Source organism: Cannabis sativa, chromosome 8 (genome assembly GCF_029168945.1).
Source record: "Cannabis sativa cultivar Pink pepper isolate KNU-18-1 chromosome 8, ASM2916894v1, whole genome shotgun sequence".
Taxonomy (NCBI): Eukaryota; Viridiplantae; Streptophyta; class Magnoliopsida; order Rosales; family Cannabaceae; genus Cannabis; species Cannabis sativa.
This window is the reverse complement of record NC_083608.1, coordinates 12,513,024-12,585,112: the sequence shown is the minus strand read 5'-3', so window position 1 is coordinate 12,585,112 and position 72,089 is coordinate 12,513,024. Positions and strand designations below refer to the sequence as shown.

At 35.2% G+C, this 72,089-nt stretch overlaps 1 protein-coding gene across 1 annotated transcript; it reads right to left on the bottom strand.

Annotated features, from left to right (window-relative positions):
• Positions 1 to 50,533: 50,533 nt before the first annotated feature.
• On the bottom strand, positions 50,534 to 51,247 carry LOC133030401 (uncharacterized). The gene has a single exon (XM_061103138.1). The coding sequence runs from the start codon at positions 51,245 to 51,247 to the stop codon at positions 50,534 to 50,536; it is 714 nt and encodes a 237-aa protein (XP_060959121.1).
• Between the last annotated feature and the right edge of the window lie 20,842 nt (positions 51,248 to 72,089).

Genomic DNA, 72,089 nt, shown 5'->3' with positions numbered 1-72,089 from the left:
GTGAAAAATTCACAAATAGACATAGTCTAATTTGAGAATTATAATTGATTAATCAAAACCAATTACATGAGTCTTACAAGCAATATTATCTCAACTAGTGGGGGGACCATGGGTCTATATAACCGAGCTTCCAATAAGTAGATCAAGAATTTAGCACTAAAATTCACTTACTTATTAATTCTTCGTTGAATCCACGCATAGAACTTAGAATTGCACTCTCAGTATATAGAATGCTCTATATGTTCCACCATATAGACACATCATTAGTTATCCATTGTTATAATCCTAATGTGATCAATGATCCTCTATATGAATGATCTACACTCTAAAGGGATTAAATTACCGTTACACCCTACAATGTATTTATTCCTTAAAACACTTGACCCCGTATAAATGATATTTCAACTTATGTGAAATGAGTACTCCACCATTTATGTTCGTTTGGTCAAGCTCAAAGGAGATCATCCTTTGCTTACTATTTGCCAGATAGAAGCTATAGATTCCATGTTTATGATAGCGCTCCCACTCAATTGCACTACCGTGTTCCCAAAAAGTACGTATCAGCGTGACCAAAAGGTATGCTTAACTAACAATTCAAGGAACACGAATAGCCTTTCAAGATTGAGCCTAATCATAACAGGATTAAGATCATTTGATCTAGGATCAACTAGGCGATATTGACTTGAATAGATTCTACGGTAAGTTTAATTAAATCTAAGTCAAAGTTCAATATCGGTCCCTTCCGATGCATACTCCATGCATCCAACCTGAGCTTTACTTTAACCAATGCTCTGGAAAGAACATAGCACTTCTCCAAATGCAAGTAAACTCTGTTGTAGATTATCATATCAGTAAAACCCTATGTCTGATAAATCTAGGAAACTTTATTCACATAATCATGTTTACTTTCCAATGTGTTGACGGCACAATAAACAGGATCAAGTATGTGAAAAGGGTTTCAGATGAATTTATACATTATGTACATATAATCATGAAATAAATCATGTGAACCATGCAACATTAAATGTTATTTCTGATCTATATTAATAAGTAAATCTGATTATATTGAAATGAGTTTTATTTAGGGCATAAAACCCAACAGCTTTGATCGACACTAACTCGCCATTACCAACTTTAAGCTTTAACTCTTCTGGAAGCAGATTTTCCCAAGTTTCAAGCAGCTGCAGTGAAGAACATACATGGTTAGTAGACCCAAAATCAACAATCCAAGTGGATTTGTCATTCTCTAAAACACATGATTCAAAGACAAAAGCATTACCTTCGTTTGAATTTATTAGAAGTCGGGGACATCGCTCTTCTTGATGTCCCTTTTCTTTACAATTCGAACATAGAAGATTATGTCTGATAATTGTACTTGAAGAAGCAACTTTGCCAGAGCCTTCATGCTTAATCCTTTTCCTCTGATTAAGATTTGCAAACCCAGGAGGTCCCATTGCAATCAGAGTCCGTTCATGGGCTCTTAATTCTGCTTCGAGCTTGTCCATGTCGAAGGAGTTGAAATTGTTGATCATGTAAGAAACAACAAATTCATTATACTCCGGAGGAAGACTATTAAGAATGAATTGGACCCATTGTTCTCTTGATAAATCAATTCCTAGTAGATTTGCCTTTTGGAACTTCAGATTCATCATCAACAGGTGCGAGTTTATGCAACTACCAGGATGCATTTTCACACTATAGAGTTCTTTTGCTAAGATATTAACTAGGAGTGGTTCGGGGTGAGGGTTATTCATATTGGCACTACAACACATCAATAAAACAGAAGTAAGGTTTTGGTTCAAATTCATACACATGTTCAGAAAATAAAAATAATCACATATGTTATAAAAATACTAAATCTAACATAGTTTATTTTCCAAGGTTTTCAACAAACTGATACAGTGTCCCGTTTAGGCGAGAGTCAAAGCATCATTCATTGAATAGAGTTGTCAATTCATCTAAAATGATAATCATTCTAGCAACCTTTTATTCGATCAAGATTGGAATTCAGCGTTGTCCCGTTCAGGCGAGAGTCAAGGCAATTCTATCTTATGAGCTTCCACCATTGTTTCATATTTTGTAAGTCAAATATAGTCGCCACCATTAGGGTGATCCATACCATATAAAATACTTACAGAACTACTTATCTTTCGAGATTAAACGGTGCGAACTTGCTAATGAACGTTCCTCCATTAGGGAGGATTACTCACTAAAACAAACGCTATGTAAAACCAACAATGGAGATCGAATGTCTCTTGATTAAAGCTCATTATTTTAAAATATGTATTTTATTTAATTATTTATTCCGTATTATAATAATGAAAAATTACAAATGAAAGTTGGTTTTGAAAAAAAAAATTGTTAAAAATATCCACCTTTAATTAAATTTTAATTATTATTTAAATTCGAAAAATAAATTCGAAATTTAAAATAGAATAAATTTGAACAAAATATCTTGTTTAAGTTGTTTTAGAAGAATCTAAAAAATCAACTTAAATATCTTTCAAATTAGATTTAATTAAATATAAAATTAAGTTGTAACCACTTAATTTGAAAATATTCCATTTTAAGTTAATATTTGAAAAAATATCAACTTAAAAATATCTAAAGAATCTTAATAACCAATTCCTAAAATTCCTCAAGTTAATTTTGAAATTTGAAATTCAAAAGATATTCAGATTTAAGTTGATTAGTTAGAGATAACTAATTTTCAACTTAAATAGGAATATTTAATGAAAAATTTAAATTAAGCTTCAGAAAGAATCTAGTTGGTTATAATTCTATATTTAGTTAAATACAAGAAAATACATATAGTTTAGCTTAGAATAAAATTCTTTAAACTATGGTTTTCTTAAATTAATTTCAAAATAAATGAAATTAATTATGTTGCTAATCAATTTTATTAGGTTAAACTAATTTAATTAACCTAGTACAGTTATTCAAATAAGGCAAATGGGCCTTCACAATTGGGGTAGTTCATGTGAGGGGGGAGCTGGGTTCAGTATGTCGTACCCATTACTATGGCTCCTAACTCTCACACAAGGCCCAAAAGAGAGGAATTTAACCTTAAAATAAACAAAAACTATCAAAAACTAAATGGGCCTAAATAAAATCTATCAAAAACTATGATATTTTATTTAGCAACAACAACCTATATGCATCTATAATAAAATTAAACATATAGGCTCACACAGGCACACATTTGGATGGATCCTATCATGTTGCTAGGTCATACATAGATGAAAGAAGATTGTAAAATTTTACCTGTTACAAATTATTACTTGACAAATTGAACCATGGGTTAAAATCAGATCATTGGATCTGTCAACAAGTTAACCATGGCTATTTGCAATCAAGCAATAATAGGTTTTATAAAACTTACATACAAGCTAAAACATATACTCCTGCAACAAGATGAGTTGGATAGTTGGATGTAGGAATTATTTAATTTTAAATAATTATTTTCGAAAATATTTAAATAATAAAAAAATATTTTGATTTTAGAAAAAATAAAAAATAAATTTAAAATTAAACCTACAATTTTTGAAAAATTAGGTTTCAACTAACCTAAATTTCATTTCAAAAAAAATAATTGCTAACTACCTTTTAAATTTTTAAAGTTATTTTATAAATTAAATATAAAATAAAATAAATAAATAAATAAATATTTTTCAGATTTTATAATTTAATTTAAATAAATAACAAAATTTAAAAAATTAGCAAAATATCTTACTTCTATTTAAAATTACATGATTATAGTAATCTTATTTTAAATTTAAATAAGGTCAAATAATTTCAAAAAAAAAAATATTTAATATCTGACCTTTGAATTTAAAAAATAAGATAAGATAATCAAATTTAAAAATAAGATATAAAATCAAGCAAAAAGATAGATATTTACTTGTTTTCAAATTCAAATTACACTAATATCTAAAATTAAATTTAAAAAATTTAAATTGATTTATTTCTGATATTAGATTTGAAAATTGAAAAGTAAAAATGAAAATACAAAACTACACAAAAAATCGGAAGTTAATTCCATGAAATAGCATGAAAAATCGAAGAAAAACGAAAAAAATTGCAAGTGGTACGAACAGTATGCTGTGCATACTGCTCGCGCGCGCAAGCCAGGGTGCATGACCAAGAATCCTCGGTGCAGGAGGCTGCATGCAGCCTCTCCGCGCGCGAGGCTCGGTTTCAGACAAGATCTTGTCTTTGAGCGTGCTGTCCGAGGGTTGCCCCTCATCCCCGCGCGTGGGTTGATGCACGACCCCTGATATTTTTCGAAACTTCAAAAAATCATAACTAATTCAAATTAAATCGAAATTGAGTTCTGTAAAAAAGTAAATTGCTTAATTTTTTCCATACTATCCAATAAAACTAATTCGAGTAACAGATATTCAATTATTTTTCACGAAATTTCACAAACATCAATCAATCATCATACAATATTCAAAACAACATGATACCATCCAAAACACAAACAAATCGTTTTAAGTCCAAATTTCTTGCAAGCAAATCAATTACCATGACTCTGAGGCCAGTTGTTGGAAATTATTTTACCAGGATCTTAGATCTACTCACAAGTATGTTGATTAACACCCTAAATATGAACTTCTAAAACGATTATAAAATTAACACATATAATGTATGAGAAACCTTACATTGGGTGCAGCGGAATATTATGTCTCCTTCCGTTCAGATTTTTAACCCTTGTATCCTTTCTGTCGCAGAATATTATCAAGATCTGAACCTGGATCTCTTTCTCTCCTTCTTCAGTGTTGAAATTCCTTCTTGTTGAATGTCTTTCTTCACGATCTTCCTCACTATGATTGAGGTATCACTTGCTGTGTGTGGGCACTACTCTATCACTAAGAGGTTCGAAATTCAAGAGAGAAGAAGAGAGTATAGGTGGCGGCTAGGGTTTAGAAGAGAAGGCTCAGGTTTTTCTCTGAAGGAAAAGTGTTTGTGAAAAGTGTAATTTTCCTGAAGCGTTCACTATCTATTTATAGCATTCCACTAGGGTTAGGTTTGAATTATTTAGCATTAAAATAATGAAAATATCAGATGATAAACCCTATTAAAGTGGCCAGCCTAGGCAATGTTGATTTGGGCCTCACTTTTTATAATTTTGCAGTTTTATCATTTCTGCATCTCATTTTCTCAAAAACGCCAATTTTCAAATTCAACCATGTAAATGCAGTTTCTAACTATTTAATAATTATAAATAATTATTAAATAATATTGTCATTTGTCATATTTATTAATTGAACCATACAAAGTATCATAATTAACAAATATGCCCTAAAAACTCTTTCTTTACAATTTCGCCCTTACTTAGTGAAAAATTCACAAATAGACATAGTCTAATTTGAGAATTATAATTGATTAATAAAAACCAATTAAATGAGTCTTACAAGTAATATTATCTCAACTAGTGGGGGGGCCATGGGTCTATATAACCGAGCTTCCAATTAGTAGATCAAGAATTTATAACCTAAATTCACTGACTTATTAATTCTTCGTTGAATCCACGCATAGAACTTTGAATTGCACTCTCAGTATATAGAACGCTCTATATGTTCCACCATATAGACACGTCATTAGTTATCCATTGTTATAATCCTAATTTGATTAATGATCCTCTATATGAATGATCTACACTGTAAAGGGATTAGATTACCGTTACACCCTACAATGTATTTTATCCTTAAAATACTTAACCCCGTATAAATGATATTTCAGCTTATGTGAAATGAGTACTCCACCATTTATTTTCGTTTGGTCAAGCTCGAAGGAGATCATCCTTTACTTACTATTCGCCAGATAGAAGCTATAGATTCCATGTTTATGTTAGCGCTCCCACTCAATGGCACTACCGTGTTCCCAAAATGTACGTATCACCCTGACCCAAAAGTAGGCTTAACTAACAAATCAAAGAACACAAATAACACTCTTGAGATTGAGCCTAATCATAACAGGATTAAGATCATTTGCTCTCGGATCAACTAGTTGATATTGACTTGAATAGATATTACGGTAAGTTTAATAAATCTAAGTCAAAGTTCAATATCGGTCGCTTCCGATGCATACTCCATGCACCCAACCTGAGCTTTACTTTAACCAATGCTCTGGAAAGAAGATAGCATTTCTCAAAATGCAAGTAAACTCTGTTGTAGATTATCATATCAGTAAAACCCTGTGTCTGATAAATCTAGGAATCTTTATTCACATAGTCATGTTTACTTTCCAATGTGTCGACAACACAATAAACAGGATGAAGTATGTGAAAAGGGTTTAAGATGAATTTATAAATCAAATAGACAAGCAATTGATAAGATGAACCAAAACATACACAAATGAATGAAAAATACTTTTGTTTCTTTATTGATGTTGAATAAAATGGATTACATTGAAATGGAGTTTTATTTAGGGCATAAAACTCAACATCTCCGCCAATTGTCCACCTCGCGTGCATCCCTAATATAGATAGATAGTAGCTACGGTGCACTATTAACTCACTAAAATTTTAACCCTCTCTCCTCCACCTCATCCCAATCCTAACAAGCAACCAACAACAACCCTATAGGATAAACTAAACAAGCCAAAATAAATAAACAATACCCATTACTCATTTCAACTAGAAATATGCTTGAACATTAATCATGTATTTCATGTTTAATAAAATAAGGACTGATATTGTTAGAGATTTTTTAATAATGAAAAAAAATTATTAAGATATATTATAACTCTATTATCAAATATAATACAAGAATAATATAAGAAATTAATAAATATATATTACAATATATATACACTATATATATATATATTATTTTTTATTAAAAAAATAAAAGAAAAAAATGCACAAAATATATTATATAACACACATATATATAACAAAGAATAATATATATACACTCACTCACAACCTTGAGTGTAGATTAGTGGGGATCACCTTGATTTAAACAAGGCATAACACCTTTGTCCCAAAGCTTATCACCGCTAACTCTAAGCACAAAGAGAACTCTCATGAAAATAGCATTGGGAATTATCAAGCCTTTAGAATTTCTAACAAAATGGTTTTTTCTTTATATAGAAACTTCATCATTTTAAATAAACATATTAGACTATTATTTATAGTGTTTAGGATGATCACATCTCACTTTTTTAACATTCATGATACTCCATGAATGTTATCATCACATAAATAGGTAAAAAGTAGGGCTATGAATGTTGGGGAATAACGTTGGGATTAAATCTATTAAAATCAATACATTAAGATTTTTTTTTGTTTTTTTTTTTTTTTGCCAAAAACACCTTCAGGCGACATGTTGGCAGTCATAGATTTCAACATAGACAAAAATAGAGTTTTGTAACTCCTTTCGACACCTCTTCAGTTTCCAATGTTTCAACTCATTTTAATAACTTAAATAAATCTTGTAACACCCTCAAACAACTATATAACCATAAACTTTGAATATCATAATTAATTTTTATAACAACTCTCTTATTACACTTAATTTGTGATCAACCAAAGAGTTACAAATGAGTAACTAATTTGTAACTCATCTCCATGTAACCAAAACTGTAACATACATTGTTCACATAATAATATATATTGTAACATTTTAATTGATATATTATATTATAAAACAATATAACAATCCTCTACTAAATTAAAATGTGTGGCACACTATTGTAACATTTATTTAATCAATCAAACAAGCATTATGTCACAATATAGCATTCTCCTACTTTGATTGAATAAATATACACTATTATAAAAGTATTACTTAGGTGCATTAGGTAAAATGTCTTTCAACTTAAATTTTACTTTACTGTAATTAGTACAAAGTTTGATAAAATTTTAGTTGACATAGCATTGAATTACTAGTCCTATAATGCCCTACTAGAATAGCCATGTTATCGTGATTTCCAACAACTATGCACTCTGTAACGCCCTAATCATAAGGCACGCTACAGTAATTTTTCAACTGCAATGATATCTTTGTTAATCAAAGAAATTTTTTTGAAAATCGTGTCAAATAAAAACTTTAGAATTAACTAAGAAACCTTATAAACTTTATATATATTTACAAAAGTCGGGATCCCGTTGTTAAACTTTTACAAAATATTCCAAAATGCAATAGTCAGGTCACACAGCAACTACAAAATTAAAACCCCAGATGTTCCGAGACCGAACACTCTAGGTCCCACCGCCATGACATGTACAACATCACCCTAGCTCGAAGCTCACTCTTGTTCAGCCTTTGCCTTTCCTTTTCCTACACATGAAAGTAGAACTGTGAGTCGACAGACTTAGTAAGAAAAGCATATAACATATCACATAATATCAACTTGTATCTAGGCACCCATACACCTATTTACAAGGCTTAACAAATGAGTAAGAACATTCTATACTAGGGTACAACCATTGTACCACATACACTATGTACCAACATTGTACGAGTGTTGGTAGGGTTTGTTTCGTACCCTGAGTACCACTAAGAGATATACCACACACACCCTGTACTTTCCCGTACTTGTGCTGGTGACACCGTAATGTACTCTTTGAATAATTTACACTATATCAATGCACTCTGTACCACTTCCGTACAAGTGTTGGTAGTGTACTAATCATAATAAGCATGCACATATATTTCGCACATACATACATTCACATATATATCACAGATTCTACACTATTCTTACCTCGTTTCTGAATTCAAGTGAGTTGGCCGACCTGAACAGAAAATCTCGTGCTGGATAGATGCCCTAATCACATAACATAATCGGGTAAATAACACTCCAAAACCCTAATCTAGGAAACTCGAACCTCCAACTTAAGGTTCTGCTATTACTAACTGGAACTACAATATCCTAAAAAATAGGGAATCACCCAATTAAGGCACTGAAATTGACACGAATCGAGGAAATGAATTGTTCGGGGAATCTGCCAAAACCAGTTAACCGGTTTTACAGGTCATGGCAAATCGGTTAACCGGTTTGCACCAGGTTTCCCCAAACAATTCCAAACCTGCTCAAAACATGTCCAAATCCCACCAAACTTTCCAGAACACCTATAATGACCTTCCACAATATATTCCAATCAACAGAAACTAGAAAAACACACAAAATTAAAAAATGCCATGGATGAACCAAGCTTGAGTTTTCAAACTCAAACTTGTGCATCCATCACCCCACACCCCTAAACCAGCTGCTAGCACAACATTCTAAGTCAAATGAAGCTTAAAAATCGAATTCCAATACAAACAAACCCTAACAGCCCTTATACATCAAAATTGCACACTCAAACCAAAATCAAAGCTTCAAAAACAAGAAATTAAGTGTTCTAGGGTTACCTTTGCTTGAAACCTACTTGAATCTTTGTTGAATTCTAGAAAAGATGAAGAACAAGGCTGGATTCCTTCTGGCTCTATGTGGGCCAAACAAAGAGAGAGAAAGAGAATGAATTTCTCTTGATTTTTTTATTTTTCTTTGTTTTTTCCCTAAGTGAATAAAGGTTGAATAATCAATCCTTTGCTGAATAAATAATGGTTAGTTGTCAATTCCCTAAGCTGCCACATAACCCCCCACTTGCCAAATTACTAAAATGCCGATGGTGCTTAAACTTAAGCTAATTCAAGCTTAGGGATAATGTTGGAAATTATTTTACCAGGATCTAGATTTACTAACAAGTATGTTGGATTAACAACCTAATATGAATTCTAAAACAATGAAAATAAACACATATAAAGTTAGAAAACCTTACAGTGGGTGCAGCGGAATAATATGACTCCTTTTGTTCAGATCTCTAGCCCTTGATTCCTTTCTGTAGCAGAGCATCACCAAGATCTGAACCTGGATCTTCTTTTCTCCTTCTTTGATGCAGAAATTCCATAGTCTTCCATACTATGATTGAGATACCACTTGATGTGTGTGGGCACTACTCATCTCACAAGGATTTCGAAATTTTCTCTCTTTTTCTCTCTTAATTTCGTGGCTGATAGCATGCAAGAGAAGAGACACAAAGGTTGCTTTATATAGGGAGAAGGGAGAGCACAACTTTCCAAATAAAACAGTTTCCTTAATTACTGTGTAATCAATTAACTGCCTTATTTAGTGTGATCCACCACTTTCCTATTATAGCTAGGCCTTGATTAGCAATTACATGGCAATTAAAATTAAAAATAATAATTGGGAAACAAGCAAAGAGGTGCCGGCCATAGGGTGATATGGGCCTCACTTGGATTTTGCAGTTTCCTCAATCTTATTTCAATTTCTCCAAAAATGCCATTTTTCCAATTCTAATCATTTAAATGCCAAAACTAATTATTTAATAACTAAAATAGATTATTAAATAATATTGTCATTTAAAATAATTATTAATTAAACATACAAAGTCTCTTAATTAATAATTAAACCTAGAAACCCTTTTCTTTACGATTTCATCCTTAAACTGTGAGAATTCATAAAGTAGACATAGTCTAACTTTTAGAATTATAATTGATTAATTAAAATCAATTAACTGAGTCTTACAAGCAGTATGGTCTCAACTAGTATGGGGACCATGGGTCTATATAACCGAGCTTCCAATAAGTCGAACCGAATTTACCAAGTAAATTCCCTAACTTATTAATTCCTCATTGAATCCACACTTAGAACTTGGAATTGCACTCTCAGTCATATAGAAACGCTCTATATGTTCCACGATATAGACACGTCATTAGTTATCCATTGTTATAACCCTAATGTGATCAATGATCCTCTATATAGATGATTTACACTGTACAGGGATTAAATTACCGTAACACCCTACAATGTATTTTATCCTTAAAACACTTAACCTTGTATAAATGATATTTCACCTAAGTGAAATGAGATCTCCACCATTTATCTTCGTTTGGTTGAGCTCGAAGGAAATCATCCTTTTCTTCTATTTGCCAAATAGAAGCTATAGATTCCATATTTATGTTAGCGCTCTCCCACTCAATTGCATTACCGTGTTCCCAAAATGTACGTATCACCCTGATACAAAACTAGGCTTAACTAACAAATCAAAGAACACGAATAACACTCTTGAGATTGAGCCTAACCATATCAGGATTTCGATCATGTGATCTAGGATCAACAGTTGATATTGAATTGAAAAGATATTACGGTAAATTTTAACATATCTAATCAAAGTTCAATTTCGGTCCCTTCCGATGTATACTCCATGCATCCGATACTGGTAAACTTTGCCAATGTCCTGGAAAGGACATAACACTTTTCCAAGGTGTAAGATTACCTATCGCTGATTATACCATGTCAGTCTAAATCCAGTGTTCTGACAAATCAGGGAATCAACTTTTGAACATACAATAAAGATTATATTCCACTGAGTTGACAACACTATAATCTTTAACCAACTCATATGTTCTGGACTTAAAAAGAATTCATACATTATATACATATAATCATGAAATAAATCATGTGAACCATGCAACATAAAATGTTATTTCTGATCTTTATTAATAAGTAAATCTGATTATAAGAAATGAGTTTTATTTAGGGCATAAAACCCAACAAACTTCCACTTGCACTAATATAAAACAAAAAGTGCATTTCAATTAATCATTAACACCTTGATATACCAATCAAGTGTAATAGTAGTAAACTCCTCGTAATGGGATCTGACAGGTTGAATTAAACACAACCTCTTCTCCACCATTACTCTTCCTTAATCACAAAATCCTTGATAATGTGAAATTTCTCTCTATATGTCAACTCTTTTGGGATACTGGATTCTATACTTTTGGGCAACTACTCTTTGGTTATTCAGGAAGTAACCCTAGTAGTTAAGGCAAGTTGGAACATGGCACAAATGTATAGAACTTTCCTTAGACTGAATAAGTATCTTTCCTGCAACTTTTAACAGTCAGTCTCTTTCTGGTAGACCAAGAGATTTCAGATAGGTTTTTACACTTCTCCAAAATCACCACTCCACCCCTAAAGTAATCACCATCTCATCAGCAGACTTTCTAGCACACAGGCAAGTCTCGAAATCTGATGTGGTGTAGTCTAAGAGTTTCAAAACCACCCTTATTGACTAACATATAGTACCTCTTCTTAATCTTAAGATTTACTTGATTGTCTTCCAATGTTCCTCTCCTGGATTAATCTGATACTTACTCATTACTCCCACTCAACAGCAGGTGTCTGGTCTAAGGCATACAAAAGCATATCTGAGACCTCTCACTGTTGATTTAAGAAATTCTTTCATGGCTTTATCTTCTCTGGAATAGTTGAGACTTTTCCTTAGATAAATAAAATCTATATCTAAGAAGTTGTGAAGCTTCTATAGATTGCCATTGGAAAGAAAATGCTCCAGCATCTTACTAAAGTAAGTTGCTTGCATTAGAGTAAGTAATTACCAGGTATACCACAAGCCATAGGTTTAGATAAACTCAAACCTACAATACTAGGAACAGGAAGTTTTGTTAAGTCCATTGAATAGACTTATAAACGAAAATTTCCTTTCATGTCCTTGTAACAAAAAAACTTTAGGTTACTCCATGTGTATGGATCAAACCATAGTTCTATTGGCTTTCTTCTTAATTTCTTATCTTGACAATCCATTACTTGTTTAAACTCACAATGGATTTTAATCACTAGTGTCTTCCCAGTTATAAGAAGGTGAGTTCCTAGAAACTCTCCCACTACAACAAGGTACCGTGAACTATGTCAAAGAAAACTAAATGGTATAGACCTCTTCAGTTGTGTTAAGACTACAGAGGCAGTGGGATCATCTTGTAAAATAAGATGATAGAACACTTTAGGAATCAAGAAAAAAATATCTCCTTTATTTGCTACTTTATTTTCAGACTTAGTCATTTTCTTAGAAAAGTAGTATTTGTTTAAACAAACACTTTCTTATCTAATGACTATGGGATGCTCCACCCTTAATCACTTAGAATAGCTAACAAACATGCAAACCAGGGTTAGCAGTTCTAGCTTTTCTTAAGATTTCGATTAGGTCATCCATGAATCTAGTAATGATTTACATTAAGTATACAACCATTGCATCATTCTGAAATTATATTTCCATAGAAGGATTTAGGCAACGATTAGTAACTAATTATCAATATGCAACTCGAATTTCTTGGGAGGTAAGTTTGGATATAATTCAAAAAATCAAATTAATGATCTTTGAACTGCATATCTACTACCTTTTTCTCCATCTCTATCAGTTCGCAAGATCTTTAACCACTTACCTTCACCATTGCTAGAAATTCATGAAATTTTTCAAACATTTCAAATTTCCTTTGCATAAGGTAAAATCTAGAGTGATCGTTTTAAGAATACAACGAAAACTCATATCCACCCCTGAATGTACATCCATCTGCGAATGAGATAATTATACTTTCAGTGGATATAGGCATATTAACTCTTTGCAGAGAATGATCTGAACAAGATACAAATGGCATAGATTTATAAAATATGTGGTTGTATCTTTTGATGACTTACTTTAGTTACATCAAAGAGTTCTTGGAATAGTACAAGTGGATTCTGGTCACAGAATACTAAACTCATACAGTTTGAATCCATTGAAAGAAAATGGTTATGAAACAATTGTGAAAGTGTAACTGTATAATTAGTAACTCTTTCTTGGACCACCACTACTAATCTAACTCTATGATTTGCCTATACAAGTAGGAGATATCTAAGATTGAGGATTTATATCATTTAGGGATAGAATTCCGGGAATATAATCATATGCGTCATCTAATTTCTTAAGAGAAAATAAGACTTTATATGATTTATAGACCATTCATCAAATGATATGTCATTAAGCTGATTCGAAATGAATAAGCTAAGAGGAATTAGGATAATTTCGTTTTAAATAAGAATCCAACGATGCTCCGATTAGCGAGAGTCAAAGTAATCTTATTTATACAATCTTCTTGTTTCATATTGTAAAACACTAGTCTAAAGTGTCATCAATTGATGAACAACTAGATGTTGCATTTACAATATTTATCTTTCGAGATCTAACACTACTATGTTAGTCTAATGGTGAAAATCCATTAGGGATTTATCTCATTAGAAAAACAAGCTAAGTTAGACCAACAATGAAGATTCGAAATTAAACTACAGTTTAATAACAGAAAATAACATGGTTCAATACAAATTCATAAACAATTCAGAAATTATGAAGCACATAGCAAATAGGAATGACAAGTGAAAATACTAAAACATACAATCCTAAATAATTTCCAAGGTTTTCAACAAACTGATATCAGTGTCCCGTTTAGGCGAGAGTCAAAGCTATCATTCATTGAATAGAGTTGTCAGCTCATCTAAAATGTCAAACATTCTAGCAACCTTTTATTCGATCAAGATGTGAATCCGTGTTGTCCCGTTTAGGCGAGAGTCAAGACTATTCTATCTTATGAGCTTCCACCATTGTTTCATATTCTTGCAAGTCTTATACAGTCGCCACCATTAGGGTGGTCATAAACTATATAAAAAAACTTACAAGATTACTTATCTTTCGAGATTAAACGGTGCTAACTTGCTAATGAACATTCCTCCATTAGGGAGGATTACTCACTAAAACAATAGCTATGTAAAACCAACAATGGAGATCGAATATCCTTATAACAAAAAGCTCATTATTTAATGAAGGGTTGTATTTTCTTCTAATATTTATTTTAATCCATTTATTTTAAATATATATTTATTTAATTAAAATTTCCAATTTAGAATGAAAAATTCCAAATATAAATTTTAATTTAATATTTATAAATTATACTTAGATGGATAAATAACGTGAATTATTTCCATCTTAGTAATAATTTCCATAAATATTTAGAAAATTATTCAATTTAAGTTGTTTCAAAATTAATTTGAATTAATTTACAACTCAAATTTAACTTTCTATAAATATATATTGCATTTTCGAAAATGCTTTAAAATAAAAATAAATCCTGGAAAATTACTCTAATTTTATGTTGGCCCAAAATTAATAAAATTAATTTTCAACAAAAAATATAATTTCCCTATTTAATTAAATATCTAAGAAAAATTTCAAATATTTAAGTATCATGATTAAAAAATCAACTTAAATATTAATTTTCTATTTAATTAAATACACTAGAAAAATACTTCAAGCAAAACAGATAATATCTATCTAGACTTTCATAGACTAATTAATCCAATTTCTAATTATTATATATTTTAGTTCATTTATTTTAACTAATCATTAAATGAAAAAATCAATGATTCAAGTTGGTCCAAAATTAAATAAATAATTTTCAACTTTAATCTATTTTTCAAATAAAATTCGAAATTTCTGCATTAAAGAAATGCAATTTCAAAATTTTGGGAAATGATTAATAAAATAAAATAAAATATATTTTGAAAATTATTCAAACTTAAGTTATTCTGAAATAAGATTCCAAACTTAAAATAATTTTCAACTTTAATTAAATAACATGAAAATAACAATATCAAAGTATCATGATGAAAATCAACTTAGATATTGAAATTTTCAATTTAATTAAATGTATTAAATTCAAGAAATAAATAATTAAGTAAAGAGGAAACTTAATTATTAATTCTAGTTTAATACTAGGAAAATATTCTAAACTTAGATTGTACCAAAATTAATTAGGAAACAATTAATTTCACAATCTATGATATTTTCCTATTTAATATTAGAAATAATAACTAGTACTACAAATAACTGTTTAGAATATATATCATTAACTAAGTGTTTTTCTAAAATTAACTTTAAAATATTACAATGAAAAATAAATTTCATATATTTTAAAAGTTAATTATGTTGCTAATTCAATTTTAATTAGGTTAGACTAATATAATTAACCTAATACAATTATTTAAATAAGGCAAATGGGCCTTCACAATTGGGGTAGTTCATGTGAGGGGGAGCTGGGTTCAGTATGTCGTACCCACTTCTATGGCCCCCAACTCTCACACAAGGCCCAAAAGAGAGGAATTTAACCTTAAAATAAACAATTGTTATTCATTGAATAAGCCCAAATCTAATTGGGCCTAAATAAATTTCCTTATGTCAAAATTTATTTTAGCAACCTAGTCCATTTACTTAGTAAAAACTTAAATGAGCTCCCTATATGTATCTAAGCCCAAAAGCAAACATATAGGCTCACACAGGTCAAATGATTTGGATGGACCCTATCATGTTACTAGGTTTACACAGATGAAAGAAGTACAAAATTTACCTGTTACAAATTATTTATAAGATCTATCGTCAATTGGACTATGATTAAAATCAGATCATTGGATCATGATCTGTCAACAAGTTAATCATGACAATTTAGATCAGATAAATAATAGGTTTGTTAAAAATTTTTGAATAAACAATATTAATAAACAAACATTGTCCATGTAACAGATGTGAAATAAGATATTAATATAATTAAATTATTATTCTTAAACTAACCAAATAAAGAAAACTAATTTTAAAATATCTAGGTTTATTTGAATCAAATTAAATATCTAATAAGATCAATGATTTAAAAAAGAAAGAATCTCCAATATCACTTTCAGATCTTATAATTTAATAAAATAAACCAATTTTAAAATAGATTTGGTTAAATAATAATTACCATAATTATATGTCAAAATATCTCAAATTAAGCAATATTCAAATCTCTACAAAAATATCTATGTTATTTAAATATTTAAGATATGATTTATAAATTTCTAATAAGGAAAAAATGATATATATAGAAAAAATATCATTTTTATACTTATAATTTATAAATAATTAAATATTTAACAAAATAACAAATTTTTGAATTCGAAAAACATTATGGTAAGTATATCTATAAAAATATCTATGTTAATTTCAAATTTATTAATTATTTAATTTACCATATAAGATAATTTTAATATAATATTTTAAATAAAAAGATAAAGTTATCTTTTAATTTAAAATATCTTAAATATCAAAATATCTAATCTTATAATTAAATAATAAATAAATATTAAAGAACTTAACAAATTTTTAAATCTGACCATAATAGGAAATATTTAAAAATTGGAAACAATCCAAAATAGAAATATTTAAAATTGGAAAAATTCCAAATTGAAAATATTTAAAATTGGAAACATTTCAATTTAGAAATATTTAAAATTGGAAAAATGAATTTTGGGAAACAATCCCATGAAAAAATTGGATTTTTGGGGAAAAAATCCCAAAAATCGCAACTTTTGGGAAACTGCCCAGGAGGCTGCACGTGCAGCCCAGGAAGGCTGCACGCAGCCTCCTACGCGCGCGAACAGGGACCAAGGCGCCGAGGAACGTCGGCGTTTGCAGGGTCATCATGGGGCGGATGCAGGGTGCACACCCAGACTTACGCGCGCGGATGGGAAGGCTGATCCGAGGGTCTGGTGGGCAAGAGCACCTCCCTTGACAGCCTTGAATCCCGATTTTCCAAAATTCATATCTTTCTCAATTTTTATCGGAATCGAGTTCCGTAAAAAACAAAATTGCTCAATTTTTCACAAGGAATCGAAATAAAATATTTTCAAAAATTGAAAAAATATATTTCATGGAAAAATTTCGTACAACATTAACATTCATCACATAAACACATAAACCAACATGAAACCATCCAAATCAACACAGAAACATGCAATCATCGTTTTAATTCATATTACATGAAAGTAAATCATTACCATAGCTCTGGTGCCAGTTGTTGGAAATTATTTTACCAGGATCTAGATTTACTAACAAGTATGTTGGATTAACAACCTAATATGAATTCTAAAACAATGAAAATAAACACATATAAAGTTAGAAAACCTTACAGTGGGTGCAGCGGAATAATATGACTCCTTCCGTTCAGATCTCTAGCCCTTGATTCCTTTCTGTAGCAGAGCATCACCAAGATCTGAACCTGGATCTTCTTTTCTCCTTCTTTGATGCAGAAATTCCATAGTCTTCCATACTATGATTGAGATACCACTTGATGTGTGTGGGCACTACTCATCTCACAAGGATTTCGAAATTTTCTCTCTTTTTCTCTCTTAATTTCGTGGCTGATAGCATGCAAGAGAAGAGACACAAAGGTTGCTTTATATAGGGAGAAGGGAGAGCACAACTTTCCAAATAAAACAGTTTCCTTAATTACTGTGTAATCAATTAACTGCCTTATTTAGTGTGATCCACCACTTTCCTATTATAGCTAGGCTTTGATTAGCAATTACATGGCAATTAAAATTGAAAATAATAATTGGGAAACAAGCAAAGATGTGCCGGCCATAGGGTGATATGAGCCTCACTTGGATTTTGCAGTTTCCTCAATTTTATTCAATTTCTCCAAAAATGCCATTTTTCCAATTCTAATCATTTAAATGCCAAAACTAATTATTTAATAACTAAAATAGATTATTAAATAATATTGTCATTTAAATTAATTATTAATTAGACATACAAAGTCTCTTAATTAATAATTAAACCTAGAAACCCTTTTCTTTACGATTTCATCCTTAAACTGTGAGAATTCATAAAGTAGACACAGTCTAACTTTTAGAATTATAATTGATTAATTAAAATCAATTAACTGAGTCTTACAAGCAGTATGGTCTCAACTAGTATGGGGACCATGGGTCTATATAACCGAGCTTGCAATAAGTCGAACCGAATTTACCAAGTAAATTCCCTAACTTATTAATTCCTCATTGAATCGACACTTAGAACTTGGAATTGCACTCTCAGTCATATAGAAACGCTCTATATGTTCCACGATATAGACACGTCATTAGTTATCCATTGTTATAACCCTAATGTGATCAATGATCCTCTATATAGATGATTTACACTGTACAGGATTAAATTACCGTAACACCCTACAATGTATTTTATCCTTAAAACACTTAACCCTGTATAAATGATATTTCACCTAAGTGAAATGAGATCTCCACCATTTATCTTCGTTTGGTTAAGCTCGAAGGAAATAATCCTTTACTTCTATTTGCCAAATAGAAGCTATAGATTCCATATTTATGTTAGCGCTCCCCCACTCAATTGCATTACCGTGTTCCCAAAATGTATGTATCACCCTGATACAAAACTAGGCTTAACTAACAAATCAAAGAACACGAATAACACTCTTGAGATTGAGCCTAACCATATCAGGATTTCGATCATGTGATCTAGGATCAACAGTTGATATTGAATTGAACAGATATTACGGTAAATTTTAACATATCTAATCAAAGTTCAATATCGGTCCCTTCCGATGTATACTCCATGCATCCGATACTGGTAAACTTTGCCAATGTCCTGGAAAGGACATAACACTTTTCCAAGGTGTAAGAATACCTATCGCTGATTATACCATGTCAGTCTAAATCCAGTGTTCTGACAAATCAGGGAATCAACTTTTGAACATACAATAAAGATTATATTCCACTGTGTTGACAACACTATAATCTTTAACCAACTCATATGTTCTGGACTTAAAAAGAATTCATACATTATATACATATAATCATGAAATAAATCATGTGAACCATGCAACATAAAATGTTATTTCTGATCTTTATTAATAAGTAAATCTGATTATATGAAAGGAGTTTTATTTAGGGCATAAAACCCAACAGATAAAACGGTAAAAAACTACAACCCTGCTCAAACCCGATATTTTATTTATCTCCAATATATATCCCACTAAAAAAAGGCTCTAGACTTACCCATGTGATTCAAATGCTTATCCATCGCACTTTCCGTTGTTGCCGAGCGAAAATTGTAAGAATAGCATAATTCATATATAATACAAATAATACATGTAGAATTAATAAAATCTCCAGAAGTGAGAAATTATAACTCTAATGCCCATTTCTAAAAATAGGACCCACAATTAATTAAATTAATAGAATTATCAATAATTAACACTAATTGCCTTTACTAATCCATATTCTAAAAATGCGGTCACTACAATTATCCCCCGTTAAAAGTATTTCATCCTCAAAATCTAACCTGAATAGCTCTGGATATTTAGTCCTCAGGTCAGACTCTAACTCCTAGGTGGCTTCCTCCACCTTGCTGTTCCTCCAGAGCACTTTAACTAAAGCTATGGTCTTGTCTCGAAGAACCGTTTCCTTTCTATCAAGGATCTAAAATGGCTGTTCTTCGTAGGACAAAATCTGATTGTAGTTCAAGGGCTTCATAACTCAAGACATGAGTCGGGTCAGAAACATATTTTCTCAACATTGAAATATGAAATGCATTATTGACAGCCGATAACGGTGGTGGTAAGGCTAGCCGATACGCTACCTACCCGACCTTCTTGAGTATCTGAAATGCCCCAATGAACCTAGGGCTTAGCTTACCCCTCTTCCCGTAGCGTCTAATACCTTTCACTGGAGAAACTCGCAGGAAAACTGTTGGAAATTATTTTACCAGGATCTTAGATCTACTCACAAGTATGTTGATTAACACCCTAAATATGAACTTTCTAAAACGATGAAATAAACACATATAAAGTTTAGTAAACCTTACATTGGGTGCCGCGGAATAATATGACTCCTTCCGTTTAAATATCTAGCCCTAGGTTCCTTTCTGTAGCAGAGCATTATCAATATCTGAACTTGGATCTCTTTCTCTGATTCTTTAGTGTTGAAACTCCTTCTTGCTGAAAGTCTTTCTTCACGATCTTCCTCACTATGATTGAGGTATCACTTGCTGTGTGTGGGCACTACTCTAACACTAAGAATTTCGAAATTGAAGAGGGAAGAAAGAGAAGAAGTGGTCGAGCAAAGATAGGGAGAGAGAGAGGCTCAGTTTTTTCTGAATGAAAAGTCAGACGTAAAAGTGTTATTTTCCTGAAGCCTTCACTATCTATTTATAACATTCCACTAGGGCTAGGTTTGAATTATTTGGCATTAAAATAATGAAAATATCAGAGGGAAAACCCCTACAAAAGTGGCCAGCCCTATACTTGTGGATTTGGGCTTCACTTTTTGCAATTTTGCAGTTTTATCTTTTTTGCATCTGATTTTCTCAAAAATGCCAATTTTCAAATTCAACCATTTAAATGCCAATTCTAACTATTTAATAACTATAGATAATTATTAAATAATATTGTCATTTATCATATTTATTAATTGAACCATAAAAAGTATCATAATTAACAAATATGCCCCTAAAACTCTTTCTTTACAATTTCGCCCTTACTTAGTGAAAAATTCACAAATAGACATAGTCTAATTTGAGAATTATAATTGATTAATCAAAACCAATTACATGAGTCTTACGAGCAATATTATCTCAACTAGTGCGGGGACCATGGGTCTATAAAACCGAGCTTCCAATAAGTAGATCAAGAATTTATTACTAAAATTCACTAACTTATTAATTCTTCGTTGAACCCACGCATAGAACTTAGAATTGCACTCTCAGTATATAGAATGCTCTATATGTTCCACCATATAGACACATCATTAGTTATCCATTGTTATAATCCTAATTTGATCAATGATCCTCTATATGAATGATCTACACTGTAAAGGGATTACCGTTACACCCTACAATGTATTTAATCCTTAAAACACTTAACTTTGTATAAATGATATTTCAGCTTATGTGAAATGAGATCTCCACCATTTATTTTTGTTTGGTCAAGCTCGAAAGAGATCATCCTTTAGTTACTATTTGCCAGATAGAAGCTATAGATTCCATCTTTATGATAGCGCTCCCACTCAATTGCACTACCGTGTTCGCAAAATGTACGTATCACCCTGACCCAAAAGTAGGCTTAACTAACAAATCAAAGAACACGAATAGCATCTTGAGATTGAGCCTAATCATAACAGGATTAAGATCATTTGATCTAGGATCAACTAGGCCATATTTACTTGAATAGATATTACGGTAAGTTTGATAAATCTAAGTCAAAGTTCAATATCGGTCCCTTCCGATGCATACTCCATGCAGCCAACCTGAGCTTTACTTTAACCAATGCTCTGGAAAGAATTCGATTAAAGGCAAGTACTTATTCCATGAACCCTCAAAGTCCATGACACAAGCTCGTAATAAATCCTCTAGTATTTGAAAAGTTCTCTCTGATTACCCATCAGTTTGAGGGTGAAAAGCTTTACTGAAACAATTGATTTAGGAGTTCCATGGAGAGGAACGATCTCCTTCAGTTCAACATACTGATAAACTATATAAGTAATCTTTACTAGTAGAAAATGAGCTAACTTTGTGAATCGGTCAACTATGACCCATACTAAATAATACATTCTCGTGATTCTAGGCAAACCAACCACGAAATCCATTGCAATGTCCTCCCACTTCCACTCAGGAAGGGCTAATGGTTCCAATAACCCTGTCGTCCTCTGATGTTCAGCTTTGATTTGCTGACAAGTCAAACACTTGGATACATATTCTACCACATCTCTTTTCATCCCATACCACCAAAAATAGGGTTTTAAATCCTGATACATTTTGGTGGTTCCCGGATGCAACGAATAAGGTGTGGTGTGGGCTTCATCGAGGATTTTTTTTCTTAAGCTCATGATTACTAGGAACACAAACTCGAGCTTTATACAGTAACATTTCGTTATTCGAGATTGAAAAACCTTAGGCCGACTGGCCATCACTTCATCTCAAATCTTTATTAGCTCAGGATCCTTCAGCTGCGCCTTTTTGATTCTTTCTAACAAATCAGATTGTAGTGTCAAGTTGTGCAACTTTCCAACTACAAATTCGATTTCAGCTTTAGCCATTTCTGAGGCTAGCTGAGAAGCTAACGTTACAATGGTAAAAACCTACCCGGGACCTCTTCTACTCAGTGCATCTGCCACAACATTTGCTTTCCTGGGGTGATATAAAATTTCACAGTCATAATCTTTGACTAATTACAGCCACCGTCTCTACCTCATATTTAAATATTTCTGGGTGAAAAAGTACTTGAGACTCTTATGATCAGTGTTAATCTCGCATGTTTGACCATAAAGGTAGTGTCGCCATATTTTTAGAGCAAATACTACAGCGGCAAGCTCTAAATCATGCGTTGGATAGCGCTGCTCATACTCTTTCTATTGACTGGAGGCATAGGCTATCACTTTGTCAGATTGCATCAGAACACATCCCAGACCCTATCTTGATGCATCACAATAAACAACAAACTTTTCTCGATCCGATGGCAAAGCTAACACTGGTGCTGTTATCAATCGGTGTTTCAACTCTTGAAAACTTGCTTCACATTTTGTCTAACCATATGAATCGTTGATTCTTCTTAGTTAGCCCAGTTAGTGGCATAGAAATATTAGAGAATCCTTGACAAAACGTCGATTATACCCTGCTAAATTGAGGAAACTTTGCACTTTTGTCACAAATTTTAGCCTCGACCAATTTTTCAGTGATTCAATCTTTCTTGGGTCAACCATAATTCTGTCTTTTCCAACAATATGCCCTAGAAAGATACCTCTGACAACCACAATTCACACTTTTTGAATTTTGCATACAACTTATGATCCTTGAGTCGTTGTAATACCATTCAGAGATGATGCTCATGCTCCTCTTCTGACTGAGAGTATACGAGGATGTCATCGATAAACACTATAACACAGTTATCGAGGAAATCCTTGAATACTCTGTTCATAAGATCGATAAACGTCGTTGGAGCATTTTTCAATCAGAACAACATTACCAAAAACTCATAGTGTCCATATCTAGTTCGAAATGCAGTCTTTGGTATATCTTCTTCTCAATTCTGAGCTGATGATAACCAGATCGTATGTCAATCGCTAAAAACACAGTCTTTCCCTGAAGTTGATTAAACAAATCATCAATTTTAGGTAACGGATACTTGTTCTTCATTTTGAGCTTGTTTGATTCCTGATAATTGATACACATTCTGAGGGAACCATCCTTCTTTTTCACAAATAAAACTGGAGCTCCCCAAGGCGATACACTGGATCGGATAAAATAAGCATCCCCTAAAGTTGTATTTTTAGCTCCTTAAGTTCCATTGGACCCATCCTATATGGTGCTTTCGAAACAGGCTCAATTCTAGGTGCCAAGTCAATCACAAAATCTATTTCTCATTGTGGCAGTAATCCTAGCAACTCCTTGGGAAATACGTCGAGAAATTTTTTAACAACACTGACTACTTCAGGCCCAAATGTTTCAGGTCTGCTGGAGTCAATAACAACTACTAAAAATCCTACACATCCACTTTGTAGTAGATCTCTAGCTCTTAAGACTGAAATAATCGGGATTCGAGACCCCTGAATAGATCCAACATAGACAAAAGGATGTTCACCTCCGGCTGAAAAGTTACCATTTTCCGCTTACAATCAATGTTGGCCGAATACTTGGACAAGATCTCCATTCCAAGTATAATATCAAATTCTGCTAAATCAAGCTCTACTAGGTCAGCACTGAACTCCTTATCTTCGATCCTAACTGGCATAGACCTAATTCGCCCATTGGAGATAATCAATTCCACGGTAGGCAATAGGGTTCCAAACCCTTTTTCAATAAAATCACAAGATCTACCCAATAGATTAATACGACTTGTTGACAAGAAGCTGACCTATCACCACAGAAGGACTGGCTGTAGCATCAACTTGAGTAATTGCAAACACCCGAGCAAGTTTGGGTTATGCTTTTGGCTTCTGCTCTTCATTCTTCGTCTAGGGGTAATCTTTCTTGAAGTGCCCCACCATGCCGCACTAGAAGCATGTCTTCCGGTTGCACTCTCCCATATGATGTTTCTTACAACGTGGGCACAAAGGGTAGGAATAACCCTGGCGTCCACCTTTGTCTTGGTTCCGACGGAACGACTTGCTCTGTCCCGAACCACCAGATCCCGGGTTAGCCTTTCTTTTCTGATCAGTGGTGGAATCACCACCATCCCTACCATAAACATGAGTAGGAAGAGTGGGGCTGCTACCAACACTTGGGGTAACTCAGGGCTCTTAAAGAAACTTAACCGTACCTTCGGCTTGTAGAGCTTTCTCAACCATCTCCGCATAAGATGTAGCCTCATTTGTAGTAATCACCAGGTCGTGTCTAATTTTCACATTTAGACATGCCAAATATTTATCCTTCTTCCTGAAGTTCATATGCACAATACCCGAAGCAAACTTGGCCAGGCAATCAAACTTTGTCGTGTATTCTGTTACTCACATAACCTCACTCTGCACCAGCTCAGTAAATTCTTTCCGCTTAGCACTTCGGACTGCCTCGTTGTAATACTTGTCATTGAATAAATCTCAAAACTCTTCCCAGGTCATAATTGTGACATCTCGGTTGAACGACACAAATTCCCACACACAAGTGCGTCATTCTAGAATTGAAAAGTAGCACAAGTCACCCGGTCATTTCCAACGACCCCCATAAAATTTAGAATTCTTTCTATCACTGTGAGCCACTGCTCAACCTTATTACATCCAGACCTCCCAGAAACACTGTAGGTGCTTGCTTATGAAACCTCTCGTACAGCGGCTCCATACGGTTGCCAACAACATGTTGTTCTACTGGAACCGCAGGAACTAAAGCGAGTTGAGCTTGTGGTGGAGGCACTGTAGGAGGACCTGTTGGGTTTTATGCCCTAAATAAAACTCATTTCATATAATCAGATTTACTTATTAATAAAGATCAGAAATAACATTTTACGTTGCATGGTTCACATGATTTATTTCATGATTATATGTGTATATAATGTATGAATTCTTTTTAAGTCCAGAACATATGAGTTGGTTAAAGATTATAGTGTTGTCAGCACAGAGGAATATAATCTTAATCATATGTTATAAAGTTTATTCCCTGATTTGTCAGAACACTGGATTTAGACTGACATGGTATAATCAGCGATAGGTATTCTTACACCTTGGAAAAGTGTTATGTCCTTTGCAGGACATTGGCAAAGTTTACCAGTATCGGATGTATGGAGTATACATCGGAAGGGACCGATATTGAACTTTGATTAGATAAATTAAAATTTACTGTAAATATCTATTCAATTCAATATCACTAAGTTGATCCTCGATCACATGATCGAAATCCTGATATGGTTAGGTTCAATCTCAAGAGTGTTATTCGTGTTCTTTCATTTGTAAGTTAAGCCTACTTTTGGGTTAGGGTGATACTTACATTTTGGGAACACGGTAGGGCAATTGAGTGGGAGCGCTAACATAAATATGGAATCTATAGCTTCTATTTGGAAAATAGAAGTAAAGGATGATTTCCTTCGAGCTTAACCAAACGAAGATAAATGGTGGAGATCTCATTTCACTTAGGTGAAATATCATTTATACAGGGTTAAGTGTTTTAAGGATAAAATACATTGAAGGTGTAGCGGTAACAGTAGTGCCTTTTCAATGTAGATCATCTATATAGAGGATCATTGATCACATTAGGGTTATAACAATGGATAACTAATGACGTGTCTATATCATGGAACATATAGAGCGTTCTATATGACTGAGAGTGCAATTCAAAGTTCTAAGTGTAGATTCAATGAGGAATTAATAAGTTAGGGAATTTACTTGGTAAATTCGGTTCGACTTATTGCAAGCTCGGTTATATAGACCCATGGTCCCCATACTAGTTGAGACCATACTGCTTGTAAGACTCAGTTAATTGATTTTAATTAATCAATTATAATTCTAAAAGTTAGACTATGTCTACTTTATGAATTCTCACAGTTTAAGGATGAAATCGTAAAGAAAAGGGTTTCTAGGTTTAATTATTAATTAAGAGACTTTGTATGTCTAATTAATAATTATTTTAAATGACAATATTATTCAATAATTCATTTTAGTTATTAAATAATTAGTTTTGGCTTTTAAATGATTAGAATTTGAAAAATGGCATTTTTGGAGAAACAGAAATAAAATTTAGGAAACTGTAAAATCCAAGTGAGGCCCATTTCACCCTATGGTCGGCCACATGGTTTGCTTGCTTCCCAATTATTATTTTCAATTTTAATTGCCATGTAATTGCTAATCAAAGCCTAGCAAAAATAGGAAAGTGGTGGATCACACTAAATAAGGCAGTTAATTGATTACACAGTAATTAAGGAAACTGTTTTATTTGGAAAGTTGTGCTCTCCCTTTTCCCTATATAAAGCAACCTTGTTCTCTTCTCTTGTATGCATGGTAAGCCACGAAATTCAAGAGAGAAATAGAGAGAAAATTTTGAAATCCTTGTGAGATGAGTAGTGCCCACACACATCAAGTGGTACCTCAATCATAGTATGTAAGACTATGGAAATTCTGCATCAAAGAAGGAGAAAAGAAGATCCAGGTTCAGATCTTGGTGATGCTCTGCTACAGAAAGGAATCAAGGGCTAGAGATCTGAACGGAAGGAGTCATATTATTCCGCTGCACCCACTGTAAGGTTTTTCTAACTTTATATGTGTTTATTTTTATTGTTTTAGAATTCATATTAGGTTGTTAATCCAACATACTTGTTAGTAAATCTAGATCCTGGTAAAATAATTTCCAACAACTGGCACCAGAGCCATGGTAATGATTTACTTTCATGTAATATGAATTAAAACGATGATTTGCATGTTTTTGTGTTGATTTGGATGGTTTCATGTTGGTTTATGTGCTTATGTGATGAATGTATGTGTTGTACGAAATTTTTCCATGAAATATATTTTTTCAATTTTTGAAAATATTTTATTTTGATTCCTTGTGAAAAATTAAGCAATTTTGTTTTTTACAGAACTCGATTCCGATAAAAATTGAGAAAGATATGAATTTTGGAAAATCGGGAATGATGGTTGTCGAAGCTAGGTGCACACGTGCACCAGGTGCTTCGGACAACCTCCCATCCGCGCGCGTACCTCGGTCAATCACCCAGGAGCACGCCCGTGCGTCTCGCCTGGGAACCCTGCAGCCCGCCGAGTTTTCTATGCTGATGGGGCTGCAATTCCCCTCATCCGCGCGCGTAAGGCGCTTTTTGCAGCCTATCTGGGCTGCACATCCAGCCCTAGTGGCGGTTTCCCAAAAATTGCGATTTTTGGGGTTTTTTCCCCAAAAATCCAATTTTTTCATGGGATTGTTTCCCAAAATTTATTTTTCCAATTTTAAATATTTCTAAATTGAAATGTTTCCAATTTTAAATATTTTCAATTTGGAATTTTTCCAATTTTAAATATTTTTATTTTGGATTGTTTCCAATTTTTAAATATTTCCTAGTATGGTCAGATTTAAAAATTTGTTAAGTTCTTTAATATTTATTTATTATTCAATTATAAGATTAGATATTTTGATATTTAAGATATTTTAAATTAAAAGATAACTTTGTCTTTTTATTTAAAATATTATATTAAAATTATCTTATATGACAAATTAAATAATTAATAAATTTGAAATTAACATAGATATTTTTATAGATATACTTACCATAATGTTTTCAAATTCAAAAACTTGTTATTTTGTTAAATATTTAATTATTTATAAATTATAAGTTTAAAAATGATATTTTTTCTATATATATCATTTTTTCCTTATTAGAAATTTATAAATCATATCTTAAATATTTTAATAACATAGATATTTTTGTAGAGATTTGAATATTGCTTAATTTGAGATATTTTGACATATAATTATGGTAATTATTATTTATTTATTATTTTATTCCTAAAATAATAATTATCTAACCAAATCTATTTTAGAGTTGGTTTATTTTATTAAATTATAAGATCTGAAAGTGATATTGGAGATTCTTTCCTTTCAAATCATTGATCTTATTAGATATTTAATTTGATTCAAATAAACCTAGACATTTTAAAATTAGTTTCCTTTATTTGGTTAGTTTAAGAATAATTATTTAATTATATTAATATCTTGATTCACATCTGTTACATGGACAATGTTTGTTTATTTATATTGTTTATTCAAAAACTTTTTTTTTAACAAACCTATTATTTATCTGATCTAACTTGTTATGATTAACTTGTTGACAGATCCAATGATCTGATTTTAATCATAGTCCAATTGACGATAGATCTTATAAATAATTTGTAACAAGTAAATTTTGTACTTCTTTCATCTGTGTAAACCTAGTAACATGATAGGGCCCATCCAAATCATTTGACCTGTGTGAGCCTATATGTTTGCTTTTGGGCTTAGATGCATATAGGAAGCCCATTTAAGTTTTTACTAAGTACATGGACTAGGTTGCTAAAATAAATTTTGACATAAGGAAATTTATTTAGGTCCAATTAGATTTGGGCTTATTCAATGAATAACAATTGTTTATTTAAAGGTTAAATTCCTCTCTTTTGGGCCTTGTGTGAGAGTTGGGGGACATAGAAGTGGGTACGACATACTGAACCCAGCTCCCCCTCACATGAACTACCCCAATTGTGAAGGCCCATTTGCCTTATTTAAATAATTGTATTAGGTTAATTATATTAGTCTAACCTAATTAAAATTGAATTAGCAACATAATTAACTTTTAAAATATATGAAATTTATTTTTCATGTAATATTTTAAAGTTAATTTTAGAAAAACACTTAGTCAATAATATATTCTAGATAGTTATTTCTAGTACTAGTTATTATTTCTAATATTAAATAGGAAAATATCATTGATTGTGAAATTAATTGTCTCATAATTAATTTTGGTACAATCTAAGTTTAGAATATTTTCCTAGTATTAAAATAGAATTAATAATTAAGTTTCCTCTTTACTTAATTATTTATTTCTTGAATTTAATACATTTAATTAAATTGAAAATTTCAATATCTAAGTTGATTTTCATCATGATACTTTAATATTGTTATTTTTATGTTATTTAATTAAAGTTCAAAATTATTTTAAGTTTGGAATCTTATTTCAGAATAACTTAAGTTTGAATAATTTTCAAAATATATTATATTTTATTTTATTAATCATTTCCCAAAATTTTGAAATTGCATTTCTTTAATGCAGAAATTTCGAATTTTATTTAAAAAAGTAGATTAAAGTTGAAAATTTTTATTTAATTTTGGACCAACTTAAATCAATGACTTTTTCATTTAATGGTTAATTAAAATAAATGAACTAAAATATATTATAATTAGAAATTGGATTAATTAGTCAATAAAAGTCTAGATAGATATTATCTGTTTTGCTTGAAGTATTTTTCTAGTGTATTTAATTAAATAGAAAATTAATATTTAAGTTGATTTTTTAATCATGATACTTAAATATTTGAAATTTTTCTTAGATATTTAATTAAATAGGGAAATTATATTTTTTGTTGAAAATTAATTTTTATTAATTTTGGGCCAACATAAAATTAGAGTAATTTTCCAGGATTTATTTTTATTTTATTTTAAAGTATTTTCGAAATGCAATATATATTTATAGAAAATTAAATTTGAGTTGTAAATTAATTTAAATTAATTTTGAAAAAACTTGAATTGAATAATTTTCTAAATATTTATGGAAATTATTACTAAGATGGAAATAATTCATATTATTTTCATATCCATCTAAGTATAATTTATAAATATTATATTAAAATTTATATTTAGAATATTTTATTCTAAATTGGAAATTTTAATTAAATAAATATATATTTAAAATAAATTGATTAAAATAAATATTAGAAGAAAATACAACCCTTCATTAAATAATGAGTTTTATTATAAGGACATTCGATCTCCATTGTTGGTTTTACATAGCTATTGTTTTAGTGAGTAATCCTCCCTAATGGAGGAACGTTCATTAGCAAGTTAGCACCGTTTAATCTCGAAAGATAAGTAATCTTGTAAGTTTTTTATATAGTTTATGCTCACCCTAATGGTGGCGACTGTATAAGACTTGCAAGAATATGAAACAATGGTGGAAGCTCATAAGATAGAATAGCCTTGACTCTCGCCTAAACGGGACAACGGGGATTCACATCTTGATCGAATAAAAGGTTGCTAGAATGTTTGACATTTTAGATGAGCTGACAACTCTATTCAATGAATGGTAGCTTTGACTCTCGCCTAAACGGGACACTGATATCAGTTTGTTGAAAACCTTGGAAATTATTTAGGATTGTATGTTTTAGTATTTTCACTTGTCATTCCTACTTGCTACGTGCTTCATAATTTCTGAATTGTGTATGAATTTGTATTGAACCATGTTATTTTTTGTTATTAAATTGTAGTTTAATTTCGAATCTTCATTGTTGGTCTAACTTGATTTGTTTTTCTAATGAGATAAATCCCTAATGGATTTTCACCATTAGACTAACATAATAGTGTTAGATCTCGAAAGATAAATATTGTATATGCAACATCTAGTTGTTCATCAATTGATGACACCTTAGACTAGTATTTTACAATATGAAACAAGAAGATTGTATAAATAAGATTACTTTGACTCTCGCTAATCGGAGCATCGTTGGATTCTTATTTAAAACGAAATTATCCTAATTCCTCTTAGCTTATTCATTTCGAATTAGCTCAATAACATATTATTGGATGAATGGTCTATAAATCATATAAAGTCTTATTTTCTCTTAAGAAATTAGATGACGCATATGATTATATTCTCGGAATTCTATCCCTAAATGATATAAATCCTCAATCTTAATAATCTCCTACTTGTATAGGCAAATCATAGAGTTAGATTAGTAGTGGTGGTCCAAGAAAGAATTACTAATTATACAGTTACACTTTCACAAGTGTTTCATGACCATTTTCTTTCAATGGATTCAAACTGTATGAGTTTAGTATTCTGTGACCAGAATCCACTTGCACTATTCTAAGAACTCTTTGATGTAACTAAAGTAAGTCATCAAAAGATACAACAACATATTTTATAAATCTATGGCATATGTATCTTGTTCATAGTGGTTTTGACAAGATCATTCTCTACAAAGAGTTAATATGCCTATATCCATTGAAAGTAATTTCATCTCATTCGCAGATGGGTATACATTCAGGGGTGGATATGAGTTTTCGTTGTATTCTTAAAACGGTCACTCTAGATTTTACATTATGCAAAAGAAATTTGAAATGTTTGAAAAATTTCATGAATTTCTAGAAATGGTAAGGGTTAAAGATCTTGCGAACTGATAGGTGTGGAGAAAAAGTTAGTAGATATGCAGTTCAAAGATCATTAATTTGATTTTTGAATTATATCCAAACTTACCTCCCCAGAAATTCGAGTTGCATATTGATGATTAGTTACTAGTCGTTGCCTAAATCCTTCTATGGTAATAAAATTTCAGAATGATGCAATCATTGTATACTTAATGTAATTCATTACTAGATTCATGGATGACCTAATTGAAATCTTAAGAAAAGCTAGAACTGTTAACCTTGGTTTGCATGTTTGTTAGCTATTCTAAGTGATTAGGGGTGGAGCATCCCATAGTCATTAGATAAGAAAGTGTTTGTTTAAACAAATACTACTTTTCTAAGAAAATGACTAAGTCTGAAAATAAAGTAGCAAATAAAGGAGATATTTTTCTTGATTCCAAAAGTGTTCTATCATCTTATTCGTTACAAGATGATCCCACTGCCTCTGTTGTCTAAACACAACCGAAAAGGTCTATACCATTTAGTTTTCTTAGACATAGTTCACGGTACCTTGTTGTAGTGGGAGAGTTTCTAGGAACTCACCTTCTTATGACTTGGAAGACACTAGTGATTAAAATCCATTGTGAGTTTAAACAAGTAATGGATTGTCAAGATAAGAAACTAAGAAGAAAGCCAATAGAACTATGGTTTGATCCAATCACATAGAGTAACCTAAAGTTTTCTATTACGAGGACATGAAAGGAAATTTTCGTTCATAAGTCTATTCAATGGACTTAACAAAACTTCATGTTCCTAGTATTATAGGTTTGATTTTATCTAAACCTATGGCTTGTGGTATACCTGGTAATTACTTACTTTAATGCAAGCAACTTACTTTAGTAAGATGCTGGAGCATTTTCTTTCCAATGGCAATCTATAGAAGCTTCACAACTTCTAAGCATAGATTTTATTTATCTAAGGAAAAGTCTCAACTATTCTAGAGAAGATAAAGCCATGAAAGAATTTCTTAAATCAACAGTGAGAGGTCTCAGATATGCTTTTGTATGCCTTAGACCAGACACCTGCTGTTGAGTGGGAGTAATGAGTAGGTATCAGATTAATCCAGGAGAGGAACATTGGAAGACAATCAAGTAAATTTTAAGATTAAGAAGAGGCACTATATGTTAGTCAATAAGGGTGGTTTTGAAACACTTAGACTACACCACATCAGATTTCGAGACTTGCCTGTGTGCTAGAAAGTCTGCTGATGAGATGGTGATTACTTTGGGGGTGGAGTAGTGATTTTGGAGAAGTGTAAAAACCTATCTGAAATCTCTTGGTCTACCAGAGAGAGACTGAATGTTAAAAGTTGCAGGAAAGATACTTATTCAGTCTAAGGAAAGTTCTATACATTTGTGGCACTGTTCCAACTTGCCTTAACTACTAGGGTTACTTCCTGAATAACCAAAGAGTAGTTGCCCAAAAGTATAGAATCCAGTATCCCAAGAAAGTAGACATATAGAGAGGAAGTTCACAATATCAAGGATTTTGTGATTAAGGAAGAGTAATAGTGGAGAAGAGGTTGTGTTTAATTCAACCTGTCAGATCCTATAACGAGGAGTTTACTACTATTACACTTGATTGGTATATCAAGGTGTTAATGATTATTTGAAATGCACTATTTGTTTTATATTAGTGCAAGTGGGAGTTTATTGGGTTTTATGCCCTAAATAAAACTCATTTCATATAATCAGATTTACTTATTAATAAAGATCAGAAATAACATTTTATGAGTTGGTTAAAGATTATAGTGTTGGTCAAAGATCAGATTTGTTTACTACTATTACACTTGATTGGTATATCAAGGTGTTAATGTATGAATTCTTTTTAAGTCCAGAACATATGAGTTGGTTAAAGATTATAGTGTTGTCAGCACAGTGGAATATAATCTTAATCATATGTTCAAAAGTTTATTCCCTGATTTGTCAGAACACTGGATTTAGACTGACATGGTATAATCAGCGATAGGTACTCTTACACCTAGGAAAAGTGTTATGTCCTTTCCAGGACATTGGCAAAGTTTACCAGTATCGGATGTATGGAGTATACATCGGAAGGGACCGATATTGAACTTTTATTAGATATATTAAAATTTACCGTAAATATCTATTCAATTCAATATCACTAAGTTGATCCTAGATCACATGATCGAAATCCTGATATGGTTAGGTTCAATCTCAAGAGTGTTATTCGTGTTCTTTGATTTGTAAGTTAAGCCTACTTTTGGGTTAGGGTGATACTTACATTTTGGGAACACGGTAGTGCAATTGAGTGGGAGCGCTAACATAAATACGGAATCTATAGCTTCTATTTGGCAAATAGAAGTAAAGGATGATTTCCTTCGAGCTTAACCAAACGAAGATAAATGGTGGAGATCTCATTTCACTTAGGTGAAATATCATTTATGCAGGGTTAAGTGTTTTAAGGATAAAATACATTGAAGGTGTAGCGGTAACAGTAGTGCCTTTTCAATGTAGATCATCTATATAGAGGATCATTGATCACATTAGGGTTATAACAATGGATAACTAATGACGTGTCTATATCATAGAACATATAGAGCGTTCTATATGACTGAGAGTGCAATTCCAAGTTCTAAGTGTGGATTCAATGAGGAATTAATAAGTTAGAGAATTTACTTGGTAAATTCGGTTCGACTTATTGGAAGCTCGGTTATATAGACCCATGGTCCCCATACTAGTTGAGACCATACTGCTTGTAAGACTCAGTTAATTGATTTTAATTAATCAATTATAATTCTAAAAGTTAGACTATGTCTACTTTATGAATTCTCACAGTTTAAGGATGAAATCGTAAAGATAAGGGTTTCTAGGTTTAATTATTAATTAAGAGACTTTGTATGTCTAATTAATAATTATTTTAAATGACAATATTATTTAATAATCTATTTTAGTTATTAAATAATTAGTTTTGGCATTTAAATGATTAGAATTTGAAAAATGGCATTTTTGGAGAAATAGAAATAAAATTGAGGAAACTGCAAAATCCAAGTGAGGCCCATTTCACCCTATGGCCGCCCACATGGTTTGTGTCACGACCCGAGCCCTAGGCTTTGGCAGATGTGTAATATCCATAACTTGGGTGGTCGAAGGTCACACTTTGACCCTTGTAAGAAAATAAAGCTTATAAATGATCCTTTTATTTATATTACAAAATACTATTTTAAAAGATATGGATTAACTCCTATATTAATAAGAAAATATTAGTAATAAAATGAGGACCACCCATCAATATAAAAGAACAGTAATATTCCCACAGTTATGTAATCACCAAATAGATAGATTTAATAAGTCAATAAAATACCAAAATAATACCTAGCATCCATCATTTCCCATTTCTAACTAGTACATAGCTAATTTAAGTCATCCAAACCATCCATTTGTTCTTAAATACAAAATCAGTCTCATTAGAAGGTGAAAGAGTAAAATATGACTAAACTAATAACGACATTCCTTTCCCAACGGTACCATCCTCATCCACTAGCATCAAACTAAGTTCCTGGAATGGGAGAAAATAGGGGGTGAGCTTATAAAGCCCAGTAGGAAAACAACTAATATCAAAGGACCCTTGGTTTAATAAAATTCCTGCATGGTTAGCTCTATAAAAATAAAATGTCTCATCAACAGTATGAATATGTACAAATAAAATAGAGAGACCACAAATAATCACAAATCAAACGTCAAATGCATATCACACCGTCCACTAGACCCCTAACTCTCAATACCAAATCATAGAAAATGACATCCAAAACCGGGTAGTCGCATCTGATATCCACCATAAATAACGGGGCTCAGATTTAATTCACTCCCTGTACAGATTCTAGGTCTTTCACCTACAGGTGAGTGCACACCTGATCTACCTATGATGACACAGAGACTAGGTCGTGAAACAACAATATGCATCGAACATGATCAACATGGCTCTCATCAATATAACCAAAGCAGGCAAATAATAAGCATAACAAAAGAACATATTCCTGTTTATTTTCTAGAAAATTCGGCAGCATAACAGCTGTATTTTGAGTAAACCCAAAAATCATAACCTGCATAAATATTTGCACACAAAAATATATTTGGCACTCGGTGCCCCAGAACAGTCCAGAAAATATGCAGACTAAGTTTTCAATTTTTCAAACAATTTTGTAAATTATAAAAATTGGAATATGTCTAATGTTATACAACGCATATAAAAATCAAGTCCAAAAATCAAGTTGAGTCCCTACCTCTCCCGAGTCGTTAAACTTTTTCCAAAAGACGATCTTAAGCTCTCAAGTCCCGAGCTCCAATTGTTTAGTCCAAACTTACATATTACTCTCACCTATACCATCAAATGATTAAATAATTATCATCATCGCATTCTACATTCAAAACCGAGTCCAACGACATATAATATGACTATATTTAAAATTTGGGATTCCGAAACCTCACCTAAGCGGTGCACATTAACAATCGGTGGCGGTAAAAATTGGTGTACCGGAAATGTCGCCGAAAATAGGAGTAGTATATATCAAAACGACCACCTCGACGAGTAGATCACACTCATGCCAACCATTTGTCAAAACGGTACACGAGGTCACCGGAAAGTCGCCGGAAAGGGGCGGAGCTACAAAAATGTCACCGGAAAAAGTTGTGAACCGGGAAAAATGGTTTAGTGTAGGTTGTTCTCCTCGACGAGCTGAGTTTAGTGGTGAAGACGATTCGTCAAACGGACGCCGGAGGTGACCGGAAAATCCGTTCAAAGTTTGAAATCCCAAACTTTGACTTGCGATCCCGAGTCAACGGCGGCGAGAGGAGTGGCGCCGCTTTGGGGGTGAGGTCACCGACACTTGGGCTTTCGATTTGTCCGGCGCGTTGGGTCGGGCGGTGGCCAGAGGTGGGTCGCCGGAGTGTGGTGGTTATGGAGGTTTATGGGTTATTTTTTTTTCTTTTTGTATTTGAAGAGAGAGAAGGAAAGAAAGATAAATATATAGACAGAGAGAGAGAGAGAGAGAGAAAACGTAATCTGTATAAAATAATTTTTTTTTTTTATATATACATATATATATTGTAACACCCTAACTATCTTAGGCGTATTACGTGATTTTTAAACGTACTGTGCAGCTCGTTGCTAATCAACGAGGTTTATGGAAAAACGTGATTAATTAAAATTTTGCTTTTTCATTAACTTATAAACCATTTTACAAAAGTCTTGGGATCCCGATTTATAAAAATATTTACAAACGTTTTAACTGTTTAACTTTTACATCAAAATGAAAGTCGTCTAACGACAGTTACAAAAAATCTCAGCCCTGCTGTCCCGAGGATCGTACGCTCCAGGCCTAACCGCCCCGACATGTACAATCTCATATGCTCGGTCACGGTCCATCAGCTACAGCCTTGCCTTTACCTACACATGAACATAAACTGTGAGTCGACAGACTCAGTAAGAAAAGCATACTAATATCATACATAAAACTGACTGCCATGTCCAACACGATACTGAGTCCCGCTACTGCCATGTCCAACATGGTACTGAGCACTACTGCCATGTCCAACATGGTACTGAGTTTTGAACGTTCATAGGGACGGTACTATTGACACGTAACAACCTGATCGGTCGAACCGGTCATACTCCGGCTGCTGGTCATACTCCAGCCTGTACCGACGTGTTACTATATCCTCCTGATCGGTCGAACCGGTCATACTCCGGCTGCTGGTCATACTCCGGCCTGTACTGACGGGATACGTCAATAGCACGGAACCACCAACCAAATGTCGGCTGATCGGTCAAGCCGGTCATACTCCGGCTATTTGGTCATACTCCGGCTGTACCGACGTGACAGGGTTGGATGGTTCGAAGCCAACATACAACTAATGTAATCTAATAGGCTTCCTACATGCACGCTAAACATGTAATCTACATATGCATACTGTTATACTAATCTTACCTGGATTCCGATTTCAGGTGTGCCGGTCAACCTGACTGGAACTGAAGCTGAACGGCGGATTACTGGCTCCTAAACCATAAAAATCACAACGCTATAAGTGACACGCTAAATCACTTCCCGGGGACTAAAACTCGAAACTAAAAGTTTCCCTATCGATAAAAAGCATGGCAATACCCCTAAAAACCCAAAAACGAGGAAAACTAGGGTTCTGAAAAATCCCCCAACCGGCAGACCGGTTGCCCAACCGAATTCCGGTTCTGGGAAATTCTGAACCCCCATCCGGAATTCTGGATGCACAACCGGAATTCCGGTTCCTCGCAGGCAGCAACCATAAAATCTCATAACTTGACCAATTCAACCCCAATTGGTCCCAAACTTTCCAGACCTGTTCTATATGCCCCAAATAACAATTCTAGAGCATCAAACCTACCCAGAAATCACACAGGCAAAATTCACCATTGGAGCTCAAGCTTTGAGTTCCAAACTCAAGCTTGAGCAAAACCACCTAACATGCATCCTAACCTATTTAATTCTACTCAAGTAAGCATATAATCATCTCTGAAAACATACAGAAACATCCAGCAATTCACAGAAACCAAACATAGCATTTTCTCTCAAAATTCATAACTTTTGCAATAATAAACCTCTAGCATGCTCAACCTAGTAATCAAGCATCAAAACAACCCTAAACTAACATGCTTAAACTCAAAATAATAATCAGATTACAGCAGCAACAACAACAACTATTCAAGCATGCATTTCATCTATTTCATCATTTTTTTCAAGCAATTTAAAGAGAAAGAGTTAGAATTTACATACCACAACCTAGAGTTCACAATTAGGATGAATTTAGCTTTGAGAATTGAAGAAAAACCCAGCTTTGCACCCCAAAATACCCAGCCGAAAGTGGAGAGGAAAAGAGAGAGTTTTTGGAAAATTCCTTTTTTCTTTTCTAAGTGTTTTTTGTAAAATGAAAGAAATGATATAACCCACTTAACATAACCATTTATTAAATCCATTTCAGCCAAAAGCAATAAAATAAATAAACATTTAATTTCCAATAAAAGTCACTAAAGGACAAAAGTCATTGGGGCAAAAAGACCATTTTGCCCCTCCATCATAAAATCAAGAAAATCATACTAAAGGGGGTATTTTTGGGACATTCTAAATTCCCGGCCATTCCCGACATTCCCAAAGTCTAAAACCCGTCCCCAAAATACTAACATACTAAGTTGTGATTTCTACTGAGCCAAACGCCGAGTTCCAAAATACCGGACACCGGAAATGCGAAATATAAAAACTGCTGATGACATAATTATGCATATCTGAATTCCATAAATATCAAAAATAAATTATTTAAATATCTATAAATAATTTCCTGATTAACATAAATAACTGCTAATTTCCAAATTAACTAAGCGGGCTTTACAACTATCCCCCCCTTAAAAGGATTTCGTCCCCGAAATCTAACCTGAATAACTCTGGAAGTTGAGCTCGCATATCTGATTCTAGCTCCCAGGTGGCTTCTTCCACCTTACTGTTTCTCCAGAGAACCTTGACCAACGCTATGGTCTTATTCCGAAGGACTTTATCCTTTCTATCCAGGATCTGCACTGGCTGTTCCTCATAAGACATATCCGATCGAAGCCGAAGGCCCTCATAATCGAGTATATGAGAGGGGTACGAAACGTATTTTCTCAACATTGAGACATGGAATACGTTGTGCAGCGATAAGGCTGGAGGCAATGCTAACCGATATGCCACTTGACCTATCTTCTCGAGAATCTCGAAAGGTCCTGTAAATCTAGGGCATAACTTGCCTCTTTTTCCGAAACGTTTAATCCCCTTCATCGGAGATACTCGCAAAAACACATGGTCCCCTACTCGGAACTCAACCTCCCTACGTTTCGGATCTGCGTAACTCTTCTGTCTGCTCTGTGAGGCAAGCATTCTAGCTTTTATCTTTTCTATTGCCTCATTGGTCCGCTGAACTGACTCTGGACCTAGGTATTTCCTCTCCCCTGTCTCATCCCAGTGGATAGGGGATCTGCATTTTCTACCGTACAACAGTTCGTAGGGTGCCATCCCTATCGTACTCAGTAATCGTTGTTGTAAGAGAACTCTATCAACGGTAGATATTTACTCCATGAACCCTCAAAGTCCATAACACAGGCTCTCAGCATATCCTCCAATATCTGAATTGTCCTTTCGGACTGACCGTCTGTCTGAGGATGAAATGCTGTACTGAATTTTAGTTTCGTACCCATTGCCCGTTGCAAACTCTGCCAAAATTTGGAGGTGAATTTCGGATCCCTGTCCGAAACTATAGATTTCGGTACCCCGTGAAGTCTCACTATCTCCCTGACATATAACTCTGCCAACTGATCCACTGAAAATGTCGTTCTAACCGGCAGAAAATGAGCAGATTTCGTAAATCGGTCCACCACTACCCAGATGGAATCATACATACCCGTGGTCCTAGGTAACCCGACCACAAAATCCATGGTAATATCCTCCCATTTCCATTCTGGTAGGGTTAGAGGCTGCAACAACCCTGCTGGTCTCTGATGTTCAGCCTTGATCTGCTGACACGTGAGGCATCTCGATACGAATTCTACCAAATTCTTCTTCATACCGTTCCACCAGAAGTACGGTTTCAAGTCTTGGTACATCTTGGTGGTGCCGGGATGCAGAGAATATGGAGTAGAATGAGCCTCCTCAAAGATCTCGTTTCTCAAGTCCACACTGTTCGGGACACAAACCCTGGCTTTATACAAAAGCATCCCACTATCTGACACTGAAAAGTCTTTGGCTTGACCAGCCAATACCTCATCTCGGATCTTCACTAACTCCGGATCTGTTGTCTGAGCAACCTTTATTCTTTCTAGCAGATCAGATTGCAGCGTTAAGTTGTGAAGCTGACCTACCACAAACTCAATGCTGGACCTAACCATATCCTCTGCTAGCTGAGGTGAGATCTGAACCATGCTAGCCACTTGCCCGGGACCCTTTCTGCTCAGGGCATCGGCCACTACATTGGCTTTCCCGGGATGGTAAAGGATCTCACAATCATAATCCTTCACTAATTCCAACCAACGCCTTTGTCTCATGTTCAAATCTTTCTGAGTAAAGAAATACTTGAGACTTTTATGGTCGGTATAGATCTCGCACTTCTCCCCATAAAGGTAATGCCGCCAAATCTTCAGTGCGAAAACCACTGCGGCCAATTCTAAATCATGAGTCGGGTATCGCTGTTCATAATCCTTTAACTGACGGGAGGCATAAGCGATAACCCGATCGGCTTGCATCAATACGCACCCCAAACCCTGTTTGGATGCGTCACAGTAGACCACGAACTTCTCCTCGTCCGAAGGCAAAGCTAGTACCGGAGCAGTAATCAATCTCTGTTTCAGCTCCTGAAAACTAGCTTCGCATTTATCTGTCCAGATAAATCGCTGATTCTTCTTTGTAGGCTCGGTTAGGGGCATTGAAATTTTGGAGAACCCCTCCACGAACCTACGGTAGTACCCAGCTAATCCCAAAAAGCTTCTGATCTCTGTCACTGTCTTCGGTCTCGGCCAATCCCTGACGGATTCGATCTTCCCGGGATCCACCTTGATCCCATCTTTACTCACTATGTGCCCTAGGAAGGACACCTGAGACAACCAGAACTCACATTTCTTGAACTTGGCGTAGAGTCTATGTTCTCGAAGTCGTTGCAGTACCATCTGAAGATGTAACTCATGCTCCTCTTCTGATTGAGAGTACACGAGGATGTCGTCGATAAACACAATCACACAGGTATCGAGGAAATCCTTGAATACTCTATTCATCAGGTCCATGAATGCTGCAGGAGCATTGGTTAGTCCGAATGACATAACCAGGAACACGTAGTGTCCATACCTAGTGCGGAAAGCCGTCTTTGGAATGTCCTCCTCTCGGATCCTCAACTGATGATAACCCGAACGGAGATCAATCTTAGAAAAGACCGTCTTCCCCTGAAGCTGATCGAACAAGTCATCGATCCTAGGTAATGGATATTTATTCTTCACCGTCAGCTTGTTCAACTCTCTGTAGTCGATGCACATTCTCATAGATCCATCCTTCTTCTTCACGAACAAAACCGGGGCTCCCCAAGGTGACACACTGGGCCGAATGAACCCTATGTCAAGTAACCCTTGGAGCTGAATCTTCAATTCCTTAAGTTGAGCTGGAGCCATCCTATACGGGGCTTTGGAAACCGGATCCACCCCTGGTGCCAAGTCAATCACGAAATCAATCTCCCGCTGAGGTGGTAACCCTAGAAGTTCTTCGGGAAAAACGTCCAAAAATTCCCGAACCACTCTGATGTCCTCTGGCCGAATGGTGTCTGGCCGAGTGGTGTCCACCACCACGGCCAGAAACCCTAAGCACCCGCCGTGCAACAATTCTCTCGCTGACATAGCCGAGATCACCGGGATCCTAGATCCCTGAACTGAACCCACAAATACAAACGGTTCTTCACTTTCCGGTTGGAAGACCACCATCTTCCTCTTACAGTCAATGCTCGCCGAATATTTAGATAGGAAATCCATTCCTAAAATAATATCAAATTCGACTAAGCTCATCTCTATCAGATCAGCGCTTAACTCTCTACCATCTATCCTGATCGGCATAGACCTAATCCACCTATTGGAGATAACCAATTCTCCGCCAGGTAACAGGGTTCCAAACCCTGATTCATATCTATCAAAGGGTCTACCCATCTTACTAGAGATTCTAGCAGCCACACAAAACAACCTTGACCCAAGCACTCACCCGGAGAATGCCTCTTACTAATAAGACACTCCAGTAGGAATAACGGGTCTTAACACTACCCTGACGATCGTCTTGATTCTGGTTCCCTCGGAACCTCTTGTTCTGCCTCGAGCCACCGGATGCAGTGGATGATTTCTTCCTCCAGTCCATGGCCGAACCACTACCTCCCCTGCTGAAACCTGACGCAGAAGGGGTAGGAGCCCCGCCACATTCCGAAGTCCTAACTGATTCCACATACCTCTAGTTGCGCCCTCAGCTCACCATGCTTTCTTCGCCATCTCAGCTTAGATGGTCTTATCGCCGGTAGTGATCATAAGGTCATACTTGATCTTCACATTAAGTCCATCGAGATATTTTCTTTCTTACTGAAATCGGTTGGCGCAAATCCCGAGGCTAACCTCGCCAACCAGCTGAACTGAGTAATATATTCCGTCATGCTCATATTCACTCGCTGGGTCAGGTGGGCGAACTCTTTCCTCTTGGCGCTTCTGACCGCCTTGTTATATCATTTAACGCTGAAGAGTTCCTAAAACCTTACCCAGGTCATAGTGACGACGTCATGGATCTGAGACACCATGTCCCACCAAACCAAAGCGTCTTCTTAAAACTGAAAAGTGGCACTCACCACTCTGTCGTTCCCGGTGACACCCATAAAATTCAGAATCTTGGTGATCACCGTCAGCCACTGCTCGGCTTTCATCACGTCCGGACCTCCCAGGAAAACCGGAGGTGCCTGCTTCCGGAACCGCTCATACTAAGGTTCCAATCTAATGGCCGCTACCACTATCTCGGCACAGGCGGCGGGGGGCGAGGTGCCCTTTGGAACTACGGGCACTGGAACTGCAAGAGCACCCTGCTGTCTCAACCTCTGAATCTCGAGGTCTTGCTCTTCTATCCGGGCTTGCATTTCCGCAAACCGAACTTCCCAATTCTGGGCTTCCTGATTGACTTGGGCAGCCTGCGGCGAGTTAACATCACTCCAACCGCGAACCCTGCCCCTGGGACCTCTACCTCGGCCCAAAACACTTGAGGGGAACTGAGCTCCTCGACCTTGATCTGACCCGACTGAGATGCCCTGACTCCTAATATTTCGTCTGGCGTCCATCTAGTCTGAACCGCCTCGAAATCCCGAGTTGGCACTTCAGGTCACGATCATCGAGAGCTTACTAATGCCGCTTAATTTGGAAATTAAAACGAAACATGCGCCTATTCTACTATCAGGCTACTAACATGCTTCCTAACAGGCTTTTCTTTTTCATAACTGAATAAAATAAACTACTAAAGCAATAAAGGCTTACTGAACCGTGAACCGAGCTAATCTGGCGATGATGATTGTACATGTCGTGACGATCTTCGGAAGACAACCTGGCGGCTCTGATACCAAATTGTAACACCCTAACTATCTTAGGCGTATTACGTGATTTTTAAACGTACTGTGCAGCTCGTTGCTAATCAACGAGGTTTATGGAAAAACGTGATTAATTAAAATTTTGCTTTTTCATTAACTTATAAACCATTTTACAAAAGTCTCGGGATCCCGATTTATAAAAATATTTACAAACGTTTTAACTGTTTAACTTTTACATCAAAATGAAAGTCGTCTAACGACAGTTACAAAAAATCTCAGCCCTGCTGTCCCGAGGATCGTACGCTCCAGGCCTAACCGCCCCGACATGTACAATCTCATATGCTCGGTCACGGTCCATCAGCTACAGCCTTGCCTTTACCTACACATGAACATAAACTGTGAGTCGACAGACTCAGTAAGAAAAGCATACTAATATCATACATAAAACTGACTGCCATGTCCAACACGATACTGAGTCCCGCTACTGCCATGTCCAACATGGTACTGAGCACTACTGCCATGTCCAACATGGTACTGAGTTTTGAACGTTCATAGGGACGGTACTATTGACACGTAACAACCTGATCGGTCGAACCGGTCATACTCCGCCGCTTGGTCATACTCCGGCTGTACCGACGTGTTACTATATCCTCCGATCGGTCGAACCGGTCATACTCCGGCTGCTGGTCATACTCCGGCACATGTGCAGACGGGATACGTCAATAGCACGGAACCACCAACCAAATGTCAGCCTGATCGGTCAAACCGGTCATACTCCGGCTGCTGGTCATACTCCAGCCTGTACCGACGTGACAGGGTTGGATGGTTCGAAGCCAACATACAACTAATGTAATCTAATAGGCTTCCTACATGCACGCTAAACATGTAATCTACATATGCATACTGTTATACTAATCTTACCTGGATTCCGATTTCAGGTGTGCCGGTCAACCCGACCGGAACCGAAGCCGAACGGCGGATCGGCTCCTAAACCATAAAAATCACAACGCTATAAGTGACACGCTAAATCACTTCCCGGGGACTAAAACTCGAAACTAAAAGTTTCCCTATCGATAAAAAGCATGGCAATACCCCTAAAAACCCAAAAACGAGGAAAACTAGGGTTCTGAAAAATCCCCCAACCGGCAGACCGGTTGCCCAACCGGAATTCCGGTTCTGGGAAATTCTGAACCCCCATCCGGAATTCCGGTTCCTCGCAGGCAGCAACCATAAAATCTCATAACTTGACCAATTCAACCCCAATTGGTCCCAAACTTTCCAGACCTGTTCTATATGCCCCAAATAACAATTCTAGAGCATCAAACCTACCCAGAAATCACACAGGCAAAATTCACCATTGGAGCTCAAGCTTTGAGTTCCAAACTCAAGCTTGAGCAAAACCACCTAACATGCATCCTAACCTATTTAATTCTACTCAAGTAAGCATATAATCATCTCTGAAAACATACAGAAACATCCAGCAATTCACAGAAACCAAACATAGCATTTTCTCTCAAAATTCATAACTTTTGCAATAATAAACCTCTAGCATGCTCAACCTAGTAATCAAGCATCAAAACAACCCTAAACTAACATGCTTAAACTCAAAATAATAATCGATTACAAGAAGAACAACAACAACTATTCAAGCATGCATTTCATCTATTTCATCATTTTTTTCAAGCAATTTAAAGAGAAAGAGTTAGAATTTACATACCACAACCTAGAGTTCACAATTAGGATGAATTTAGCTTTGAGAATTGAAGAAAAACCCAGCTTTGCACCCCAAAATACCCAGCCGAAAGTGGAGAGGAAAAGAGAGAGTTTTTGGAAAATTCCTTTTTTCTTTTCTAAGTGTTTTTTGTAAAATGAAAGAAATGATATAACCCACTTAACATAACCATTTATTAAATCCATTTCAGCCAAAAGCAATAAAATAAATAAACATTTAATTTCCAATAAAAGTCACTAAAGGACAAAAGTCATTGGGGCAAAAAGACCATTTTGCCCCTCCATCATAAAATCAAGAAAATCATACTAAAGGGGGTATTTTTGGGACATTCTAAATTCCCGGCCATTCCCGACATTCCCAAAGTCTAAAACCCGTCCCCAAAATACTAACATACTAAGTTGTGATTTCTACTGAGCCAAACGCCGAGTTCCAAAATACCGGACACCGGAAATGCGAAATATAAAAACTGCTGATGACATAATTATGCATATCTGAATTCCATAAATATCAAAAATAAATTATTTAAATATCTATAAATAATTTCCTGATTAACATAAATAACTGCTAATTTCCAAATTAACTAAGCGGGCTTTACATATATATATTATTTTATTATTATTTTATATATATATATAAAAGCACATTTGACTCGGTCAAACCGAGTCTTTTCATTCTCCCCTCCTTAAAGAAATTTCGTCCCGAAATTTTCAAGTACAACCTCAAGTTGAAAATTAAACAAATGAGGATACTTCATATACATCTCAGACTCTATCTCCCAAGTAGCCTCGTCTTCTCTGTGGTTCCTCCATAAGACCTTGACTACTGGAATCTCTCTGTTCCTTAACACTTTTAGCTCTCTTGCCAAGATTTTGACAGGTTGCTCTTCATAAGTCACATCTTCCTGAAGAGGGATTGCCTCATACTCAATAACATGTGACGGATCTGGAGTATACTTCCTCAACATAGACACATGGAACACATTATGAACATGTGCCAACCGTCCTGGTAAGTTTAATCGATAAGCGACCTCCCCAATCCTCTCGATAACCTCAAAAGGTCCAATATACCTCGGGGCTAGCTTACCCTTCACTCCAAATCTCGTTACGCCACGCATAGGAGTAACTTTCAAGAAGACATAATCACCAACATTAAACTCAACTTCCCGTCGATGGAGATCGGCATAGCTTTTTTGACGACTCTGAACAACCTTAAGTCTTTCTTGGATTCCCTTAATCTTTTCAGTGGTACTAGTGATAATCTGGGGTCCAATGGTGACATGCTCATCTGGTTCTGCCCAACACAATGGCGATCTGCATGGTCTCCCATATAAGGCCTCATAAGGAGCCATGCCTATACTAGCTTGGTAGCTGTTGTTGTATGTGAATTCCACCAGTGACAAGTTTTCTCCCCAACTACCTCCAAAATCCAAAACACAAGAGCGAAGCATGTCTTCCAAAGTCTGTATGGTCCTCTCAGACTGTCCATCTGTCTATGGATGATGGGCAGTATTCAAGTGAAGTTCAGTCCCTAAGGCTTGCTGCAAGGCCTTCCAAAACCTTGATGTAAATCGAGGATCTCTATCAGAAACAATGCTTGAAGGCACTCCATGTAGTCGAACTATATTGTCTACATAAAGTCGAGCTAGCTTGGTAAGCTTGTAATCCTTCCTGATTGGAATAAAATGAGCAGACTTAGTCAAACGATCAACAATAACCCAAACAGCGTCATGCTTCAAAGGTGTCAATGGCAACCCAGTAACAAAGTCCATGGTAATCTTGTCCCACTTCCATTCTGGTATAGGCAAAGGCTGAAGTAAACCTGAGGGTCTCTGATGCTCAGCCTTTACTTGCTGACATACTATACACTTAGCTACAAAGCTGGCCACATCTCTTTTCATTCCTTCCCACCAATATTGTCTCTTTAAATCTTTGTACATCTTTGTACTTCCAGGATGTACAGCGAATTTGGATCTATGGGCCTCAATCAAAATGGTCTCCCTAAGTTCAGGGATATCTGCAACAACTAGTCTTCCCATATGGTATAGGTACCCTTCACCATTAACTGTCCACCCATCTAGTTGCTCACCATCCTGGATTCGGTTCCAAATAAGTCTTAATTTCTCATCTTGCCACTGACGTTGCTTAACTTGTTGAAGTAGTACTGGTGTAGCCACTAAGTTAGAGATACAAGCTACTTCTTCCCCTTCATAGTATTGCAAGTTATAATCACCCATTGTGATTGTCCTTTTCCAGTCCTCAAGAGCCAAACATGCCAAAGTACTATGAGGCTTTCTACTTAGTGCATCAGCTACTACATTAGCTTTCCCGGGATGATACTGCAAAGTGAAATCATAGTCTTCCATATACTCAACCCATCTTCTTTGCCTCAAGTTCAAGTCCCTTTGAGTAAAAAGATACTTCAAGCTCTTATGATCTGAGTATAACTCAAATTTTACGCCATATAAATAACATCTCCAAATTTTCAAGACAAAGATTACCGCAGCAAGTTCTAGGTCATGCGTAGGGTAATTCTTCTCATGTGGTTTCAATTGTCGAGAAGCATAGGCAACCACCTTGCCGTTTTGCATGAGGACACCTCCTAATCCAGTACCTGAAGCATCAGTGAATACCACATATGGTTCCTCACTATTAGGAACAGTGAGAACAAGCGCCGAAGTTAATCTTTCCTTCAATTCTCTAAAGGCTTCTTCGCAACTATCATCCCACATAAACTTTACTTCTTTTCTTGTTAACTTCGTCAAAGGCATAGCGATTCGTGAGAAATTCTCTACAAGCGACGGTAGTAGCCTGCCAACCCAAGAAAACTTCGAACTTCAGTGACATTCTTTGGTCTTTCCCACTGTAGAATAGAGTCTATCTTTGCAGGATCAACAGTGATACCATCTTGAGAAATTACATGGCCCAAGAACTTGACTTCAGTCATCCAAAATTCACACTTCTCTTTCTTAGCGTATAATTGATGATCTCTCAATGTCTGTAATACTGTTGTCAAGTGTTCAGCATGATCCTCACGTGTCTTAGAATACACCAAGATGTCATCAATAAATACCACCACAAACTTATCCAAGAAAGGTCTAAAGACTCTATTCATAAGATCCATAAATGCAGCAGGTGCATTCGTTAACCCAAATGGCATTACCAAAAACTCAAAGTGTCCATACCGTGTCCTGAAAGCAGTCTTAGGGATATCTTCTTCCCTAATCCTCAATTGATGGTAGCCTGACCTCAGATCAATCTTTGAAAAGAACTTTGAACCACCAAGTTGATCAAATAGTTCATCAATCCTCGGTAAAGGATATTTGTTTTTAATTGTCATCTGATTCAACTTTCTATAGTCGACACAAAGTCGCAAAGTCCCATCAGCTTTCTTGGCAAACAAGACTGGAGCTCCCCATGGAGAAGTACTATGTCTGATGTAGCCCTTATCCATTAACTCCCCTAATTGTTTTTTCAATTCAACCAACTTTGCAGGTGCCATGCGATAAGGTGCAATAGAAACTGGTTGAGCTCCGGGAATCAAATCAATGCAAAACTCGATCTCCCTATCAGGTGGTAACCCTGGTAAATCCTCTGGAAACACATCCGGAAAACCACTAACCACTGATATCCAAGGGAACTCGTCTAAATTCCTAGACTCATCATCGATTGCAAACAGATTCCCATAACACTCTAAGTTTCTCTTTCCACCTAAACATGCCCTTAAGATAGGATTTTGTCTCACTGCACTCATGTTGGTTCGATAAACAATGAAATCACCACTAGGGGTTAAAAGAGTCACTCTTTTACGTGAGCAATCCACAATAGCTTGGTATTTAGACAACCAATCCATACCAAGAATTACATCAAATTGCCCCATAGGCAACACTAATAAGTTTCCAGATAACTTGTGTCCCTCGAACACAATACAAACCGACCTACATATGGTGAATACCTCACCGTGTCCCCCCATAGGTACACTCAAATGCAATGCAGGACTAAAAGTTTCCCAACTCAAACCCAACATACTAGCAAACATCAAAGATATAAAGGAATGCGATGCACCCGTATCAAATAAAACATGAGCCCAAGAGTGTGAGATAAGAACCATACCATCGACAACTCCCTGGTCAGCACCGCCCTGCACATCATCAACCCCATGAGCGTAGGCTTGAGCGGATGACTTTGCTTTTGCCTTGCCCCTTCCCTGACTAGGGTAGCTTGTACTTGCACCAGACCCTCCACCTTGATTGTACCCTCTTTGACTCCCACTAGGAGCAGGATTTTGGAAACCTTGTGAGTACCCCATGTTGAACCCTGAACCTTGTGGCCTGAACTGGTGTTGATACTGAGACTGCTGGCCCGATTGGGGTGTGAAACCATAGGATGAAGACTGCGACTGGTTTGTCCTGGGCTGTCCATGAAAAGGAGTAGACTCTACATAGCTCCCTATGGGTCCTCCATGAGATGCTTGAAATCTTTGTTGTCGTTGCGGGCAATCTTTCTTCTTATGACCTTGTTGACCACAACTGAAACACCCGTATGGTCCACTACGAGTCTTTCCAGATGAACCACTACTAGTGCTACCCCCACTAAATTGTTGTCCTTGGGACCATTGTCCTTGATTCTTCTTGGTCATCTTTCAGTCACTTCCTCTTCCTCTGCTTGTGTTCTTCTTCTCATTCCCTTCTACATGAGCCTCAGTTCGCAAGGCTGCTGTCACACACTCAGTCAAGTTGTTAAAGGTCAAAGGGGCTATTGGACCACGTATCGCAGGCCTCAAACGACGCATGAACTGTTCAATCACCAAGGGTTGATCAACAACACCAGGATATGCATAAGAGGATAGCTCTACAAACTTCATGTAAAATTCATTCACAGTCATATCCCCTTGTCTTAGACCATCAAATACTCCAATAAGAGCCCTCCTGTGAGATGGACTAAAACATTGTTCCCTGAAAACTTCCTCAAATTCTCGCCAAGTCATCCCATCAGTTTTCATTGTCCTGGACAAGGTCTCCCACCAATCTGCTGCACCACCCTCTAACTTGGACACAGCAAAAGTAACTTGATATTCCTCAGGTGTTCGTATTGTGTTGAAATTTTTCTTTATTTGCCTCAACCACCTTTCAGCTACCATGGGATCTTGTCCACCCTCAAACTCAGGCACTTGGATCCGATGAAAGATCTGAAAATGATGACTTTGTCGAGCGGCAGGATCCATTTGTTGAGCGAGAATAGCTCTTAAGGCTTCGAGAAGGGCGTTCATAGGGAATTCAGCTTGTGGAGGTTGGACATTAGCTTGAGGGGCGTCTTCTCCAACCGTTCTCCTTGTCTTCTTTCCTTTTGGAGGCATTTTCTTAGGTCTGAGAACCAAAAGCTAATTAGTTAGTGAGGATTGGATGCTAATAATATAAATATGCCTTATACATATAAATACCAAGATATTTATTACTATTATTATTTAAAATAATTCTAAACTATTTGGTGACACACTCCGAGGTAATTAAACCCGGTGCTCTGATACCATTTTTCTGTCATGACCCGAGCCCTAGGCTGTGGCAGATGTGTAATATCCATAACTTGGGTGGTCAAAGGTCACACTTTGACCCTTGTAAGAAAATAAAGCTTATAAATGATCCTTTTATTTATATTACAAAATACTATTTTAAAAGATATGGATTAACTCCTATATTAATAAGAAAATATTAGTAATAAAATCAGGACCACCCATCAATATAAGAGAACAGTAATATTCCCACAGTTATGTAATCACCAAATAGATAGATTTAATAAGTCAATAAAATACCAAAATAATACCTAGCATCCATCATTTCCCATTTCTAACTAGTACATAGCTAATTTAAGTCATCCAGACCATCCATTTGTTCTTAAATACAAAATCAGTCTCATTAGAAGGTGAAAGAGTAAAATATGACTAAACTAATAACGACATTCCTTTCCCAACGGTACCATCCTCATCCACTAGCATCAAACTGAGTTCCTGGAATGGGAGAAAATAGGGGGTGAGCTTATAAAGCCCAGTAGGAAAACAACTAATATCAAAGGACCCTTGGTTTAATAAAATTCTTGCATGGTTAGCTCTATAAAAATAAAATGTCTCATCAACAGTATGAATATGTACAAATAAAATAGAGAGACCACAAATAATCACAAATCAAACGTCAAATGCATATCACACCGTCCACTAGACCCCTAACTCTCAATACCAAATCATAGAAAATGACTTCCAAAACCGGGTAGTCGCATCTGATATCCACCATAAATAACGGGGCTCAGATTTAATTCACTCCCTGTACAGATTCTAGGTCTTTCACCTACAGGTAAGTGCACACCTGATCTACCTATGATGACACAGAGACTAGGTCGTGAAATAACAATATGCATCGAACATGATCAACATGGCTCTCATCAATATAACCAAAGCAGGCAAATAATAAGCATAACAAAAGAACATATTCCTGTTTATTTTCTAGAAAATTCGGCAGCATAACAGCTGTATTTTGAATAAACCCAAAAATCATAACCTGCATAAATATTTGCACACAAAAATATATTTGGCACTCGGTGCCCCAGAACAGTCCAGAAAATATGCAGATTGAGTTTTCAATTTTTCAAACAATTTTGTAAATTATAAAAATTGGAATATGTCTAATGTTATACAACACATATAAAAATCAAGTCCAAAAATCAAGTTGAGTCCCTACCTCTCCCGAGTCGTTAAACTTTTTCCAAAAGACGATCTTAAGCTCTCAAGTCCCGAGCTCCAATTGTTTAGTCCAAACTTACATATTACTCTCACCTATACCATCAAATGATTAAATAATTATCATCATCGCATTCTACATTCAAAACTGAGTCCAACGACATATAATATGACTATATTTAAAATTTGGGATTCCAAAACCTCACCTAAGCGGTGCACATTAACAATCGGTGGCGGTAAAAATTAGTGTACCGGAAATGTCGCCGAAAATAGGAGTAGTATATATCAAAACGACCACCTCGACGAGTAGATCACACTCATGCCAACCGTTTGTCAAAACGGTACATGAGGTCACCGAAAAGTCGCTGGAAAGGGGCGGAGCTACAAAAATGTCACCGGAAAAAGTTGTTAACCGGGAAAAATGGTTTAGTGTAGGTTGTTCTCCTCGACGAGCTGAGTTTAGTGGTGAAGACGATTCGTCAAACGGACGCTGGAGGTGACCGAAAAATCCGTTCAAAGTTTGAAATCCCAAACTTTGACTTGCGATCCCGAGTCAACGGCGGCGAGAGGAGCGGCGCCGCTTGGGGGGTGAGGTCGCCGGCACTTGGGCTTTCGATTTGTCCGGCGCGTTGGGTCGGGCGGTGGCCGGAGGTGGGTTGCCGGAGTGTGGTGGTTATGGAGGTTTATGGGTTATTTTTTTTTCTTTTTGTATTTGAAGAGAGAAGGAAAGAAAGATAAATATATAGACAGAGAGAGGGTGAGAGAAAACGTAATCTGTATAAAATAATTTTTTTTTTATATACATATATATATTATTTTATTATTATTTTATATATATATATAAAAGCACATTTGACTCGGTCAAACCGAGTCTTTTCAGTTTGCTTGTTTCCCAATTATTATTTTCAATTTTAATTGCCATGTAATTGCTAATCAAAGCCTAGCAAAAATAGGAAAGTGGTGGATGACACTAAATAAGGTAGTTAATTGATTACACAGTAATTAAGGAAACTGTTTTATTTGGAAAGTTGTGCTCTCCCTTTTCCCTATATAAAGCAACCTTGTTCTCTTCTCTTGTATGCATGGTAAGCCACGAAATTCAAGAGAGAAATAGAGAGAAAATTTCGAAATCCTTGTGAGATGAGTAGTGCCCACACACATCAAGTGGTACCTCAATCATAGTATGTAAGACTATGGAAATTCTGCATCAAAGAAGGAGAAAAGAAGATCCAGGTTCAGATCTTGGTGATGCTCTGCTACAGAAAGGAATCAAGGGCTAGAGATCTGAACGGAAGGAGTCATATTATTCCGCTGCACCCACTGTAAGGTTTTTCTAACTTTATATGTGTTTATTTTCATTGTTTTAAAATTCATATTAGGTTGTTAATCCAACATACTTGTTAGTAAATCTAGATCCTGGTAAAATAATTTCCAACAGGACCCTGCTACCTGGATCTTAGAATTTCTTCATCTTGTTGGCGGATACGATCTTGCATTTTCGTGAATCTCTGCTCCCAATCTGAAGGAGCTTGAAATGGATTTTCGTGAATCTCTTGCTTATTCGTAAGCAATTGCAAATGAAGAAACAGGGGAACAAGTGGGTGAAACCTACGGCTTGATATACATTATCGATGAAGGAACGACAAACTATTTGAAAGTTCTTGGAGTCTGTTAAATTTCCAAATGGATATGCAGCAAACTTGTCTCGAAATATAATTATGAAAGAAGGGAAGATTACTTCTTTAAAAAGTCACGACTGTCATATATTATTACAGATATTGCTACCTATTTGTGTAAGGCCATACTTGAAAAAAAAAAAAGTGATGAGTGTAATTGCTGAATTATCCTTATTTTTTCAAAAACTATGTGCGAAGACATTGTATGTGAAAGACTTAAATGATTTGGAAGAAGGCATCGTGTTCACACTTTGTAAGATGGAAAGTATTTCCCCCCTGCCTTTTTCGATGTGATGATTCATCTAGCGGTCCACTTGCCAAAGGAAGCCAAGTTAGGTGGTCCTATCCAAATGCGATGGATGTATTCAATTGAAAGGTAACATAATTTTTGTTACCTTAACAAATAATGAATTTTAAAAATTTGCACTAATGTATACATTAATTATATAACCTTTTATAGGGAAATGGGTCATTTGAAAAAATATGTAAAGAACAAAGCTCGGCCTGAAGGTTCCATTGCTAAAGGATATATAATTAGTGAGGCATTAAATTTTTGTTCTATGTATCTTCATGGGATAGAAACTCGTTTCAATCGTCCAGATCGAAATCCAGATGATGTCGGAGTAAGAAGAGAATCAGCATTATCCATATTCAACTTACCAACTAGACCATTTGGGAAACAATCATCAATCAGAATAAGTGAAGATGAACGAAATATGGTTCATTGGCACATTCTGAATAATTGTCCTGAATTGGAGCCATATTTGGAGTAAGTTTTCTTTAATTCATCTTAAATATATCCTAAAAAATTTATGTTGTCGTAAATAAAATAATTCTTATCTGAGAGTTACTTACTTTGAATCAGAGAACACAGATTGTTTTTACAATCTAAAGGTGTTTTGGATATTGACGAATCACAGAAAAAAAAATTCCATCTTGGTTTGAAAATAAAGTAAGTTCGTAAATTTGTATATCTTTCAAATGGAATATGCATATTTAATCTCATTTTAACTATACAAATTATTATCTCAAGTTAAAAGAATGAATGAATGCTCATATTCTACAGCCCAAGATGATTTATATGCCATTGCAATTCAGCCTAATTTTTTAATTTGCAAGTATGCTGGTTGTATGGTTAATGGTGTTAGATAGCACACAAAAACTCGAGATGAAAAACGAGTCACTCAAAATTATGGAATTCGAGCTAAGCAGAATATAATGGGAACCTTTGTGATTTTTATGGTGTCATCGATGAAATATGGGAACTACATTACATCTATTTCAATAAGGTGATATTGTTCAAATGTTCTTGGTATAACACCAGTGAGAGTCCACGTAGAATCTATACGGAATATCATATGACTAGTATAAATATTAGCTCATATTAGTTTGAAGACGACTCGTTTCTTCTTGCAAATCAAGTTAATCCAGTAGTCTATTTAGATGACATTAAAAAAGGAGAAAATTGGAAAGTGGTGCAAAAGGTAAACCATCGTCATATTTGGGAAATACCATCAGAGCCTGAAGTTGATGATGGAGAACGAGTTGTCCAGAATCGTGAAGCATATCAAGAAGACTCCTCAAACAACATTAATCTCACATTGGATTCCTCAAACAACATGGATGACGTTCTTATTCGAAAAGATATTGATGAAGTTGAAACTGATGAGTTATTGATTGACTCCCCAAAAGATCAAAATAATCAAGTTCAACACGAATTAAACATTGATGATATTGATGAAGAAGTACTACTTAGTGGTTCAGATTCTAAAACTGACTGTGATGAAAGTGATTAATATAAAGGGTGTGTAAATAACTTTATTTTGTTAATGGGATAATTTAATATTAGCTACTAATAATTTATCATTTCAGATTTTATTATGTCAAGTAGTACGAGAAAAGGTAGCTCAAAACGAGGACGCACTGATACTTTAGATCAACCCTTGAGTAGTACGAGAAGATTTAGCTCTAAACGGGCACACAATGATACTCAATCACCATCAGATTCACCGCAATCCTTGACACCTTCTACTGATGACCCTTCAACAGTTCCATTACATGATGAACAACGTCAATCTTCAAAATGTACAAAATTTTATCATCACTCTTATTTTGAAAAAAATACATTTATAAATACTTATTAATTATATATTTTTCTTACAAAAAATAGAAATACAAAAGAACGTACGTGGTCCTACTCGTGGAGATCGCTTAAGCCGTGAACTGAAGAATGACAAAATAACTAATTTAACTATTACCTATAATAAGGGCGAGCTTCGAGTTTATGGTGATAATACTTCTGATTTTTCAACCAATGTTGGCGTAAATGTACGCCATCATGCTCCATTGCAATATAGTGGTTGGAGCAAAGTTCCACCTGCAGAAAAAAAGCTGTATATGCTCGTATACAGGTACATTTGTTAATATATTCATTTTTCAATATTTCTTTTAATTAGGTAATTTTATATTTATTTATTCAAAACTTATGCAGGATGTATTCAAATTGGACTTTGCAAAAGATCCATATCTTGAGGTAATTTGTGATGAATATTGCAAAAATGCATACAACAATCATCGTCATAATTGTCACCGACATTATAAAAAAATTATCGAGGAAGGAAAAAATCCATTAGAGCATCGACCTACGGGTTTGGTGATAAAAGAAGCTGACTGGAAATGGATGTGCACTGCATGTTTCTCCAGCGAAGAGTGGAAGGTATCATAATGTCTATTTCATCATATAAAATTTTAATTTTCATAAAAAATTATTAATTTCAATTACTTTTTTTTTTTGCAGAAAAAGTCTGTGGCTGGCTCAAAAAATAGATCAAAAGTAAAATTTATGCATAGGGGATGAAGTAAATCATTTACTCAACACTTACATGAGACGGTAAAAATAATTTATTATTACTAATTAATTTTAAATTACTATGTATAAGTTTTTTAAATTTTTTTCACTTAATTATTTCAGAAGTCTACACCGGTAATGGATGTAGATGAAGGACAATCAAAGTCTATTAATGCTGGAGAGATTGAAACATTCAAAAAAACTCACTACACAGAAAAAAAAAAATTGATGGATCAACCAAATTGCTGAGGAAAAATATGTATGCAACACATTCACTATAAGTTAATAACATTTTCTCCACTATTTACATTTTATATAAATATATTACATAATTTTTTTTATCTTTGTAGAAAGAGATGATTGAGTTACGTGAAGATCAACTTAATCAACACGAAGCTGGTACATTAATAATGGTGGACGATGCTGTTATCTATAGACAAGTTTTAGGTGATGCTAAGTATGGGTGGCTAAGAGGGACTGGACCTGTAATAGGAAAAAAATTATCAATAGAGTTATCATCTAAATCCAAGGAGCTTCAAGAACAAGGCATTGAAAAATTAGAAAAAATCATCAAAGATTTTACCAGTTAAAAAGATGGTATTTTTGAAAAATATATTCAAGAAAAAGTGGACAAGCGGGTTGAATCATTGGAAAGAAAATTCTTGGAAGGACATAAATTTCAATCATCATCAAATAAAGAGTCAAATCCACCACAACAGTGGCCAACTCCACCAACAATGGTTTTTTTTTTCATTTAAAATAATATTGATTTTACAACTATTATAACTAATTCTTCTATGTTGTTTGTAGGATAAAACTTATAGATTAACTTTGGGAGACGGTGATGTAGTTGCTATTGGTGAAATTTTTCCGGGAAAACAAGTTCATGGGAAAGATTTGGAAAAAGGCAATGTACGAGTACGCATAATTGAATGTTCGAATGAAAATGCTCGTCTTCCTGTCCATGTTCGTGATGATTTAATCTTCGTAAAAGATGCAGTCCAAAGCTTTGTTGCATGGCCGGAACACTTAATCATCTTTGGTGATTCTGAGGTAAAAGAAAATAGTTTGATTTGTATTTAGCCTTTCTATTATAATTAATTATTGTTTAATAATATTTTAGGCATTAAAAACTATGGAGAAGAATGAACATTTATCTCCACACATGCCAACTCAGAAAGCTTCAACAAGTTCGATGAATGTGAAAGACTCTCCTGTTCCATTTGTTATGCCCAAAATCATCCCAAGGAGCGTCAAAGCTATATTGTTAAGTGTTCAATATCGCAAAAGTAGAGAGGAGTATCGTATTGAAATGGATCCAAATATTTTTGGGTCTGATAAAGATTTGTATATTGAACCTAAAGATATAGTTCATCATGGCACAAATGTTGAGATTGGAGCTGAGTGTATCGCATTTTATATAAGGTAAGAGATTTTTTTTTTTCATATTTTTTAATCGCACACTTAATAACATTATTTAATTTGGTATTGTTATAATGTTTAGGATCTTACATGAAAGGTTAAAAAATTCAAAAAGAGAGAAATATTTTCGTTTTATTCATCCAAGTTGGGCTTCAACAGTTGGATCCTATTTGCTGCAAAATGTAGAATTAATAGCAGATCGATTAGCAAGCGCAGGGGAGATGCAACTTTCATTGATCCCTATTAATATAGGGTAAGATTAACTTAAATTATTATTTTAGCTATATAGTAATATATTTATATATTAAAATTTTTTCTTCCATCACTAGTTTTCATTGGGTGCTAATAATAATTGATCCATTACGTGAGATGTACTTCTGGCTCAATCCAACTGGAGAACTACCAAGTGATACAATTAAGAATTTTATCGCAATGTAAGTGAATAATATTTATCATTAGTATAATAAGCATCAAATTAAAATTTATATGTAATAGTGTTGATGTTAATTTGTTTATTATTTAGGATTTTTGACTATTACAATGCTTCAAAAAAGAAAATTCCAAGAGCAGCTGGTATTATATGGAAAATTATAAAAGTGAGTAGTCTTTATCTCTCAAAATATATAATAAATTTTTGTATTTCACAAATATTTAATGATTTTACAACAAAATATTACTTTTAATTATTTATTTTAAGAGATTCTTACACATCTATATAAATGTGACACTTGACAACCCAAAAACTTTGAATGTGGATATTATGTTATGAAATACATGCGGGATTTATGCATGGATTAAAGACATCTCAATTGGTTAAATACTAATGTATATGAAATATACATCTTTTTCAATATATATATATAATATTTAAGTTCACTAATATTTATTAATATTTTTTTTCAGTGCAACAATAGAATGGAGAATTATTACACAAATGAAGAAATTGATGAAATTCGAATAGAGTGGGCCGATGCATTCATAGAATTGATTTAATATTTTATTATGTTTTTATTCATTTTTATTGAACAAATGAATCATACTATATTCATTAATTATTTAATTTATACATTATCATTTTATTTTATTTGTTTATATTAATATTTTAGTTTATCTTTTTTCTCTTCTAAATTATTTTTCAACACTCTTTAGAAGTTTCAATAAAGCAACGATATAAGTTTATTTTGTGAGAAAATTATAATTCTACTCTTTAAAATTTTTTATTTTTAAAATAATATTTAGTAATATTGTTTGCATTAAGTGCCAACCTAATTATAATTAATTTTAATTTTTTTAAAAGTACATGCAAATTGTATATATTTACCAAATTAATAATTTACGTAATAAATGCAATAAAGGATAAAAAAAAATTCACTAAAATTAATAACAAAATTACATAAATAATTTACATTCATTGGAGAAACATTAAAAATAATATTTATATTTTAGTAAAAAAAATCAATTATTTACTGTATTTTCTAATATTTAGTATAACAATTTTATAAATAATAATTATATTTTTACTCTAATAAATTAATTAGTAGGTAACAAAATATTATAATTTATTAAATATAAATTACAAAAGTGGTAAATAATATTTTTATACAAGAAAAAATAATTGTTGAGCATTGATTGCGAAAAGAAATATGTTTCTACTAAAAAATGCATATGGTAGCAAAAATTAGTAGCTGAAAATATTATTTTGCTACTAAACACAATTGGTAGAAAAATTGGTAGCAAAAAATACAAAGATCTTTTGCTATTAAGAAATATGGTAGTTAAATTGGTAGCTAAACACAAAAATTTTGCTACCAAAATTTATTAGTAGCTAAAAATCACAATTGCCTACTAAATAATTTGGCAGTACAAATATTTGGTCTTATTTGTTTGGTATTGGCTACTAAGAAATTTTGTTACTAAAATTTGGTAGCAATAAGCTACATTTTGCTACCAATAAAATTTGGTAGCAAAAAGCATGGTAGCTTAAAGATATTTTTCTTGTAGTGCATGGGTCTATATAACCGAGCTTCCAATAAGCAGATCAAGAATTTATAACGTAAATTCACTGAGTTATTAATATTTCGTTGAATCCACGCATAGAACTTAGAATTGCACTCTCAGTATATAGAATGCTCTATATGTTCCACCATATAGACACATCATTAGTTATCCATTGTTATAATCCTAATTTGATCAATGATCCTCTATATGAATGATCTACACTGTAAAGAGATTAGATTACTGTTACACCCTACAATGTATTTTATCCTTAAAACACTTAACCCCGTATAAATGATATTTCAGCTTATGTGAAATGAGTACTCCACCATTTATTTTCGTTTGGTCAAGCTCGAAGGAGATCATCCTTTACTTACTATTCGCCAGATAGAAGCTATAGATTCCATGTTTATGTTAGCGCTCCCACTCAATTGCATTACCCTGTTCCCAAAATGTACGTATCACCCTGACCCAAAAGTAGGCTTAACTAACAAATCAAAGAACACGAATAACCTCTTGAGATTGAGCCTAATCATAACAGGATTAAGATCATTTGATCTAGGATCAACTAGGCGATATTGACTTGAATAGATATTACGGTAAGTTTAATAAATCTAAGTCAAAGTTCAATATCGGTCCCTTCTGATGCATACTCCATGAATCCAACCTGAGCTTTACTTTAACCAATGCTCTGGAAAGAACATAGCATTTCTCCGAATGCAAGTAAACTCTATTGTAGATTATCATTCAGTAAAACCCTGTGTCTGATAAATTTAGGAAACTTTATTCACATAGTCATGTTTACTTTCCAAAGTGTTGACAACACAATAAACAGGATCAAGTATGTGAAAAGGGTTTTAGATGAATTTATAAATCAAATAGACAAGCAATTGATAAGGTGAACCAAAACATACACAAATGACTGAAAAATACTTCTGTTTCTTTATTGATGTTGAAATGGAGTTTTATTTAGGGCATAAAACCCAACATGAAATTCTTCATAGGAGACATGGAACTCTGAAGAGTGTTCTTGAACACCTAAGATCTAGTAGAAAAAGTGTTCAGAACCAACTGGGAAGGCCCCTATAAAGTTATAGAGATAACTAGTAAAGGAGCCTACAAGCTGGGACGGCACAACGAGAACATGGGGCTTGTTCTCCTACCAAGATACTAGAATAGAGAGCACCTTCGCAAATACTAGTAGTAACCAACTTACAAAATGTTACTTTTCAGTAGTAGTTCTACCAACTCATCATTAGAGTGAAAAGAGCTAGTACCCATAACCTTTTTGGTGGGGCTGCCCACGACGGCCTTTGCTATGCAAGTCAAGCAAGGGTAGCCATTTGATATCTAGAAGCAAATATTTTTTATGTAAGCATGTAGATTTAATTTATGTATGTTGCACAGCAACAAAGACTAATTAATGAATAAAAAATAATTTTTATGTTCAAATATATTGTGTCTAAACAACTTGCTAACAAGATAACTTTTTAAATTTTTTCCTTTTCTGTTCCACATGCGTACAATAGTAAGCACCCTAAGAAAATTCCTAGGCAAGTTCTATGAAACTTGGTGAATTTCAAGTGACCAAGAGACTGTAAGTCTGCGAGCTCACTTGTGGGGCACCTACACCGTACAATGCATCGAACTAGCACAGAGAACTTATGCAGAGAAATTTTAACTCTTAGTATAAGCTACTAAATCTGCCTCTAAGTTAGGCGCAGGGATACTTCAGCTTCGCATAAAGAAAAGTATATTTGGATACTTACATGTCAAGGCAATAAGAAGATAGCCAGAATTAAAGACTGCCTGGTCGATCATAAAACCCATAGTAAAAAAGCTTTAAGGCTAAAGAATAGTAATGTTCAAAAAAAGGAACATGAAAGTCCTGAGGTTGGAAATAAGTTGTGTTCAAAAGTAAAAGACTCATAAACCATACAGATTATGAAATAAAATGTATATATTGATAAAACCATAAAGCTAAAATACTAATAAGCTAAAACTACATGTGTGAAGATGCAGGTGGGGCTGAATCAAAAGCTGCAGAGTCTAGATTATGAAGTGTGGGCCAGCCATAGCCTCTGTAGGCTGGCCGGCCACCTGGTCAAAGCCTAGTCTGCAACCTCCTCAGCAGGTGGGCTGGCCATCTCCTCATCAGAGTGCCCCAAGGATGATCCTTGTAGCTAGATGGTGGTTTGGCCTACATCCAACCTGCTCTCAAAAAGGGCTTTCCCTTGGGCCAATGTGCTCTCCAAGAAAGAAACATCGTGTTTGGTTTTATGCCCTAAATAAAACTTCATTTCAATGTAATCCATTTTATTCAAACATCAATAAAGAAACAGAAGTTTTTTTCATTCATTTGTGTATGTTTTGGTTCATGTTATCAATTGCTTGTCTATTTGATTTATAAATTCATCTGAAACCCTTTTCACATACTTGCTCTTGTTTATTGTGTTGTCAACACATTGGAAAGTAAACATGACTGTGTGAATAAAGTTTCCTAGATTTATTAGACACAGGGTTTTACTGATATGATAATCTACAACAGAGTTTACTTGCATTTGGAGAAATGCTATCTTCTTTCCAGAGCATTGTTTAAAGTAAACCTCAGGTTGGGTGCATGGACTATGCATCGAAAGGGACCGATATTGAACTTTGACTTAGATTTATTAAACTTACCGTAATATCTATTCAAGTCAATATCGCCTAGTTGATCCTAGATCAAATGATCTTAATCCTGTTATGATTACGCTCAATCTCAAGAGGTTATTCGTGTTCTTTGATTTGTTAGTTAAACCTACTTTTGGGTCAGGGTGATACGTACATTTTGGGAACACGGTAGTGCAATTGAGTTGGAGCGCTAACATAAACATGGAATCTATAGTTTCTTTCTGGCGAATAGTAAGTAAAGGATGATCTCCTTCGAGCTTGACCAAACGAAAATAAATGGTGGAGTACTCATTTCACATAAGCTGAAATATCATCTATACGGGGTTAAGTGTTTTAAGGATAAAATACATTGTAGGGTGTAACGGTAATCTAATCCCTTTACAGTGTAGATCATTCATATAGAGGATCATTGATCAAATTAGGATTATAACAATGGATAACTAATGATGTGTCTATATGGTGGAACATATAGAGCATTCTATATACTGAGAGTGCAATTCTAAGTTCTATGCGTGGATTCAACGAAATATTAATAACTCAGTGAATTTACGTTATAAATTCTTGATCTGCTTATTGGAAGCTCGGTTATATAGACCCATGGTCCCCCCCCACTAGTTGAGATAATATTGCTTGTAAGACTCATATAATTGGTTTTGATTAATCAATTATATTTCTCAAATTAGACTATGTCTATTTGTGAATTTTTCACTAAGTAAGGGCGAAATTGTAAAGAAAGAGTTTTTAGGGCATATTTGTTAATTATGATACTTTGTATGGTTAAATTAATAAATATGATATATGACAATATTATTTAATAATTATTTATATTTATTAAATAGTTAGAATTGGCATTTAAATGGTTAAAATTGAAAATTGGCGCTTTTGAGAAAATGAGATGCAGAAATGATAAAACTGCAAAATTGCAAACGTGAAGCCCAAATCCACATTGCCTAGGCCGGCCACTTTTATAGGTTTTTCATCTGATATTTTCATTATTTTAATGCCAAATAATTCAAACCTAACCCTAGTGGAATGCTATATAGTGAAGGCTTCAGGAAAATTACACTTACACATCTGATTTCCTTCAGAGAAAACCTGAGCCTTCTCTCTCTAACCTAGCCGCCACCTATACTCTTCTTCTTCTCTCTTGAATTTCGAACCTTTTAGTGTTAGAGTAGTGCCCACACACAGCAAGTGATACCTCAATCATAGTGAGGAAGATCGTGAAGAAAGACATTCAACAAGAAGGAGTTCCAGCACTAAAGAAGGAGTGAAAGAGATCCAGGTTCAGATCTTGATAATACTCTGCGACAGAAAAGATACAAGGGTTAGAGATCTTAACGGAAGGAGACATAATATTCCGCTGCACCCAATGTAATTTTCTCATACTTTATATGTGTTTATTTCATAATCGTTTTAGAAGTTCATATTTAGGGTGTTAATCAACATACTTATGAGTAGATCTAAGATCCTGGTAAAATAATTTCCAACACATCGACCATGTAAGAAAGATCGGCTCTGGGGTTAGGCAGCTTGAACTCATATCTGAGTTTCAAAGACAAGCCAACGTATTCATCCCTTATGGCATGGTTGCCATCGAGGGATGCCTTTAGCTTCTCCTGAGACCTCCTAAGTTCAGTATCCAACCTGGAGTTGTTAGCAGTGAGAAAGGTGTTCTCCTGATTCCTAGTGCCGAGCATGACCTCTAAACAAGAACTCTTGTTCTGGTTTTGTAAGCCAAGAGCCTCCATATCAACCAAAGCCTTGCCTTTCGCCAAGAGATTAGCCTCCAAGGTCTTTCCCTGCTCCCAAAGAGCACCCAAAGACACCCTAGAGTTTCCATGCAAAAAGCTAAGCTTCATAAAGGCCTAAAAACAAATCAAGGTCATGATAAGTTCCAGAAGACAACACTAACAAGCCAGCCCCTATACGGTGCAGCCAAGGGCGGCCGACCTCTCAAAGACACTACCCATGGCTGGCCAGCTTCCTACAACAGCCCCTATGGTCGACCACCTTACAAAACCACAGAAAAATTGATCAAAGTAAAATGTGCAACTTACCAAGGCAAACTCCTAACGACCAACGGTAGAAAGCCTCTTTGACTCACCATTACCAAGCTCCTGCAGCTCACAATCCACAGTAGGATAGGCTCTATCTAGATGCCTACAAGCTACCTCCATGGATTTCTACCCCATGGCTGAGCCAACTCCCCTACTAGGCTTTTGGGTGCCCCTGCTTGAAAGTCGTTCCCTCCTAACTGGAGGGTCATCCATCATGGGCTGCCCAACCGGTGCACTCCATGGAGGAGGAAGAGATGACCCTACAACATCTTTAGCATAGGTGGTCTGAGCTACCTTGGCCTTCGGACGACGCAAAGGCTCTTCTAAAGTTCCACTAGCTAGACCTTTGAACCTAGAATACATATCTACAAGAAGAAAGTAACAAAGTCATAATACATGTTACAAATATTCAATGCAAGACAAGAATATAAAAGATGGTGTAATCAACTATCAAATACCATCATCCTAAGAAGAGGAATCATTTGAATCCTTAACAGCTGCCTTGCCCTTGCCTCTAGATGCAAGCAAGGGGCAAGTAGGCCCCGTAGAGCTCTGGCCTCTAGAGCTAATCCGTAGACTAGTGTCCATAACTGTGCCCCCATGAGCCAAGCACTCGCAGAGGGCCCTCTCCTTCTTCTCCAGACACTGGGCTATCCGCGATAGAGGAACATCGTCATCCATCTCAGGAACATGTCCACCACCAGGACAAACCTCCTCAGTAGTAAGGGCTCCATCCCCACTACCTGATAGGCCCTTGGCCCCCACAACTCCAGAAGCAGGAGGATACAGGTCGTACTTCTAAAAGTTGGCAACACTAGCAAACCTTATTATGTTCCTCTTCACTACGGGGAGGGACAAGATGTGGTTCGTGTTGGAGTGCTTATATGTCAGCACTCACTGGAAGCGGTGATGTCAAATCTCCTAGACATCCTAGGCAATGAAGTACTTTTGGGCATATCCACCAACTTTTGACATAGGCACGCTGTTGGTGTGACCCAACCACTGGTGGCCAACCTAATTGAAGTAGAAGTACCCCGTCCAGTTTTGCTTTGGAGCAGACTTCAAATCAAAGTAAGATCCAATCTCATACAGAGTAGGTTAAGGTTAGCCTAGCTTTGCATAGAGAACAAAGATTGCTGAGAGATATTCAATACTTTTTCTGGTGGTTAGTGTTGGACACATCACGAAGTAAGCAACTATATCTCAAAAATATGGGTGTAACGGAACACTACCCCTACTGGATATGGTACTCTAACCATGCCATCCAACTGAAGGCCAGCTAATATGCTCTCTGATCCCTCGTGGGCATCTCATAGTGGACACCTCTCACTAGTCAATTGGCCAGTATCCTATCAAAAGTCTCGATAGGAATAACAGATGCGGAAGAGACCCACTTGTCTCCCCGTGATCTAACATCAAGAACCTTAGGCTCTAAAGACTGTATTAAGACATGGCATGCCTATCATCGTGGCTAGCCTAGCCTGTTCAATGGCTGCCCATCAATGTCATATGCACCAAGAGGGTAGTTTTGGATGATAGCACAAGTCTTAAAAGTCCTCCTCCTACTAGGCACAGCCTCCTCAACCTCAGACTCAGTGTAAAAATTCACAGCCCCTTGGTCGACCTCTGGCACCTCTGCTTTTTCTCCTCTACAATGATAACTATGCCCATTGTTGCCACCCTAGAAACATGAGGATCATACGCTGGTGCACTATGACACGACCCCTTCATCTAGCCATAGTATATTACTATCAATCCAGAATAACTCAAAAGGGAGCAAACAGACAGATTGAATGTTATCTCTCAAAAGTAAAGCTAACGAGACCTATGACACAACAATTGTCAACTCCCCAAACCAATGCTCGAAATCACCTGCATAGAAGAGACAAGGGGAGGTGAGCAACCTGACAAAGCTACAGACAAAGTCTGGTCAATTGTACCCAACGGTACATTCTAGGTAAATTACATTGTACAAGGCTGGGTATCAATGAAGTACCATCTCAAGTATATCTACATAGACAAATAGTGATTCCTATGTTGTGCACTTGACTATAATGGATTCATTACCAAGTCTTACATAGAGTTCCCATGGAAACCACACATAAGATTACAGTTGCATATGCCTACAAGGCCATTATGAAATCCTTGCCGAGGTCAAAAAAGGGTTGAATACTAGTTGCCCACTTGGAACCTTGGCCTTGGCCGGCCAGGGTTCCCAAGCTCAAGAGGGTCGGCCAGGTCCCATGACCCAGCCTAGAGCTAGAGAGGAATCTTATTTTTAGGCATAGGCCAGCCACCTTTTTGGGTACCCCCTTTGTCGGTTAGACCACATGGTGAACACCCATGGCCAGGCAGGTCTTGAACAAGACCCCATGGCCGGCGAGGGTATAGGTCGGATCTAAACATGTGTTTTTAAGAAATCAAACATGTTCTTTGTATTCTTCATGACTCAAAGAGACTACAATCACAACGAAGTTCAAAATCTGATCTTTTTCGCCTAGAAATCACACATTACACATCCTAAGACTACAATGCAGACCAAAATACCGAAAAGATTACAATCTAATGTGGGAATCAGAAAACATTAAAAGCGAAGAAAAGCTTCATGAAATTATGGAAAATTAAACTAAATCAAGTAAATAGGAGGAAAAGATAGCTTACCCACTACAAGAAACCTTTGACAAAGAGAATGGGAAGCTTGGATTACCGAAATGGCACAAAAATCTTGGGAGATGGAGCAATGTGGGGCTTTGGCCTATAGAGAGAAGGATGAGCTTTCAAAAGTTACTTTTTCTAGTGAGAGAATGAAATGTGGAAAGTGAAAAGAGTTTTCCATCTATAAGGCTTATATAACTTTTGTGGGACCACTTCTTTACTTGCAACGCAATGTTCAACTAAAAAGTATGTAAAAGTACAATACAATTAACTTGCTACAACAAATAAGATCAGACAATCAAGAGCAGATATTTTAAAGACTAAATGTGCAACAAAATTTACTCAGTTAAGGCTACATAAGTCCCAACTAAGCTAGAAAGTCCCTATCCGCACAGACATCTGCATAGAGACTTGGGGGGGGGGAAATGTTATCTCAAGTTCTACCCACTTGACGTGGCATGTCTATGTACCTAATATTAGCACCATATGGTAGTACAGCTTGCCAACATGAAGTCCAAGTCATCTACTCTGCACTTCAACCAATCAAGAGTCCCAACACTCAAACGGCATGATGGATGACGAACCAGCCACCTCAAGGAGGCTGGCTAGCCACCCCTGGCCGGTCCTATGGCCAGCTTCTGGATAGCACAAGGCCGGCCAGCATGCATCCTGCAAATGCAAGGTGGGCCATACATTGGCCTGGCAAGACTTTGGTGCACAGCTTCACACGTGGACATCAGTCTAGATTACGAATTGGGCTTTAACAACCCACAAAAATAGAGGGAAAATATCTATTTTTAAGGGGCATTTTAGTCATCTATATGGTACTAATTTAATATGTAAATATATGCTTATTTTACCTAATTGAAGGGTTTAAGCTCTCCTATATAAAGAGCTAAAACCAAACCCTAAAATGATAAGTTCTAAGTCTGATCTCTCTCTCTCTCTCACGCCCACCATTTCTCTTTTCATAACTTGAGATTTCCAATCTCTAATTCCTACATTATAACCTTAAGAGAGCTACATTAGATCCCACCTATAGTGATCTGACTAGTATTATCTCTCGGTATCAATACAACTAAAAGAAGAATAGGTCATTACCCACTAACTAAAGGGGTCAAACCTCTATAAAATCCTGTGTCATTTGCTTTAATTGTTCATATTGAGTAACATGTTGCAAGCATCAACATTGAACGTGACTTCACTATTGGTTGTTCCAAATTTAAGGTCAATATAGGCAAACAGCCTTTATAGCTTCCTTCAAAAACTAGCTACATGTATCAAGATCATTCAGTCCTGGAATAGAAGTCAAGGCATTCATAGGAATAAGATTATGCACACTCAAGCCACCATGGAAAACATCTACAACTCTCACACTCTCAACTCCAATGATCTGAAAAAGGCTAAAGTCTTCCAAGCTTCTCTTGATACCCTACTTTACAAGGACAAAATCTTTATGAAGCTAAGATCGAGAGTTAATTGACTTAGAGTAGGGAACAAAAATACCTAATTTTTCCACAATAAAGCCTTTACTAGAAAGAAAAATAACTTGATTCGATCCATTACCCTCGGTGATGACTTGATGGTTAAGGGAACCAGCAACATAACATCTCACTTTGTGAATTTCTATAAATCCTTGTTCACCTCTCAAGGCTATGACAATGTGGCCACTTCTGAGATTCTCAATGGTATCCATAATAGGCTCTCCCTAAACCAAATGAACTCCCTAAGCAAAGCCTACAGTGAGAATGAGGTCAAAGAATCACTTTTCCTTCTTTCTTGGGATAAAGCCCATGGGGTGGATGATCTTAATACCTATTTCTACCAAAATAATTGTACCACTCTTGGATTAACCTTTGCAAAGCTATTTTGGTTGTCTTGAACAATAACTCTGACATTTTCCTCATCAATAACACAGTTATTGCTCTGATCCCAAAAAAAAGAATGCTTCCAAACTTAGGGACTTCAAACCCATCAGCCTTGTTCAACTCTTTACAAAGTGGTGGCCAAAGTTCTTGCTAATAGACTTAAAGGGGTCCTTGATACTATCATCTCCAATAACCAAAGTGCCTTCCTTTCTGATATGTTGATCTTTGATAACATCATTATATCCAATGATGGGCTGCTATCAAGTTCATGCCATCAACAGCAGGAAGTCTAGAAAGTTAGGATGGGCTGCCATCAAGTTTGACATGAAGAAAGCTTTTGACGGAGTGGAGTGGAGCTTTGTTAAAGCTCTCCTCCACCATGTTGGTTTCCCCCACAATTTTACCTCCCTTGTGCTTAAGTGTGTTTCCTCGGTCTCAACCAGAATCCTCATTAATGGTAGTTTTTTTGAAGTGTTTCATCCCACAAGAGGAATAAGACAAGGGGACCCCTTGTCTGCTTACCTGTTTCTCTTAGTGGATGAAGGGCTCTGAGCTGTCATTCGTGTCAAGGCATCCAACATGGAATTCTCTAGCCTTTCAATCTGTAGGAATGCCCCTGTGATTTGTCACTTTCTCTTTGTTGATGACAACATTTTCTTCACTCATATTAATGCTCAATCCAGCTCAGTTATAAGGGGTATCCTTCAAACCTATAATCGAGCCACTAGCCAACTGGTTAACTTTACAAAATTAGCCATTCTTTTCTCCCCTAATACCAACCCTGCAGCCAAGGTTAATTTCTACAACTCTCTGGGACTTATAAATGAGGGCTTTGTAAGTAAGTATTTGGGAGTTCCTCACTGTGTAGGCAGGGGTAAGAACTCTGCCTTCCATTACCTGGTCCAAAATTTCTCATCCAAAATGAATGTTTGGAATGCTAAGTTTTTTTCTAGAGCTGGAAAAAAAACTCTTATCAAGGTTGTGGTCCAAGCTATCCCTTCCTATGCTATGTCTTCTTTTAGGTTTCTTAGTAGCACTTGTAAAAGTCTCCAAAAGCTCACTGCTAATTTTTGGTGGGCCTCAACAAATAACAAAATCAAAATCCACTGGAAAAATTGGTCTTCTATGTGTGTCTCTAAGTTTTATAGGGGGCTGGGTTTTTGATCTCTCACAAGTCACAATCAAGCTCTCCTAGCTAAGCAGGCATGGAGAATCAGAACTAACCCATCCTCCCTTCATTGTTGCTTTCTCAAAGCTCAATCCTTTAACAACATTGACTTCCACCAAGCTACCAAGGGACTTTGCTCTTCTATCACTTTGAGAAGTCTTCTTTGGGGCAGAGATCTTCTTTTAAAAGGGTTTGTTTGAAAAGTAGGAAATGGGAAGTCCATCTTGCTTTTAATACCTCGTTGGGTTCCAAGTTTGACTACTCTTACTCCCTTACAAGATTCTCTTCCCCATAACCTTATTGTTTCCTTTTTCATTGATGATACAGGGTCCTAGAACAGAGGAAAACTCCAGTAGCTCCTGCCTACTGACCAAGTCGATATGGTAATACAGGTGCCTATCGATCCCTTCAACAATGATTGCCTCCTTTGGCAGCATCATCCCTCTGGCCTTTTTAGTGTAAACTCTGCCTATCATTTGGCAAACTCCTTATTTGCCTCAAGTTCTCCCTCTTCCATTGAGAAACACTACACCAAAAATGCTATTTAATAACACTTATAAATGTCACAATTATATATTTTTAGTAACACTTATAGTTTTTGTAACATTTGTAGGAAGTGTAAGATATGCCCATGTGAGGTAAAGGGAAATGTTACTAAATGAGTCACTTTAGTAACATTTGAAAATGCCACTAGAATAATAATTAATAACATTTTCAAATGTCACTAATAGATTTTTATATGTTTATTTTTTTATATTTAAATAATTTTTGTGACATTTTAAAATTGTTATTAAATTATATTACTCACATTTGAAACGATGTCATCAATAGTATATTTTACTATTTAAAATGCCATTTTATCTTTTAAATATTATATAAATAATTAATTTTAAATATATTAAAATAATATATAATTAGTATTGGTATTTAATTACTTAGTTATTATGAGTACTACTTATACAATGATAGGTACTATATCGTCAGAACAAAAAATATTAGAAACTTGCAAATTTGATAATTTCATTATTCAATTTTTTTATAATTACATGAAAATGTTTAGGAACATACATAAATAGCAATTTCTATCATTTAAAACACTAATACTTGAA

What these genes read in the sequence shown, in the direction of transcription:
- LOC133030401 (XM_061103138.1), bottom strand. Translation starts at nt 51,247, where the DNA reads ATGCCTCCAAAAGGAAAGAAGACAAGGAGAACGGTTGGAGAAGACGCC.